Genomic DNA, 72,089 nt, shown 5'->3' with positions numbered 1-72,089 from the left:
ATCTGATAACATTTAGACTTGAACATAAGAAAAGATGCCTTAGTATAAGCTAAGCCACTTGTTTACGCAATTAGGTGTTATATAATACCTAAGTTTAAACGGGAAATTTGAAGCTTAATATTATCTGATAGCACTCCGGATGATATTTAGACTTGAATTTAAGAATTTTGCCTTAAATAAACTTTAAAGGTAAATTACTTATATAAGTACAATGTAATGGATATTGGTATTCCATAAAAATGACGATTAGCAGGCAATAGCACGTAATTGCTTCTTGCTTATTGATATTATTTGGTCGGGAATAAGATATGTTAGGGAAATACAAATTTCCTTGATTCTGGATAAAAGTCCTAATAAAAGAGACACTTTTAAAGATACTATTTATGGGAAATAGAAATTTTTTTTCCGGCAAAACTGGGTATAGAATAGCAGACTCTCCAGTTTGTCCGAATATACTGAGATTACCTCTCCGGCGCGAACCGGGTAAGACGGGGTATATAATATAACAAGTGACAAGATTTCCCTAAAATAGCACTATGACCAGATATTTGATTGGTTTTTGGAAATATGACTTTGTTAATACGTTGAACTGATAAATGGTATGTTTATTTCAGCATGTGAAATATGTGATTATATAGATAGGTATATCTATAAGAAAATCCAAAAACCATAAGGATTGACAAATTGAAATAAAGCACTAGCATCTGTGTCTAGATTTCTTTATCAGGAATACCTTTCCGATATCAAACATTATTCCGTTTGATCAATTGTCCCGTAGCTCGTTTGACAATGGAAACCCATTAAGTTGGGACATCATTAAGAGTAAAAGAAATTCTAAAAGAATTACCATATACGATTTACGCAAATAAAGTTGTGCTAATGCACAAGAAAGCACATGAAACTTATTAAATTATATGTCCACAAACGTCGAAGTTTATCACACACGACTTCCAAGGCAAGACCTTTGGAAATTATAAATTGGGCACTATGACATCAATACTATTTCCGCCAGTAGAAAAACGACTAACTAGAAAGAAACACTCTTGCCACACGATTCTACAAACGACACACATCTCGCTAAGGTACGTTGTAACGAGATTTCACAAACATCGGTGCACAGTTTAACCATCATCACACTGCAAAAAGGAATCACATACCTTTGTAAATTCTCTATTTTATTTTATTTTCGACATTCCATAATAACGTCACACTAGTTATCACACGGAATTCCAAGTAAAGTTTTTATATTATTGAAATTCTGACTTCTGCCTATAGTAAGTTAACTCTCGTGTTTCTACTCCTTCTAATAGGCATCATACCATGAGGATTTCTTTCATAGTAGCTAATTTTTTACACTTCTTGGTAGATTCACACGTTCATTATGGTTCATTCAAATTAGGAAGACCATAGGAGGACATTATACCAATTGTTATTTTATCAAAAGTTCAAATATCATTTCGCTATAATTGATCTTTGCATAGTAAAACCTCGTTTTACAAAGCGATGACTCTTTAATATCAAATCTTGAAAAACTCGATTTTCCATGGTTTCTGTTGTAATGATGTCCGAACTTCTTTATTACAACTCGTTTTGTTCAAACCCAGTTAAATTGTTCGCAATTTGTATTCAATTCCAGGTCCCATATGATATTTTAAGCCATCATATTCAAATCCAAAATAATCCCAATAAGCACTTTGATTCTCTTGAACTATAACATGTTTTTGGCCTTCGACTTCACTAAAATGTTTCTTTGATCACGATCACCCTCTGGTGACATTTCCACAAAATCTGAAGATTTCGCTAATCTTGAATTTAATTATTTATTTATTTAAAATTATTTATATTAAATTTGCCTTATTAATTTATTCTATATAAGCAATCTTAAAACAATCATATACTCAGATAATGATACACAAATTCACCTCCTATTCCGATTTAAGTTTATGATAATATATCAGTATTTTAAATACTCTGATTATTGTCAGGAGCAGGTATTGAGTAGCCTAGCTTTAGTTAGGCATGGACTGATCACCTATGCTTAAACAAGGCAGCACTAATCAATATCTAACCATAATAATAACCATTTAATGTATATAAATTAAGTTATCATACTTATTTATTCCAACAGTCAAAAAGAACATTGTGAGCATTTGCATGCACTCTTAACTTTGTTAAGAAAAGAGAAGTTGTACGCCAAATTCTCGAAGTATGAATTCTGGCTACAGGAAGTGCAATTCTTAGGTCATGTGGAAAATCACGAAAGTATCCATGTAAATCCTTCTAAAATAGAAACAACTACTAAATAGAGGGTTCTGCAAACAGCCATAAAAGTTCGAAGTTTTCTAGGTTTAGCTGGATACTATAGACAATTTATTAAAGATTTTTCTAAGATAACTAAACCCTTAACTCAGCTAACCTGTAAAACAGTTAAGTTTGAGTGGACCTAGACAAGAAGAAGCTCTTAAGATATTAAATCAAAGGTTAACAAGTGCTTCAATTTTAGCATTGCCAGAAGGAACTGAAGATTTTGAAGTATATTGTGATGCTTCAAAATTAGGAGTAGAGTGTGTGTTGATGCAACGCAAAAAGGTAATTGCGTATGCCTCCAGGCACTTGAAAAAGCACGAGGAAAATTATACAACTCATGATTTAAAATTAGGAACTATAATTTTGCCCTCAAGATTTGGAGACATTATCTGTAGATACAGATCACAAAAACTTAAGGTACGCATTTGGGCAAAAAGAACTAAACATGAGGCAAAGAAGATGAATGGAAATCCTAAATAAATACAACTGTGATATCCAGTATCACGAAGAAAAGCAAATGTAGTTACAGATGCTTTAAGTCGTAAGTATCATGAAAAGCAAAACCGAGGCCATGCTCTTAGATTAGATCTACAGTTAGATTTAATGGAGCAACTAAAGAAAGTTCAAGAAACAGCAATCGAAGACGATGCTGAAGGAATAAAAGGACAAGCCAAAGAATTAAAACGAGGAAGTGATAGAATTTGGAGATTCCATAAGAAAACAATTGGGTACCTAAGCAAGGAAAAGTAAGAAGTAAGATTCTAGAGGAATCCCATAGATCTAGGTATACCATGTACCCAGGTAACAATAAGATGTACCAAGATTTAAGAAATAACTTTTGGTGGATAGGAATGAAAAATGGACATTGCCAGTCATGTATCTAAGTATCTTACTTGTTCACAAGTTAAGGCAGAGCACTAGAAACCTTCAGGATTACTCCAACAATTATAAATGCCTATATGGAAATAGGAACTCTTAACAATGGATTTTGTTACTAAGTTACCCAAAACCAGAAAAGGTAATAATGCGATTTGAGTAATCATGGATCGATTTACCCAAATCAGCTCATCTTCTAACTATGAAAAAAAAACCTTTAGCATGGAAAGGTTAACCAAGTTGTACGTAGATGAAATAGTATCCTTACATGGAGTTCCACTCTCCATTGTATCGGACAGAGATAGTCGTTTCACTTCTCATTTCTGGACAAGTTTCCAAATAGTAATGAGAACACGACTAAATTTAAGTACAACTTATCATCCCCAAACAGACGGACAAAGTGAAAGAACCATTCAAACCTTGGAAGACATGCTGCGAGCATGTGTGATAACCATTCAAGAAGGATAACCACTTACCCTTAATTAAATTCTCCTATAAAAGTATCGAAATTGTCCCATTCGAAGCACTGTACGGACGCAAGTGCAAAACTCCAGTTTGTTGAGCAGAAATAGGAAAAAGTTAATTATCAGATCCTAAAATTTGTACAAGAAACCCCTGACAAAATAACTCAAATCAAGGAAAGACTAAAAACGGCTCGAGATCGCCAGAAAAGCTATGCGGACAATCACTGCAAGCCATTAAAGTTTCAAGTCGGAGACAAAATACTTCTGAAAGTTTCTCCTTGGAAAAGAATAGTACGATTCGGTAAGAAAGGAAAAGTGAGTCCAAAAGTACATAGGACCATTTCCAGTAATTCAACGCATAGAACCAGTTGCCTATCGTTTACAACTACCAGAAGAATTAGCCGGAGTACATGACGTATTTCATGTCTCCAATCTCAAGAAATGTTTAATCTCTGGTAGTACCTCTTCAAGATATAGAGGTAAATGAAAAGTTAAACTTTGTTGAGAAACCCCTTCAGATGAAAGATCGAAGGATGAAATTTCTCAAACACAAACGCCTAGTATTGGTCAAAGTCAAGTGGGATTCAAAGAAAGGACCAGAATACACTTAAGAACTGGAATCAGAAATGAAACAAAAAGATCCTCATCTATTCCAGTAAAATCTCGAGGACGAGATTTTTCTTAAGGTGGGGAGGATGTAACAACCCTCACCCCAAACTATAAATTATTATTTTATTTAACCTATAGGAAACCCTAATTAAGACACCCAAGTAATTCTGCACTAACCCTTAATTGTGACTTGTCACCATTGTGACAGAAAGCCAGATAAAGATAAGATAGGAACCATTGTAATCGCTCTTATGCTGTAATTTATAACTAAGGGTCATTTTATAAAACCTAAATGAACTCACTCAGTATTTCCCGCTGACAAAACCTTTTTAAAACGTGTTTCAGGTAATTATAGTAGATTGGAGTAAGGATTGGATCCGGCACTAAAAGACTTCAAGAAGTGGCTTATTTTATTAATCAAATCAAATTAAGAAATATTGTTTTTATTAAAAGCTACCTTTGTAACAATTGAATCTATTCCATCTATTTAAATAATAAAATCCGGTGTTTCTAAACTCTGATATTTTTCCTAACTCACGGTCCTGATGAAATTTCCGCTGCAATATTTTTCAAAATAACTCACCGGTACCACTGGACTGCTCGCGGCTCCCGATTCCGTCCAGGATAGGGTCGGGGGTCGTGACACGGAGCTTCTTCCTCGTTGAGGCCTATCATTTCTATTGTAAGGGTGCGATCGTCCCCTACTTCCGTACGGAGTTTTATCAAACACGGAACCGCCATTTCTCTTCCAAGAGGACATCTTGTGCTCTGACTCTGGTGCCGGATTACATGCGTTTTTCCCTCGGGCGAATGCTCTAGCTCGCTCGATGAGCACCTCCATTATTTTAGGGAGGTTTTCATGTAACTTTTCGACCAACTGGTTGTTCCGGACACCGTGGCAGAATCCGGAAATTCGTAACTGGTCCACTACTCCGCTGATCTGCATGCTTTCTCGGTTGAACCGATCGATGAAACTATCCAGAGATTCCCCATCCTTCCTCCGGATGTTATGTACTTCAGTGATTTCTTTGGAGTAATGCCTCTGTTGGCTAAAGTTCTGGAGAAATAATCTTCGGAATTCTGCAAAGTCGTTAATCTCTCCTTCACTTAAAACATCAAACCATACCCGAGCAGCGCCGGTTAGTGTTTGCGCAAACATGAAACACCATGGCGGCATCGGCCATTGTTCCACTCGTGCTGCCCCATAGAAATCAAACATGTGATCGTCCGGATCAGTGGTACCATCGTATTTCTTGACTGTGGTTGGCATTTTTAGCTTCGGAGGGAGCTTAGCGTGCGTGATACGAGCGCTGAATTTGGACTTAGCAGTCATGGAAACCAGATGATACGTCTTAGTGAGTTTCGGATCAGGGGCTACTTCCATTTGCATTTCGTTTCGTATTACCATCACTGGGGATGGTCCGGAAGATCCCTGCACGTACCCACTATAAGTTTCCGAAGTAACTGCCGTGGAGAAAGTAGGTGAAGTAAAAATTGTGGGACCCGTAGTCCTTACCGGTGTTTCCTCATGGAAAAGCCTGGTTCGTAAACCGAGGATCTCTTCATCTCTAGCCTCTTGGGCTTTTAGTCTTCGTAGAAGACTTGCATTTTTAGACAGAAACTCCGCATCGAACTCTGATGCTTGGGAGGTATGAATTAATATGAATGGCAAGGTTGTTCCTGGTCCTGAGCTCAAAGGAGCTGAAACTGTGGAAGTGATGCTTGCCGGTGCTGTAGTTTGCGTACTAACAGCTATGGATCCCGAATTCATAACTCGAGGCCGCCATAGATCAGTTCGTTGCTCAAGAAATTAACCAAAGTGAAGGACTGTGAGCTGTGAAATCGGATGGCGCCAATTGAAGAACCAAAGAATCGCGTTAAGGCCGGAGCCTGTAATCGAAGGTTTGGATCTTGTCTGAGAGTCGGAGAATCGACCTGCAAAACCGAAAACCGTTAGGCTCGCCGCAGAGATGGGAGGGCCCCTCTGCGACCACCCTCCGGCATGAGGATAAGTATTGGTATAAAGAGAAAGTAGAGAGAGAAAATAAGGACGAAGGTTCAGAAAATCGTACTTGACATTGTACTTTTGGTGAGGTATTTATAGTGGTCAACTGAGATGGCGTCATTCGTCCAGACGCACTTGAACGAAGGTTCGTCCTCAGAGTTACGAAGGGAGCGGACATGTCACACCCCGACCACGTAAAACAACAAAACGTGGCGGAAACGTCGGGGAGTGTTGTAACAGAATCATTGTTTCACAACCAGGATTAAATAGTTTCGTTTTATTGAATAAATGAACTCATTGTTTTAATACAATCAAATAAGTACAACTATTATCTTTCAAGTTTTAAAGTCGCTAAGGCACGAGTCCATCCTATGTGTAGCATATATCATCAATCATCACAAAGCAGCACCTGAAACATGTGTAAAAATAGGTACGTCAGCATAAAAATGCCTGTGAGATACATAGGTTTTATTGTATATAGGATTCATGACTTATGAGTTTAAAGAAAAAGTTTTTAATAAAAGTAGTCATGATCCTTGTAAAAGGTTTTCTTTTATAAATCATTTATAAGAAATCAGATAATATAAAATAATATTACATAGGAAAATAAATAAGTAAATAGAATAAGTTTGTATGAAAATATATTGTTTGAAAAACAATATTTTGATAAAAAGATTCATAGTAAAAATATACTTTGGTTTTAAGAAAGTCGAATAAGTAATATATTAGAATATATTTCAGTTCCAAAACCGTTAACCCAAGTGTACTAAATAACGCCACGGTATGTAATGCGATGAAAACAAGTGCCAGCGGCGTATCTACCATGTTTTCATCACATTACACCCGTCCCGTTATCTAAACACTAACCAAATCTCAATTGTTAAACAAATAGTATATTAAATATACTTTGGTTGTTAAAAATAAAAATTTTCAGTAGTATATTAAAAGTATACTTTGGATTTATAAATAACATATTAAACTATGCTTTGGATTATGAAAATAACATATTAAACTATGCTTTGGTTAGAAAATAACATATTAAAACTATGCTTTTGATTTTGAGAATAACATATCAAACTATGTTTTAATGATTAACAAAATATATGTTGGTTTTTGTACAATATCCCATATGAGAGCATATCAAACTATACTTTTGGGAGTATAACTTAATATACAAAAATAATGTGATTTAAGAATTCATTCAGACCTAGTGCATCAAAATACACCTTTGAGACTATAGAAATACCAGAAAGGCAATCCCTATTTGGATGGAGCAACAAATTGGTTTCAGACATTCCATGACAACAGGAATGGGGTGTCAAATCCTATAGCGCTATATCATACTACCAGCTGGTCTGGTGAACAAAATAAGTACTATTCCAAACATTTATTTTATAATCTTTAAGAAAAATTTAGAGTTTAAACCATAAATAATCATTCAGTTTGTAAAAAGATAAGTACTAGTATGTATAATCAATTATACTTTGAAATCATGAAAATAACAGATAGGTACACATGCTTCACCCCAAAACAGTTTGAAAACAGTAAAAGAGGGGACTATGTACTCACTTGAGAGTGCTTAGAAGTCTTGAACAACTACCAAGCAAGCTAGAGGGAGCACGGAATCAAACGGCACCTAATATTGATAACTACATAAATAAATCGGACCTAAATCGGGAGATCGGATAGTATGAGGTCTCGTGAACCAAATGAGCGTGGGAACTCATATGATATGGTCTAACAAGGCCTACATACTAAAATGAAACATATCCTAAGTGCTTTCGACCCATTATGATCCATTAAGGTAGCTTACGCTACTTTAACGCGTCGCGCGCGTAATGCGCGTTCGAGACGTCTAACTAGCCCTATGACAAGTATTATATGCCAAAACATGTTTAAATATGTTACATAATCAGTTATGTGACAAAAATTTAGGTTATATATGCTTAATTACCAATTATGTATGAAAAGGACATTTTGGTAATTTACCTAAGGCATATAAACTACTTATCATACAACTACTTAAACTAGGTGATCATAAGGTATAACCTCGGAAGGTTATTCCCTATGAAACTATGGTCACTAAACATGTTTGGTCGGATCCTAATGATCGACCAAACGGGTCGTGTTCGAAAGTCTAAGCGGGTGTTTAGTCCGCTTGACTTACGACTCTACACAAGCACTAAACTAAAAGTGACGAGCTAAACATGCTAGAACATGTTTAGTTAAGTTAGAAAACAGGTTTTGATATCAAAACAAACGGTTTTGATATCTTAGAGTAGTTTGGTTACAAAATACGCGAGAAAACGCATTTTGGCCGAAACTACGACTCGTCATTGAGCCTAGATAACGTGGTATTCAGTAGGTATAGTCACTAGGGACTATAACCATTGTGATTACGCTCACGTTATGAAGTTCAAACGAACTTTGCAATGGCCATAAACTGGTCAATGCAGAAAGTCAAACGCAGTTTGACTTTTAAGCGAAAAAAGAAAGAAAAGAACGAAAGAATACTTACAGAAGGTCCCCGCAAGCTTTGATTTCCCAAGTATTCTCAGGTATGAAGTGGTTTAGTACTCCAACTTAGAGAAATCTCAGGAAATCAAGTGGGTTTGCAAGGAAATGGTGGGGGGGTTTATAGGAAATCTAGAACCGTTAGGATCGTTTATCGGGAAACGAGCTTCGATCTAGACCCTCCACTTAGGCTCATTGTTTTCTAATACCATTAGAGCCCCTAGAATGAGCCCATAGCTTCCAAAATACCATTTGCAAGAGAGTAAAACAGGTAAAACAGCTGGAAACAGGCTGTTAACAACTTTCTGCAGAACTGGGCCTCTCACGCGGGCCGCGTAAGAGTTAAGGTAGTCTTACGTGGGCCGCCTGGCCAATTATTACAGAATTGCAGTTTTGGTCCCTGAACTTCAGAAACATGTGTTTTGATGCATTTTTGGCACGTTTAAGCCCCGTTAACCTCATTTCAAGGCTCTAAAATGATGTTAAAGTATAGGGGACATAAAACATGCTCAAAAATATCTCGGATGTTGGTTCGTTTGGTCGTACGATTGCGTTAATCGCTTGATTACGAAACGCAAAAACGATCCAAATTAAGCGACGAATGAAATTTTATCATGCCAAACACTAAAATAAAATATTTTAATGCTTACATAAATTTTTGGATGTCCGGATGTATTCAGAACGTAAGCTATGCGCGAAAATGCAAACTTATGCACTTTTTGACGCTTCTAGTCCCTATTGATCAAGAAAGTTCATTTCTGCGCACCAAACACCTCAAAGCCTATTTCTAAGCTATAATAAGGATATTTAGGACATATTTAACTTATGATCAAGTTCCGGAATGTTCGTTACTATACGAATCGGTATAGTTTCGCAGTTTGACATAATTAGTCCCTGCGATCGAACAAACTTGATTTCAACATACCAAATCCTCCAAAACTTGTTTCTAAGTTATGTAAAGGTTATTTAAGGTATGTTAAGCCTATTTTACTATTCCGGAGTGTTTGTTGCATTAAACTGCTTATATCTACGCATCAGAGCGCGTATAACCCTCCAGAAAGCGATTTAAAGCTTGAAATCGAATAAGAGTTGATATGTGCAAACGATACACATATTTTTACAAATCCCAAGTATGAAATACAATATTTCATTGATTTGGTATTTGTTTGATGATTGAAGTGACACAGGTGTCACAGGACATATCTGAGGTACCCGTTCAAGTAGAGAGCATGGGGACGGACATGTCTGGTTCGTCCTAGAGGCTCATGTCCGGCCTCGGATATGTATCTTCAAACATAATCTACACCTCACCATTGCTTGTTGACATATTTCAAAGAACGAAAGTGCTTGTGTTTCTTCCGAATAATAGTGTTGGTGTCGGGGATGATTGGTTATAACAAGTTACGTCAAAATCTGGATTGAGTTAGCATTCCTCACCTGAACCATACGGGAAATTTACGTTCACATTACCACATGACCTTATATAAGGCGATGCTACTTAAGATGATTTGAGGGAGAGAGACTGCGAGTTTTAGAGAGAGATTAGAGGGGAGATCGGCGGCCGATTTGGGGGGTTTCGGGATGAAGGTTTGGGGCGGCGATTTGGTGGTTTCGGGGTGAAGGATAGGGGAAACCATTTGGGTTTTTTGGGATGGAGGTTTGGGGCAGCGTTTTAGGTTAACGTAGGGCGGTGGAGTGGTGGTTTGTTGTAGGCATCAGGTGACGACGGTGGCGTTAGGGTTTCGGCGAAGTTAGCAGAGAGGAGAGGAAGGTGAGATGAGAGAGAGAGAGAGATTAATAGGTTTTTTAATAAAAAGACAAAAAGATATAAAAAGCCTAGTATATATATATATATATATATATATATATATATATAATATTACAAAAATACCCTCCAAATTAACAGAGACTTTGGATGGAGTTAGACCCTGGAGTAAATTAGAGAAAAACAAGTAACATCAGGGAGTAAAAGGACTATTTTTAAAGAAATGATATTGGGTATTTCAGCAAAGCTATTCTAAGCCCATCCATTTCCTGTTTTTCCACCTCGCTTCTCGGAGCTCTTGACTACGCCCAATCCTATATACGACCCCCATTGTTCATCTTGTAACAGTCCATTAGTAGTGCTATCTTATCGCCCACCAGTTGATACAAGTTTGGGAATCGGGTCTTTAAAGGTTCATTTCCTAACAGTGTCTCTTCCCAAAACATGGTTTTGTCGCCAATCCCAACCTTGCTTTTCAGGTTTATAGTGACATCTACATTTTTTCCTCACAAAACCTGTTCCTATTCCGCCAATATTTTTCAACACTCACATGAATGTTTTTTTCACCGGTATTGACTTTATTCTTCTCTTACTACAATGTATGGCTTTAATTACTCTTACCCAAAGTTGGTTTGGCTCCATCTTTAGACGCCACCACCACTTTAACAATAGTGCCAAGTTTAACTCTCCAATGTTTCCAATCCAGAGGCCACCAAAATTTTTCAACGCCATCACTCTTTCCACGTTTCACCCATCTAATTTTGTTTTTAATGTTGCAATCCCCCCCCCCCCCTAGGAATTTTCTCATAAGCCTTCCATTACTTTTAGCACGGCCTTCCATTAAAGTTTTGTTACATGCTTTAAGCTTAAACACCTCAAACTAGACTAATTGAGTAATAATTGTTTAAAACCATTATGAACAAAAGAGAAGTTTTAAAAGCTCAAACACAATTACCTTGAAAGTAAAACATGATTTAATAAATAGGCGAATTGAGGGGCCTCAAGGACTGACTGTTATTGTATAAGTATGTTGTTTTTTTTTTTTTTGTTTTTTTTTTTTTTTGTATTTGTTAAACCATGTGTTTTAATTTCAACGTAATTGTGTTGAGATTTTAAAACTTTTCTTTTATTTATAATGGTTTTTACACTCTTTATAACTTCCACTATGTGGGTTGATGTTAAAACAAAATTTCAAAATCATTTATAAAAAAGATAAACAAGACAAATAATTTTACAAAAAAAATAATTTAGAAAATATGAGTTTCACTTGATTTCTCTTTGTTATCTCTATGAATCTATGATCACCATTGGAAACTTGAAAGCCAGTGAATTTGACCCTGTTGTCACTGTATAAAGTTGACTTGTTTATTGTAATGGGTCATGCAAATGCAAAGTCATTCGTGATTCATCCACATTTAGCATGTGATTTGTTATTTATTGTTTGTTATATTTGTGGATTAATGTGATTCCTTTTGGATGCATTCCTCAAGAAGAAACCAATCATAATCTTCAAACGTGAAAGAAGCTTCACATGCCTTCTTGCATGTTGAACATAAGCACTTTATCATCATTTTATAAACTAATACACTTTATTTAAAATAAACTAGAATAATTACGTGTATAAATATATTGACATTCCTAAACTGCTTATAAAAAATATATAGATGGGCAGAGGGCACTTCAATGATCTTTAGTAATATTATAGATTTATAGGTCTATTCATGCACAAATATTATAGGTCTATTCATGCACAAATATTAATCAACTCAAATTAAAAGGCTAAATACCAAAAAAAAAAAAAAAAAAAAAAAAAAAAAAAAAAAAAAACTACTTTTAAATACTTATTGTGGTTCTCTTGAAATTCATACACATATATATGTGGTAAAACATAAAAGTTGTGGCATATGTTTGTGTCAAATATATGGATATTGGATAGTAACACATAGAAGTGGTGGTGGTGGCGGTGGCATATCTTTGTTCATGTGGCTAGTTATCAGTCTTGTTATTAATTAATCTCCACAAACTACTAGCTAGAGATGCATCATTTAGCTTTCAAACATGAAACGTGAGCCACAAATGCATCCATCATTTAACTCGTTTTCCACTTTTCTGCCTAAAACATCGTATCATTGTACACATGGCCTCCTATCACCATTCTTGCAAATTAGAGCCACAAAATATTGTTTCCATTTTCTAAATACTTCTTTTTTTACTTGTCTAACATTAATTCATCTTCATCTTCATAAACGTGCCAGCCTAGGTTTGATGGGGATGTTTCGGTTTTTAACAAAGGCCTTCGGGAAGTGATCGAGGATATTGTTGTTTGCAGGGTCCATTTTTAGGGATCTTCAATGGAGGTTGACATCTCTTCCGACCCGTTTTGAGGTCTGGTTTTATGTTCAGCTGAGGAAGTATCCACATATGCTTTCGTGGTCTTGAGTGCGCAATCCGGGAGTTTACAGGATCACATTCTTCGGGACTGCGGTATTGTCGGGTTAGATTTTAATTATGTGTGTGCTTCAGATAACATGCACATGTCTCATTCTGGTTTTGATTTTGCCGGTTTCTCTAATAAGGCACCCCCCCAAAGCCCAGGATACTTTGCCCCAATAGTATAACTGCCTAGAGTTTGGGAGATGAGTTTCGTTTATCCCCTCATCAGAAAGTCTTGTTTGATTGTCTTCGTGCTCCTCATGCTCAGGATGTCCTAACAATCATTCCCATTGAAGGACTAGGCCAACACATGTCAGCTATGGAGTACAAGACAGTTCTTAATTACCGGTTAATGATCCCTCTATTCCCAGTCGATGAGACTTGCCCAATATGCCACAAGGTTTGTTTAGATACTTTGGTGAGCATGCGGTCCATTGCAAGGAGTTACCTGCGTTTAAATACAGACATAAATTGGTTAGGGATATCCTTTGTAATAGGCTAAAGCGGGCAGGGATTTCGGCAAAAAGGAGGCCCCCAAGAACTTTATGACAGATCCCCTCGATGGGAGATCTACTCTTCGGCCAGTTGATATTTTTGTGTCTGGGTGGGCAGGGGAAAAACACGCTTGTGTGGACCTTACAGGAGTGTTCTCTCTCGTTGGGCTAAGGGATAATGGGTTTGTTGCTGGTCAGGCATTGTTGAAGGCGGAATCAGGCAAAGTCGCTAAACACAAGAAAGCTTGTTTAGAGAATCAACATGTGTTTATCCCATTTACCTTTGATACATCTGGTTCCCTAGCCTCGGAGGTCGTAGAATTCCTGTACAGGGTCCAGCAGGTCATGAATAGTAATTTATCGACCCTTAAGACTCGTTCCGTCTTTAATAGGATTGGTTTCGCAATTTCAAAGTGGAGACAGCGCAGCTTGTTGCCAGTTTACCTGCCATTTGTTTATAATTTCTTGTTTCGGCTAGAATCTATTTAAACTTAAGGTGATCACCGAACTCATAAAATGAGCTTAAATGGGAATCAATTAATAACTAGAAACCATGGAAACCATCTTTTGTTGTTGTTGTCGTCGTCTATCAATCATGGAACATACAAAAAAGAAAGGACCAACGCGGCTCAAGAAGTAAAAAAATGTACATATAATAAAAAGGAAATCTTAGCATCAACCGTAATCTAAAAACATGTTATAATTTCATGAGATCAATGAATTGTTATCGGTTACAAAAAAGCTCTTGATAAAGCGCTTTATATCCACGTCATCACTTCTTTACGCTTTTGTACTTGAACCGAAGTATCGACCTTTTTGTCGTACACCTAACCTGATGTGTGTATTTGTATATATATGTTTGCACATATACTTAACGTGCCACATATTAGATATTTAAACACGAGTTCCAAACAAACTTATATGTGCACATTAGATATTTAAACACGAGTTCTAAAGAAACTTACATGTGCACTTTAAACCTAATTGTTCGAATGTTTTTGTTTTTCATTAAAGCCTATTGGACTAATCTTGGGTTGCAAAACTAAATAAGAGGGGGTTCATGAGAGGGGTTGGGGCAAAGAAAGACATAAAATCAACTTTCTTATATCCAATGAGCATTTCACATAATATGGAAGATATTGAAAAGAAATAACGAGGTTAATGCGTCAATGATTCATATATGTAGAATCACAAAACTAGATAATTTTTATAGCGTGTTATATTATGTTAGTAAAATTTTATGCATATAGCCAAAAAAAGTGGGCTTTGAAAGCTCGTGTATGTTTTTATAATCACGAGTCGTGTATCCTTCTTTATTCTTAGTTTTTTTTATTAAATTCATGTATATATGGTAAGTGTATTGCATTATATGTATGATACGTGAATCGAAACTTAAGCATCACCTTTCGTTTTATATATGTTGTAAGGTATAACTATCTCTCTAATGACCAGTTGTTAACGCCAAACATTGTTAACTTAAGCTGAAAATGTCTGGAAATTGTTATGACCTTGGTAATTTTCCGAGTTATTATTATATATTAAATAATATCATGAAAACTATATTACGTATTTTTACTTTTATATTTTTACTACAAGTCTTTATTAGTTTCTTCATTTACCCCTAAAGTGATTTAACAAGTTTGACACTATTTTTACTAAATTCAAATTTGACGATGAACAAAATGTAGAGAAATTGTACGGTTGGTTTTTTTAAATAACTATTATTTTTAGATTGACTGATTTCCACTACAATGGCTACAGTAGAGTAGGAGAATGGGGAATACAAAGACAAAATTATATTATAAACTTATAAATTAGCAACTTCTTTATGCATAGATGTGTTGTAATTTTAGCTTTGAGAGTGTTTCAAAAAAATTTGGACTTTTTCCTTTTTAACTCTAAAGTATTAATTTTTGACAATTTTAGTTTAAGGTTTTTATCTTTGGTAATTTAACCCCCTTGATTAATTTGATTTTTCACTTTTGCTTCAAAAGTTTCCGTTTTATACAATTTATCCCCTTTGACTAACTTGGATTCTCACTTCTAATTCAAAAATTTCCATCTTTTACGATTTAATGACTTTGATTTTTTTTACTTTTAACCCAAAGCTTTTCAACGCTTGCAACTTTGACCCCATATACTTTTCATCTATCGCAAGTTTTGTGTTTAGCGTTTCGTTCTAGATTTTCCAAGTTAACATGCCAAAGGTGCGTGTGGAGTTCAACATTTTTTCATCTACTTTATCCTGTTTGACAGGCCCGTCACAACGGGTCTATTTTTTGCAACTTTGACCCCATATACTTTTCATCTATCGCAAGTTTTGTGTTTAACGTTTCGTTCTAGATTTTCCGAGTTAACATGCCACAACATGCGTGTGCAGTTCGACATTTTTTCATCTACTTTATCCTGTTTGATAGGCTCGTCATAACGCGTCTATTTTTCTACGTTTGATAGGTCTGTTGCAATGTGTGGGTCATAGATCGGCTCAGTTATTATTTTCTAAGTTTTACACACAGGCTCGCGGTTATGTAAGAAACATTTACCTTTCATCTAATATGATATATAACTAACGCATCCCCGCCGCATTGCGGCGGGTGGTAATTCTAGTTCAATAAAAAATTTAAGTCGCCAAAATTGTATATGCTTGCAATGAAAAGTTTCACATAGCATGGCTTTTATCTCTTTACTTTCAGAATTTACATTTATAATTCTTCAACTTTTTAAAAATTTTGTAGCAGAGTTTTACGTGCTTAGTTTTATATATATTTTTCGTGTAAATTGAAGTTAATTTACGTTTCGATATAATTTTTATAAATGAGTCGGGTCATATATAATACGTTTTCAATTGGTCTATGTTTTGAAATAAATTTTGTTCGAAAACGAGTTGATTCAAATATAAAATGTTTTCATTAACGGTATAATTCGAGTTACCTTACGTTCTTATTTTTATGTATGTGTCGGTATAAATTCAAATTGGTTTACTTTTTGGCATAAATTTCTTTAATAAATAAGTTGGATCAAATATAATACGTCTCCGTGCTTATTTTTTTATGTACATTTTCAGTTGGTCTATGTTTTGGCGGAAATTTTGTTTAGAAATGAGTGAGATAAAATAGAGTATGTTTTAGACGGTATAAATTTGAGTTACTTTATGTTTCGATGCCGCTGCAATGCGCTAGAAAATTTACTAGTTCTAACAAAATAATACGGGATCGACATCACAACAAAGTTTGAATGTATTGCATGTTTTGCTGGTGTGCGTGTGTGTGTGTGGGGGGGGGGGTTGTTAGGCTATTCATGTTAAACATAAAACGAGAATGTATGAACATTAACCACGTGTTAAACATAAAATGTTGAAAAACTTATGATTGTTAGTAAATCTTTCACCGGCCGACTAGCGACTAACGATTTCTACAATCATTTATTCATAGTGATAGTGGACATTGTTTGACCACCATGCATTATAGAGGGCCGGTCTAGCTAAACCACTCTAATTCGACACGCACTATGCATCCAACCTTTTTAGTTGGGCCGCCATCATGCTGCTCTTACCTTTGCTAAGTTAATAACGTTGCACCACTTGTGTAACCACAAACAATATAAGTGTTTTTAATGATTTTAAAGACCTGCAACATGATTCGATCACCATCACGGTAAGGCTGGAGGGTGTGGGACGCCACCCAACCCAACTGGCACACTATAGCGCCCCACCCCCCGCCATCCTTCTCACCCCCGACGCTATGCCGGGGCGCTATACAAGGCTCGCCACCATGGTAACGGCCTGAATTCGCGTGGAACGAGGTGGAAATGTCATATTTGACCGTTGTCAAACGGTCCAATGTTTAAAAAAAAATCTTATTTATTATATATAAAACCTATTCTAAACTTAAAAACTCACCAATCACAACCAAAACACACACCAATCACAACTAAAACACACACCAATGACAACTTAAAAAATGTCTTCTTCGAGCTCGTCATCCGACGGTGTTCTTGATGATATGGTTATCGCCATGGCGCAGGAGGCGATTAATTATTTGCAAGAAGAAGCCGAATCCTCTGCATCGCGTACCAGACAACCGCCTATTGAACGGAATCGGTTGGCTGCTCATGAACGTCTAGTGCAAGATTATTTTTGTGAAACTCCCGTGTACGATGATGTTCAGTTTAAGCGTAGGTTTCGTATGAGCCGACGACTATTCGTTAAAATTTCCAATGATCTTGCGGGCGAATCCCCTTTTTTCACGCAAAGGGTAAGTGCAAGTGGCAAAGTTGGTTTCTCTGGACTACAAAAGTGTACTGCAGCAATTAGGCAACTAGGCTACGGCACATCGAGTGATGCGTGAGATGAGTATTTAAGGATGTCGTCAAGAATTTGTGGTGAGTCTCTTGAAAATTTTTGTGAAGGTAACTTTTATTAACACTAGTATTTATTATTTTTTTATGTTATTATTTTTTAATTAGCAATAATTTATTAGGTGTAATCTCTCTGTACGGGAGACGATATTTGAGGATGCCAACCGCAGCCGACGTTCCAATTCTATACGAGGCCCATCAGCGCTTACATGGGTTTCCTAGAATGTTGGGAAGTCTTGATTGCATGCACCGGGAATGGGCGGCATGCCCAACCGCTTGGAAAGGGCAACATCATCGTGGTGACCACGATGGTCCTACCGTAATATTACAAGCGGTCGCTTCTCAAGATTTATGGATTTGGCATGCGTACTTTGGCATGGCTGGTACGAACAATGACATTGCATTTTTAATGACCTCGAATCTATTCGACGATGTCATAGACGATGTTGCACCAGATACTTCATTCTATGCAAACGACGTGCAGTATAAGTATGGCTACTATCTCACAGACGGTATTTATCCCGAGTGGGCGACGTTGGTAAAAAGTCTCTCGTGTCCAGATGACGAAAAAAGATTGTATTTCAAGAAAAAAACAAGAGTCAGCAAGAAGAGATATCGAGCGGGCTTTCGGTGTGTTAAAGAAAAGATGGTCTATCATCACCCAGCCGTCGAGGATACTTGAAAAAAGTAAAATGAGAAACGTTATGTATATGTGTATCATTTTGCATAACATGATATTGGAGGACTCGGGTAGAGCATTTTGTGGAGAAAGCTATGATGAAAGTATCCAACCAACGAACCCAATACTAACATACGCTGAGAAAGAAGATATCCGAGCAAAGATACGGGCTAGGCACACACACCAAAACCTTCGAGCCGATCTGACAGAGCACCTATGGTTTTATCGTGAACAAGGAGGACTCGACACAGACGGCGAGTAGTGTTTTTATTTTTTAAATGATATTATGTAGTGTTTTTTTTAATGAAATTATGTAGTGTTTTTATTTTTTAAATGAAATTATCTAGTGTTTTTTATTTTTTTAATGAAATTATGTTTTCTTTTTAATTTCTAGTTAAAAAATAAATATTTAAATAAAAAAATAATTAGGTAATCATGACACGAGGCTCCATCCACACCCTCCAAATTAAAGGGGGGCATGATAAAGCCCCCATGTTAACATGGCGATGACATGAAGCCTAGGTGGCATGATAAAGCCCCATGAGGCTCCATCCACACCTCGTAGCCTAAACTAAAACAGTAAAACAAATACATAACATTAACTATATGTATGTTTTGAAATGAGTTATTAATTAGTAATAGTTATTATCTAAACTCCATGTCATTGATACCAGATCCTATGCGGTAAAAAAAGAACATATGTGAGTCTTAACTCACGTAGGAATTGGTTAAGTGCTGAACGCCTGAACCAGTAAGAGGTCTGAATTATTAAGTGTTGAATCAGTAAGAGGTCTGAACCATTAAGAGTCATATAATGCTTAACAGTTCAGATGCAAATGTCTGACCAATTCAGAGTAGAGGTCTTAACCATTTAGACTCTGTATAATGCTTAACCATTCAGAGGCAAATGTCTAAACTATTCAGACATCTGCTCCCGAAACAAACAGTCTGAACCGTTAAATGCTGAGTCAGTAAGAGGTATGAACCATTAAGAGATTCATTAAGAGCTACACAAACATCCCCTTAATCATGTGTCATCTGATTATAGCGTAGCTAATATACAATATGACTATAACGATATAACACACTCAAGAAAATGGCTACTTTCAGAATTTTCTCAGTAATGTCTTGCATCGTGTAGGCAATTTGGTTTTCTTTTTTTAAGCTTATTTTGTTGAAGAAGGCGTTAAGTGTACTCTATGACTCCAACATACAACCGTCTATAAATAACAGAATTTCAGTTTATACAAAATTTCTAACCGGTCTGTTTAGTTAATAAGGTTTTTGGTCTTGAAGTGACACGGTTATCAGGCAAAAGTTTTGGGTTTAAGGTTATTAAAATGTGGGCTTTGGGTCATTAAAGTTCTGTGCTTGTGGTAAAAAATAGATAAGTATATATTACATAAACACTAATACATTTAAAATGATAAATATATTACAAACAGAAATGCAAATAGATCAATCATTGCCATGCATGTTTGCAAACTCTCATATTGAGTGAATGGAACAAACCTGTAGAGTTGAAATAATATGAATGAACAAGCAATATAGCATGGTGGGATCATAGGCATATGGCTAAATAACAATAAACTTTTATCTTTTATTTATTTATTTTTGTCATTTACCTTGTATTATATAATGGAAAAGATATTTTAAAGCAGTATCCCTAAGGGCGATGTTTTTAATACTAGTTATATTACTTTGCTTTTTAATCATTTTGTTACATGGAGAAAGTTGATCATAAGTAGCTCTAGTTTCCTCCTTTTATTTTATGGCACTACCACATGTATCTATCTTGAAAGTGCACCATAATAATTGAATATATGAGGTTAGGGTGTTAAACTCTGAAATGACATAATTCTATCACAGTACTCACAGATCTAGATTTAGTCTAAATAGGTTCGTGTAAGTTTCAGGTCAAACCCACAAACAAGTTTAACCAAATAGCCGTTTCGATTAGATATGACCTATCTGCCGTTTCAATTTGATAGTTAAGTTTTATGTTAGATTAAATGGAATGGATATTAAGTTTTATGTTAGATTAAATATATTATACGTAGTTAAGCATGTAACCATTATAAATTTTTTATATTATATTAGATCAAAATAATATAATTATACCCTATTATTATATTGGTTGGTAATTGTTGATGGACCATATTACCTTTACTAACTAATAAAAGTTTCTCTTTTGGTGTATTTAAGGAGATCATTAGAGAGGGTAAAAGGTTAGACTCATAATCACCATATAAACTCATAATCACCATCTCTCATATACACCCTAAACAGGAATCAGATCAAGCTGATTATCATGCCTATCTCGATGTCTGCTCAATTACTGGATTGTATGCTGGCCTAAATGTTGTAACATGTACACAATCTATATGTTTTCAGTTATGTACTTACAGAACTGGTCAACATTTTATAGTTTATACATAATTACTTCAAATTGGTATATATTTATTGTAAATTTATTAATTAAGAATAACAATATGCAAAATAAAAAAATAAATAAAATTTCTTCTTAAACGATTCGCGTTTGTATCAACCCTTGAAAACTTGTGTCGTGTTCAATGTTATGTGTCTAACACGATTCTAAGGTTCATGTCGTGTCAAATTTTCAGGTTTAAGTCAGGTTCAACCAGCCAATCCGTAAAAGAAACCATTTGGCACCCATAATTGAATATTGTTATAGTTAATCAATGAACAAGATTTACTACTTTGCTAGATTTTTTTTAAGAGCTAACTCATGCATTCACTAAACATACTCCTAAATCTATACATATGTATTGTCCACCTTGAGAGTAGGAACCTCAACCAATTAGAGAGGATCACCTTTATTACACTCACTGATAACGCTAGTCTACAAGCCCCTTGGTTACTACTTTGCTAGATCCTTTCTATTTATTAATGTAAGGTGTGTTTTTTTAACATACATCAAAGCCCGGTGACCCGAGGACACCCATTGGCAAAAGGCCACTCACGCCCGCGATCGCAAACGACGCTAGTGACCCGGCCTGTTACCGATTCTGGAGGAAACCCACTACCAAAGGCCCATTGTGATAAAACCCTAGCTAGTGCATGACATTTTATCACGAACGAAACTCCAACCGCCAATCTCCCCTAGAGAAAGTCATCAGGCTACCTCTAGAGCATTGCTCCTTTTGTATTAGTGTTAAGTGTTTTAAATGATGAGAATACTAGGCAGTGTAATTTGTGTTGATCAGTTCTGTATAAACATAATAGAAAACATATTAGAAATACTTGTAACAGCAGACCGGCCAGCAGAGAATCCAGTCAGAGACGCAGCTATTGAGTTCGACATGATTGTCAGCTTGATCTGGTTCCTCCTTAGGGTGTAAGTTATTGATGGTGAAACAGAATTCTAGGGTGGAACTCGGATGGAGAGAGAGGAGTAGAGAGGGCTCTAACATCCGTCAAATTTGATTCCCAAAATCCGACTCGTTTTTAAATTTTAGATCCTAATTTTTGAAACCTCGGAAAATTTTCGTGAATTAGACTACCGTTGAAACATTTTTTTTCTTTTTTTATTTTAATTATTAAAATAGTTATTTATTTATTTAGTTAATTAGTTAATCATTTGCAAAGTTAATTTTCTTTTACATTATTTTAAACTAGTTAATGGATTCTAGTTAGTGGAGTTTAAAACCTAGTTAATTCAGTTAACTAAACTTCAGGGACTGATTCTGCAATTTTTGAAACTGTTTAAAAAAATCAAAACAATAAAAAGCGGATGCCAGGACTCGAACCCGGGTCACCCAGCATAAATACACACGCGCACACCACTCCACCACTGCCTTCACATGGTTTCTATTCTGCACATTTAATTCTTAAGCACTCCCTCACTCAAGCCTGATCAGCGCGAACAGACCCTCCAGCAGGTCTGTTTGAGCGCGATTTTGACATTTTTTGAGTTTTAAACACGATTTTGGCATTAAATACTCACCTAAACTTAACCTAACTTTTTCCCTATAAATACCAATCCTAATCCAAGCTATTTTCACTTTTCTAAACACTCTCAAACCTCCAAATCAGTCCCAAATTCGTGTTAATTCAGAAGGTTCGAGCAGATTGTTGCATCTTCACAAAAGTGAGCATATCTCACTCGTTTCTTGTCCGTTTTTGCTCATTCTTTTTCCTATGTGCTTGGTTTGACCTTAACTTTGATTCCATGGGTTTTTCACAGTAAATAAGTCCCTGGAACTCCGGCAAAAAGGCTCCAAAGTCCACTGATTGTTTTTGTTTTCATGAAATCTTTGTTTAAACTTATCCAACTTGTGTCTAACACATCTCATACCTATGTCCCAATGCTTACAACCTATCTCATGGTTGGTTAAGCTTAAAAACAAGGTTGAGACACTTGAAATCAGAGGATTAAACCTCATAACTTTCTATTTTGATTAGGGTATTTTACCCACAAGTCATGTTCGAGCTTAGATCTTGATGTAGAGTGATTGTGGAACAACTTGGGTTGCTCCAACATAAAATCCTCACATGATTTGACGATTTCTCTTAGTTTAGATTATTTACATATTTGTATTAATCCTAGTTCTTGACCCTCCTTGGTTGTCTTTACATCAAGTGAAGTGGTGAACGTTCAAGGGGTTCCTAAATGGAAGCTTGTCTTCCTACCCATACATGACATCCATGTTAACTCGAGGTGCCTAAACGAAGATCCTAATCTTCTACCTCCTACATGAATTATTGGACTAAATAATACGTAATACTTAACCTAAATATATATACCCCCATTCGAACCTTTAATGTTAAACTTGTGTTTATATGTTAAAGTAGTAGGATATCATCTAAGACATAAAGTCTCGATATGATTCTAATGGGTGTACTACCCATGAAATACAATATAACCCTAGTGGTTACATAGTGTCATATAAGAGTTATAAGTTGAAGATGATTATTTTTAATATCATACTTTATGTTATGTTAAACTCCAAATTTATAATCTTCCGTTGAACGCCAAACTCACACACCTATGTTTCCCCGTGTAGAAGGGCTAGGTGCTCCAACTTAATCCACTCCAAACTTACTCTCGGACCTTCAAGTCAAGACTTGTAAACCGTGAGTATACTCGATCCCTTTTTCCCCTTTACACTTTGGGATGCAACATGTATAATTATGCAAATATCTTTAAACTAAACTAAACATACTCAATCCTTGTACAAACATGAAACTAATGTGCTTTACTTATGATTCTTGTATGCTCTATTTGAACGATTTGGAACGTATATGCTCATTAACTTTGCTAGCCCACCTTAACAATTATAGCGCTATAGGATTTACGCACCGCCCGTTAAACTTGGGGTATTGTTAAGTTAAACATTTACCATCCCGCTATCAATTGGGATTAGGTTATTTAATGCGTTGGATTCTTGGGTTTGATCATAGTGTACGCCAAAATTGCATACTAGTAATTCACATATTGTGAATCATGTTGGATTTGAGCCTTTTATTCTATTATGCTATGTAAACAAACTTGTATACTCGCTCATGCTTTTGCATTGAAACTCTATTTTAATACATGTTGTAGGTTGATTATTGAAGTATGGATGAATGATGAAACAAGTTTAGGGTGGACTAGATACACACCTTTAATCTATTTATCTTTTAATGTTATGTTATTTGTTGAAACAATGTTGTATTTTGTTTTGAATATTGTATGACAATTTAGCACTTGCAATGAAATTTGAATTTAATTAAATATTGTCACATAGTGTTATGAAGTCTCTAGCAATCTATACACACTTCGTCTCATCCCGATGTTTCCGCCATCGGTTGGGGTGTGACAAGGGCGATTTCTTGATGTTATGATTAGTGTCTAACCCTTAGCCTCTCAATCATCTCCTTATATATACACCCAAGAGGAAACCTAATTAGTTAATAAGAGTAATATGGTCCAACAACAATTACCAATTAATTATATAATAGTTAAAGTATATTTTGATCTATATAATATAAATGATTATAATGGCTACACAATTAAATATAACACAATAATTATATTTAATCTTACATTCTTCCAATTAGCCTGATCAGGAGTTAATACTCATTTTAGCTTTAAACCAAGAACTGTAGCAGAGAAATACAGCCATTCAATCATCATTCGACTCAGGACCCCCATTAGTCATACTACAGCCTCAATTTAAAACCTAACACTTATGATCAAAATATGCGCGTAAGCCCTTTAGTGTTTGATTTGTATTTATAATTGTCTATATGTCATTATACCGCCAGAACATATGTTAGAGACATACAAAATCAAATTTCATTAATTAAAATATAAGTAAGTACAATATGCTATTAAATAAGGTCTTTAGTAAATCTCATATTCGAAACATATTCTTTGAAAACTTTTGGTGGGAGACCTTTAGTCACCGGATCTGCAAGCATATTTTTGGTACTAATATACTCAATACAAAGATTATTTTCCTCAACTCGCTCAGCGAATAAATACTTTGTATCGAAATATAAACCAGCTCCAGTCGAACTGTTACTGTTCGAGAAACTAACGGCAGCTGTATCACAGTAAAGCTTCAATGGTCTATAAATGGAATTAACGATTTTGAGTCCAGTGATCAGGTTCCTAAGTAACATTCCATGATAGATTGTGTTATAAACAGCAATGTATTCTGCCATCATTGTGGAAGTTGTGGTCAACTGTTGTTTATGACTCTTCCATGAGATATCTTCGCCTGCTAATATAAAGATATAGCCCGAAGTGGATTTCTTATCATCGTAGCATTTAGAAAAGTCAGAATCAGAATAGCCTACCACTTCTAAATGATCACTTCATCTATAAGTCAGTTTATAGTCTTTCGTCCCTTGCAGATATCGAAGTACTTTCTTAGCTTCTTTCCAGTGATCTAGGCCAGGATTAGTCTGGTAACGGCCTAGCATTCCAACAATTTAAGCGATATCTGGGCGAGTACAGACTTGAGCATACATCAGGCTCCCGACTACTGACGCGTAAGGTATCTGACTCAGTTGCACCTTTTCAACCTATGTTGTCAGACATTGGAATGAACCGAAAACATCTCCCTTAACTACTAAGGGTTTGCACTGTTGCATGTTGTAACGTGTAAGGATACGATCTATGTAAGCCTTTTGAGACAATCCTAAGTTCCCTTTGTGTCTATCTCAGTGAATTTCGATGCCAATAACATAAGAAGCATCTCCGAGATCCTTCATGTTGAAGTTATGCGAGAGTAACCGCTTCAACTCATGCAACATGTCTAAACTATTACTTGCCAATAGAATATCATCTACGTAAAGGACATGTATAGTAATGTTGCTCCCACTCATCTTGAGGTAGGTGCATTGATCAACTTGATTCTTTGCAAAACCTTGTTTCTTCATGACTTTATCAAACTTAAGATACCATTGACGTGGTGCTTGTTTTAACCCGCAAATGGATTTATTCAACTTGCAGACTAGATCCTCTTGACCTTCAGGTTTAAAGCCTTCAGGTTGTTTCATGTAAACATCTTCGTCTAAGTCTCCATTAAGGAAAACGGTTTTAACGTCCATCTGATGCAGCTCTAAATCAAAATGAGCTACTAGGGCTGTTGGAACCTGAAGGTTTATTCATGTAGGTTAACAATATTAGGGATTGATTATGTAATTAGTTATCTATGTTTTGGGTTAAACATTGTGGGTTGGGCTAGAATAGGTGTCGCATGGGCCTAAGTGTGTTTTCGGCCCTAATGTGTTTTGTATATAAACACCCCTAATCACTTGATTAGGGGTTGTTGATTGCGAGTAGAAGGCAGGCGACACAAGGTATTGGAACCGAGTTCCATCCGAGATTTGTATCAGTCATCGTTCATCGTGAATGCAAGTTTCGGTTTGATTCTTATTTATTGTTTGTTATTTGATCATAATATTAGTTCTTGAATCACCTTGTGTTTGATTTCCGCGCTCTCACAAGGCGTAGATTGATATCATTGAGATCCTCACGGGTTTTACAATTGGTATCAGAGCCATTGAAGCCATTCAAGGGCTCGGTTTTGGTATCAATCAGATTCAAGAAATTGCATATATTACTGATCCGGTTTGTTAAGTGTGTTTGCAGATTTTTATCGACTGTTCTTGACAAATTCATTGGAAAAATCACTGATTTTGGTTTGTTGATTTCAGTATTGGTGTTTGCTGAAATTTCGGGATATCGGTTCAACAGATTCAAAGATTACAATATCTTTGAATTTTGGAAATTGCTGAAAAGTCGGGATTGCGAGTAAACAGTTCTTATCACTTATTGTTTTGCAGGTTACGACTCGCAATCACCCAGTTGCGGCTCATCACGTTTCAGTTACGACTCGCAACCTCAGCTGGTTTCGGTTCATACTGCCTCAGTTACGACTCGCAACCAAAGGATTGGTCTTCACTCGCAACCGTGGTTTCGGCTCATTCGGTTTTGTTACGACTCGCAACCATTCGGTTACGACTCGCAACCACAGAAATCTTGACTCGCAACCTACGTTGTTACGACTCGCAATCACTGAAGTTTCGACTCACAACCTTGTCAGTTTCGACTAGCAACCATCAGAAAATTGACTCGCAACCCCGTCTCGACTCGCAACGACTTTGTGTGACGGACATTTGGACTGTTGATTTTGGACTTAACAAAATTAATTAATTAACTGATTAATTAACCATGTCAACCAACAACAGTGAATTGTCTGCCCTAACTCAACAACAAGAACTGGATTCAAAGCTAGGAACCACAACACGTATTCCGAGATTAACTGATGCCAATGACTTTCCCGAGTGGAAGTGGCGCTTTGAACAGCATCTGAAAGTTAAAGATTACAAGCTATGGCGCAGCATTTTGAGAGGACCTAGGGAGATTATGATGGAAAGCCCTACAGAACCTGATGTTAAAATAAAGAAGCCTCGAGATCAATACACTGAAGATGATCTGCTCATTGTTGAAGAAGATGATAGAGCTCTTTCCTATCTGACCATGGGTTTGGGTCCTAATATTGCTATGGGCTTTCGCACCTGCAAATCTGCCAAGGAACTGTGGGATTCTCTGGTAGAAGTGTATGAAGGTAATGAAGATATGAAAGAGAGTCGAAGGAACTTACTGCAACAAAACTTCAACAATTTCAACCATATTTATGGTGAAACAGTAGATAATCAGATCCAAAGGTTTGTCAAGCTGGTGACTCAAATGCAAATGGAAGAAATTCATACCACAAACGCATCCACCAACAGACAACTTCTCAATGCATTGCCCAAGAGTTGGGATCATCATGTTGCTATGATCAAGAAGACCAAAGATCTTGCAAGATGCACCCTGTCTGAGATGATCTCGCATATCAAAGCTTGTGAATTGGATGACAAGCAGAGAGAGACTAACTACAAGAACAGCATGCTGGCTGCCGGTTTCTCAATTGCTCCAACCACATCCAGTGACAGTAACACAGCTCTTCTGTCTCAAGGAGGATTCCAAATGTTTCGCAATGCTACAGCTGCTAAGCCTGCTCCCACTTCAGCAAACGTCTACAACTCAGGGTCCTCTACTCAAGCTTCCCCTACAAGTGCTGGAAAGGCATCTGCTGCACCTTCTGCCTCTGTGGCGAGCAATGAAATGGTTGCCTTCTTCTCGAAACAGTCTAAAGAAAATCTTGAAATTGCAGCCTCAGTCATAAATTGCTTGAATGCCTTTACTTCGGGAAACCTTGGTCCTCCTAAGTTTTCCATGGATGATTTGGATCAAATTCTTCCAGAAGATGTGGAAGAAATGGATATCACGTGGCAGATGGCTATGGCGGCTTTTAGAGCTAAAAACTTTGTGAGGAAAACAGGGAAAAACAAATGGCAGAATCTTACGTTCTCGGGCCCCGCAAAGATGCCATTTGAGTTTCGTTGCTATAATTGTCATGAACAGGGTCATTTAGCTAGAAATTGCACGAAACCCAAGGTGAATGGTGAACAAACTCCAGCTCAGCCTGCTGCTCCTGTTACGCCCAATCGAGAAAGAGCTCTTGTGACTACAACTGGTGTGCCTGCTGATAATGTCAACAGTGGAAGCCCACAACCTATGGGATTGGCCCAAGCTTTGGTGGTTCAGCCTGATTCGCCTTTTGACTGGAGTTCAGAGATCGAAAGACTAAACATCTCAGCTCCTGAAAATCAAGCCAGCTATCGCTTTCATGGCCAGCAACGATTCGGTGAATGATGATGTGAAGGTTGCACAGGAGGAGGAGTCGTCAGCTGAAAACTTCGCCTTCATGACTCAAATTCTGTCAGCACCTGTCAAGGGTCTCACTAAAGAAGAGGTAATTTCTGTTTTCTGCACTTCTGAATGTAGGGAACGAGTTGAGGCCTATAGAATCCATAACGCTGAGCTAATCGAAGACTATAATGAAATTAAACGCAAAAATTTCACTTTAACGAAAAATGAAAAACTTTTCAAAGAGAAAATCGAAGCTCAGCGTAAGGATATCGTCCAACTCAAAGACGATGTTAGTGTAGCCACGGCCCAACTCATCATGGTTAAAGAAAAACTGTGTGAGGTGACTAAGGAACTGGAGAATGTTAGGGATAAATACCAAATTAATCAGTTAAACATTAAAAAATTCGATTCCTCCAGTAAATTAGTCAAAAATCTCTGTGATCAACAATTGGCTTATTCTAAAAGGAAAGGGTCGGGATTGGGTTACAATCAGACTCCTCCTCCGTACAATAACAATTACACTTACTTGCCTATGACCGAGGAGGAGATGCTGAATGAAAGTAAAATGACATACGGACCCAAAAATAATAAGCCCTCGGTAAATGTTGAAAGTTCCAAAAATAGTAAGTCCTCAATCAATGGCAAATTTGCTGAAGAGCAGGTAAAACCAGAGACGTGTTTTGTATCAAAGGGTACTTTTGATCCTAACAGTTCTTCGTCATGTGCAGATAAAGTACCTGAAGTGATATGGGGAGATGTGTTTGGAAGTGAACAAGTTTTAGAATCTGATTCTTCTAAAACTTCTTTTGATAATACTAATTCTGGTTGTGTGTTTGGACAAGCGTTTTTGAACTCTTTTCATAGTTATGTTTCCTCTTCTTTTGGGCCTGATGTTTTGGGCAAAACAGTGAATGCTTGTGATGAACCTTTTAAAAATGCGTGTGATGATGAATGTTTTGCAACTGCTGAAAATTGTGATTCTAATGTTTCTGATTCTCAAGGTGAAAATAGTGTGACCAACGATGTTCCTCAGGACACTTTCAGTGAAACCACTGAAAATGCTTCACAAGAAAACCAATCACACACTGATTTTTCGTGTGAATCAAATTCAGTGGACATTTCTACTGATGAATCTGATGGAACTTCTTTGGATGGCAACGATAGAAAGGAGTCATTATTTGTTGATGACGTCTCAGCCTCGATCGAGACTGAAACTCAAGATGATTTGCAAAACGAGAAAGAAGTTTTCTTAAATGAGAGTTTGAAAGAAAATACTTGTGAAGAAAATCATAAGTCAACATCTGAAACACCTAATCAAAATGATTTTCATGAAACAGTAAAAAATGAAAACTCTACTTTTTCAGATTCTCATGCTTGTGCCAGTGCTAGTTCTGACCCTCAGGTATCTACAAGCTCAGGGAAGGCACAAGCAAGTCAATCAAAACAGAACAAGCAAGCTCCATCTTCAAGACCCAAAAGACCCGCAGCCACTGTGAATCATCAAAAATCTTCCACAGTGAAACGACAGATTTGTTTCAATTGTGGGATAGCCGGGCACATTGCCAGAAACTGTGTTTCTTTGTCTTCCTCTGTGCAGTCTAAAACTCAACACGCACAACATCAGAAAGTCAAACCAAATCGATTTGATCCTTCTAAGTCAATGAAGACTGATAGGTCTAAGACAATGAAGAACGACCATCGTAGGGTCAGGCCTTCTGATCAAGATTGGAATGCAGCCAAACGTAGACATAAAAACCGGCAAAATCATTTTTCAGAAAACAGATTTAAGGCGTTTGGTAATTATGCTAACAACTAGTCTAAACAATATTGGAAACCTAAACCTAAAGCCGTGCATTCCAACTTGCCTCATACACTTCATAAAAATTCTGCCAATGCGAATTCATCAAAATTTTTAAATAAAGACAATTTAGTTTGGCAGAGGGTAACGTATTTCGATGCTCAAGGAAAACCCAGATCCACTATGGGCTGGGTTCCTAAATCTAACTAATCCCGCTACTCGTGCAGGAACAGCTGTGGAGGACTACCGTGCGCCTCTGGTACATGGATAGTGGCTGTTCCAGGCACATGACAGGAGACTTATCCCAACTTGTGAATGTCAAAGAATTTAATGGTGGATATGTCTCATTTGCGGGAGGTGAATCTGGCAGAATCACTTTGAAAGGAACTGTTCAAAACGGTGTTCTCAGCTTTGAAAATGTCAATTATGTTCCAGAACTGAAGCACAATCTGTTAAGTATTTCGCAGATTTGTGATAGAGGGAATTCAGTTCATTTTACGAAGAAAGGGTGTCATGTTCTTAAGCCTGGGATTGTTATTCCAGAAGACTGGTTCTTGATGACAGCTGAAAGAAAAGGAAATGCTTACGTCATTGATATGAACAAGAAACCGTGTGAAGAGATCACTTGTTTATTTTCGAAGATTTCAGAGCATGATGGTCTTTTGTGGCACCGTCGACTTGGGCACGTGAATATGAAAAATCTGAATCGTCTAGCTAAAGGTCAATTGGTACGAGATCTTCCGATTAAGGATTTCATGTTGGTGGAAAAGTGTGTTGCTTGTGCGAAAGGAAAGGCTCATCGAAAACCTCACAAGACTAAACCAGTACCTTCAACAAAAGCTATACTCGAGCTACTTCACATGGATCTTTTTGGTCCAGTGAATGTGATGAGTATCGGGAAGAAAGCTTACTGTCTAGTAATCGTCGATGATTACTCTCGCTACACTTGGGTGTATTTTCTCAGTCACAAAAATGAAACTGCTGGACTGGTGAAACAATTCATTACATTGGCTGAAAATCAAGCGAGTACTAAGGTGAAGGTTATTCGATCAGACAATGGGACAGAATTCAAGAATGTTACTTTGGATACGTTCTGCATTGAAAAGGGAATTGATCGACAGTTCAGTGCGCCACGCACTCCACAACAGAATGGAGTGGCTGAAAGAAGGAATCGTACTCTAATTGAGGCAGCACGTACCATGCTGGCTGATTCAAAGCTTCCTAGCTTCTTTTGGGCCGAAGCTGTTAGCACGGCTTGTTATATCCAGAATCATGCTTTAGTAAATAAACGTCACATGAAAACCCCTTATGAGATTCTGGAAGGACGTAAACCTTCGGTTTCACACTTTCGTATTTTTGGTTGTCCATGTGTATTATTACTAATGGACTCAAATGGAAAGTTTGAAGTCAAAGGTGACGAATGTTACTTTGTTGGATATGCTAAAGGCTCTGCTTATAGGGTATACAACAAAGTAACTAGAAAAGTTGTTGAGTCGTGCAACATCGAATGGCTTGAAGAGAATGCTACGGACGCTAGAGTCGGTCCAGATTGGTTATATGATTATTCTGCTCTGTTTAAATCATTTAACATTTTGTCAAGTGATGTTTCAGTTGCAGGTGAGTCAGTTCCCAAACAACCATTGTCATTTGAAGATACTGAGGACGAAGCACAGATGCAAGAAAATGTGAAGCATCATACTGTTGATCCACCGGGAATGGTGTTCACGCAACATCCTACACCGACACCGATGGTCAATCAATCTCCTGAAGGTGCATCAACCAGTGACTCTGCAATGTTTCCTGATCCAATTCCTGAGGATTGTACCGTCACTTCTCCTGTAGTTCACACTACAAGTGCACCTGATGAGGGGGAGTGTAGCAACACCACCACTGCAGAGGAGACTGTACCTGATTTGGCCATACCGACGAGCGTTCAACGCAATCACCCAATCGAAAATGTGATTGGTCCTGTAAATGCAGGAATTTTGACCAGGAGTCAATCAGGAACCATTAACACTTGCTTATATTCTTGTTATCTTTCTCAAATCGAACCTAAAACCATTGATATAGCTTTGCAGGAACCTGGCTGGGTAGATGCTATGCACGAAGAGCTGAACCAGTTTGAAAAACTTGGAGTATGGAAGCTTGTCAAGTTGCCAGCAGGAAAGCGTAAGCTTGGAACTAGATGGGTTTTTCGAAACAAGCAGGATTCTGCGGGTGTCATTGTTCGAAACAAAGCAAGGCTGGTGGTTCAGGGATTTAGACAAATCGAAGGTCTGGATTATGATGAAGTATATGCTCCGGTTGCGCGACTTGAAGCCATCCGGATCTTTTTGGCTTACGCGTCGTACATGGGATTCACTGTTTATCAGATGGATGTCAAGACCGCGTTTCTCTATGGAGATGTGAAGGAGGAAATTTTTGTCGAGCAACCGCCAGGGTTTGTGCATCCAGATCATCCTGAGTACGCCTACAAGTTAGACAAGGCGTTGTACGGGTTACATCAGGCTCCTCGAGCTTGGTATGCCACCCTAACAGAGCATTTGTTGGCTCATGGATATACGCGTGGCACCATAGACCAGACTCTGTTTATCAAGAGGGTAGGACGTGATCAAATTTTGGTTCAAATCTACGTTGATGACATCATTTTCGGATCTACAAGCGAGGATCTGTGCAAGGAGTTTGAGAGGGTTATGAAGAAAAAGTTTGAAATGAGTGCTCTGGGGGAGATGACACTGTTTTTGGGTCTACAAGTCAAGCAGAGTTCACAAGGAATTCTGATTCATCAAGGGAAGTATGTGGATGATGTCCTGGCAAAGTTCAAATTCACGGACGCAAAGCCTGCTGAAACACCTATGGCTGAGAGACCATTATTGACTGAAGATGAAGAAGGAGAGTCTGTAAATCAACGTCAATATAGGTCAATGATCGGGTCATTGATGTATCTCACAGCTAGCCGTCCGGACATCATGTTCGCTGTTTGCAACTGTGCACGCTATCAGGCTAATCCTAAAACTTCTCATCTTATTGCTGTTAAACGGATCTTTCGGTATCTTAAAGGCCGACCTCGGTTTGGCCTGTGGTATCCGAGAGATTCCAATTTTGACTTGTTTGCTTTCTCTGACAGCAATTTTGGAGGTACTGACAGTGACAGGAAATCCACTTCTGCGGGATGTCAATTTTTGGGTGATCGGCTCATTTCTTGGCAGTGCAAGAAACAACAAACGGTGGCGATATCCACAGCTGAAGCTGAGTATGTTGCTGCTTCTGCTTCTTGCTCTCAAGTGGTGTGGATGCAACATCAATTGCAGGATTATGGTTTGACTTATCTTAACACTACTATTTACTGCGACAATGATGCTGCAATACAAATTGTTCGAAACCCTGTTTTTCACTCCAAAACCAAGCACATTGATATTAAAGTTCATTTCATTCGGGACTGTTTTGACAGAGGTCTGATTACGCTTGAACAAATCGACACAGATGCAAATGCTGCCGATTTGTTCACTAAACCTGTCAGCAGCTCGAAATTCAGAGTGCTTGTGGATTTTCTAAAAATGATCCGTTTTACTGATTGAGCATATTTTTGTTTTGTTTTGTTTTTCGTAGGTAAATTTGTTCATAAAGTTTTCTATTCTTAGGTAGTTTTTATTTATGCACAAATTTAGGGGGAGAAAAATCGAAAAATACAAAAACATTGAAAAATTAAAAAAATACAAAAAGAGTTTCAAAAGGAAGTGTGGCTGGACTGGGAAATGAAATGAATTTTCACTTTATGGTCAAGGGCTGACTCATGTAAGACCAGTATCGAAATTGTTTGACTCTAGTATGATGTGTTGGTAGGCTCTATCCTTAAGATTGGAAACAATAGCTGTTTCTGTTCAGAACTAAACCAGTACATGACCTCAGAAAAGAAAATCACTTGGAATTAGCTCATGTCTATTTGAATGTTTGTATGCTTTTCCCGATACACACAATTTTGATCTGATTCTGAAATCTTATCTGAAAAAGTCGTGTATCTCCTCTGCTGCATCCAGATACATGCTGACCTGGAGGTGCTAGGCAACGTCAGCTTCTGCTGCATCCAGATACATGCTGACCTAGCTGTACGTTGTCGATCTGTAGATCAATTAACACCCGAAAGAGGCCCTCTAGTGCCCAAAAGAAACCCCAATAAACCTATATCAAATTGAGAAAACTCATTTGATATGTATATTATATCATCTCAATCTAAGATCTATTCTGTTCTTTTCTCAACCTATTCCCAGTTAAGATTTCAGAGATTTGGGTTGGACTTGTGAAATATGTGGTAGGGAAACTGCTTGCATGATAGAGTGAGCTGTGCATAATTCCAGGATTTGATTAGTATTTGTTTGGGTGCTCATTATTAAAAATATCAAAACATGATAAAAGGAGATACAGGCAGTTATATGGAAAAGATCTAGGGAGATGAGTTTAAGAGGACATTCATAGTTACAATTTCTCTAGAGAGAGAGAGAGGCAATTGGTGGTGAACTTGTACCAGACGATTTTGCTTGTTCAAGTAATAGAATCGTGTGCAAGTTTAAAGGTGATTCGGTTTGTTCTTCGTTTCCATATTTTTTGGTTCGTATTTTCATTGTTTTCGATTTGTTCTTGAATCACATCAAGTTTGGATTCCGCACAAACTTGGTGTTGTTTGATATCATTGAAAGATCCGGTTAAACGGGACTTACAAGTTTCAATTGCGGCATTGCTGGTCACATTGCTCGGAACTGCACAAATCGTCCCTACGTACCCTACTATATGCAAAATCAGAGGGTTACACCAAAGGGCAACTACCATTCTAAGCCAATGAAGGTATCTTCACCAAAGGCAATGAAGAATGTGAATCCCACGGTTAAACCTTCTGATGGGGATTGGAATGCTGCTAAAGCAAAAAAGAAAACAAGCTTTGAAACCTACAAAAATTTCGAAAAATAACAAGGTTGATATGCCAAATGTTTTGCCAAAGGCATCTAAGAAACTAGAAAAGCCTAAACAAATTTGGAGAGCAAAACAAAAAGCAGCTACATCTCCAATCCTTGAAACGAAAGAGGACAAATATACTGGCAATCGTCTAGATCATCCTCTAGTAGATCAGTGTTGATAAGTGAAGTCATGCCTGAAACCTTGTGATTTGATCCCTGAATATCTATGCAAATTTCCTGATTTTATTTTTGTAAATAATTTTTATTATTTAATTTTGTTTTAGGTTTTATTTTGCAAATAAATGCTCAAAAAGGTTTAATGGGTAATTTTTGGTAAATCAGATTTTTAATTGGGTTTTGTTTAAAAAATATCTTTTGAAAATCATGTTTGAGCCCATGTTCATCTGGCCCAAGCCCAAAAGATTTGGGCCCATGAGATACAGTGAGTATAAAATGGTCATTACGAGTCAACTTCATTTATTCACTCGTAATCAGCTTTTAAAACTCTCTCAACATTCCGGCCGCAATCACGATTCCGACTCAATTCCGGTTGCGACTCGCAATCCGATTAGATCATCATCAGGTAATATGATGTCATTGTTCAAGTTTTTGCAGGATTTTTGAATTTTGGTTGAAGATTCCGGCGAATATATGAAGATTCCGATGAAGATTTGATGATTCCGATGAAGTTTCCGATGAGTTTTTGAAGTTTCCGATGAAGTTTCCAGTCGCAATCAAGAACAACAGGACTCGAAACCAGTGATTACGACTCGCAACCTCTAGATTGCGACTCGTGATTGCGACTCATTTTGGCTTGTTGCGACTCATGATTGCGACTCGCAATCTGCTGGTTGCGACTCATTTTGGCTGGTTGCGACTCAGTTTTCCTGGTTGCGACTCATGGTTTCGAGTGAACAGTGCCAGTGTTTGTTTTATTTTAATTTTTATCACTGTTGTTATTGGAAACTTATATGTTTTGTGTGGTGTGCAGAAAAATGGACTTAAAGTTTATCGCGTCTCACAATCAAGTAGCATATTTGGCACCTCCACCTGCAAAGCATAAGCAGCTGTTCACGTCTTTGATCAAAGGCCTAAGTACATGCCGTATTGCTCACGCTCTTCGTGAAAATCCGGTTGTGTATGAAAGCCTCATTCGAGATTTTTGGAAGACTGCAAAAGTGGAAATCATTGAAGGAAAAGGAGCTATAGCTGCTGAAATCGACGGGACGAAGATTATTGTGTCGGAGCAGGTTATCAGGGATGTGTTGAAGTTCAATGATCAGGAAACGGATCCAATCGAGCTTGCTGCTGGAGCGATTGAAGCAATTTTGCCACGACTGAGCTATGAAGGAAAATTTCCTCCCCTGGTTAAGAAGTTTGTTCATCCGTACTGGCGTTTATTATTGCACATGTTCCTGTTGTGCATGACAGAGAACCGAGGGGGAATTGATCAATTAAACACAACACAGACGGCTGCATTGATTTGTGTGATTACAAATGAGCCGTTCAACTATTCACGATATGTTCTAGAAGCGATGAAGAGAAATGCTATTGGGCTTCGAAAGGATAAGTTTCTTATGTATCCTAGATTTGTGCAAATGATTCTCAATGAGCGTTATCCTGAATTGAAGAGATCTGGTGATACTCTGGAGTTAAAGCCTATGGGCCCTTCGTGTTTTGGTGCTCTCACTACGAAGAAGGGAACAGAGAAAAAGTTTGAAGGTTTGATCGAGTTGGAAAAGTTTGGTCAGTTTGCAGAGACCGAAGACATTGTTGAGAATCCAGTCATGGCACAAGCCGTATCTACACGTGCCATTGTTGCTGAAGAACATGACATCCAAAGGAGAGCTGAAAATGAGCCTGAGCCAGAGCGTATCACTATTAACTCTGACGATGAAGGTGTTGAGATTACGTGTGATTCAGATGATGATAACATAGAACTTCCTCCTGAAGTTAATGCTGATGCTGTTTCTACAGTTAATCCAGTGATTTCTGCTGAGAGTTTGGCAATGCTGATAAAGAAAGTGACTGACACGATGGGAAATCCTCCTCCCAATCTGTCAGTATCTACTGAAGAGCCAGAAGAAAGCCCAAGGGATTCTGATTCTATTCCGCTAAAAAGGAAAAGAAGGGATCCTAGACCCGGAATGTTTATCGAACAAAGCAAAGATCAATCTGTAACTGTTGCTGATGATGCTGAAGGTTTATATGACTTCGATTTTGAAAAGTATGTTGACGATGCTACCACCACCACTACAGAGAATATCTTTGAGTCTGGTGTTCATACTCAAGGTGATGATACAGTTATGACGAATGTTGAAGTTCAAAATGAAGCTGTGCCTAATGTTGAAGCTCACGTAGAAGCAGGGCCCTCTGAAACTGTTAGTGCTGGACCTTCTGGTACTATTCATGAAGAACCGAGCAGTTCAAGTGGTAAACGGCCTGTAGAACCACTTAGAATGCCTTTCGACAGTGATTCTAGTGATGATGATGAGTTTATAAGCATGAGGGAAATGAAGAAACGTTTGGTTGTGCTCGAACAAGATTCAATTCATAAAGATGCAAAGATCATACAGCTTGAAGACACCATTGTGAAGAAAGATCAACAAATTGAGCAACTGCAGGGAGATGTTGGCCTATTGTTCAATATTGTTTATGATCTGCGAGGTAAGCTTGAAAAGAAATTCGGACAAGAGTTTTCTGATCCCACAGATGTCGAAAACAGAAAGAAAGCTTTTGAGAAAGATAATGCTGAAAGGAGTGCTGCTATGGAAAAATACTTTGAAAGAGTTACTGATCCAGAAGCAGAGAAAGCTAAAGCAGAGAGGTTGAAGAAGAAAAGAGAGTTTGTGATTCTGAAGAACAAGAATGCTAATCCAGATGATGAAGATGCACGTGCTACTCATCATTTAATGGATGTTGGTGAAACTCTCTACGATAAGAAAGGAAATCGATCTGGTGTAGTCAGCTGGGGTTATGATCATGATCGTAACAGATGGTGGATCAAGAGGAAAGTTGGACCGGTTGAATGGTACAAACATTCAGGACAATTTCAGTCGTTCACTAAGGTAGATTTGACAGACTTGACTAATAAACCTTATGTGGATGATAAGCCTAATGGTCCTGGTTATGCATTCTTCGAGAGATTGAAAAGGGAAGTTGCAAAAGGTTTTCCCTCGATGCGTACAGCGGATTCTATTGTTAAACCTGCAAAAGGGATTAGGGATCCGTATACGAATAAGCGAATGAAGATTGTCCACTGGCCAGCTACTGATAAAGAGAAGACGATTCCGTTGGTGAGAAAGATTCCAAAAGGGGCGCTGAAGACAATGCACTTTTGGGTGTATGATGAACGTCTTGGTCAAGCAGTAATTGTTTGTGATGGTGATGCAAGTTACTGTTTGGTAGATCAGATCGACTTATTGAATCTTGCAGTTGAAGATCTTGAAGTCTTGGCAAGCAACCAAATCCGAGCTACTGAAAAATATGAAGAAATTGCTAAGGGTTGGACATCTGCAGTAGCCTCTGTCATGCATATTCATAAGAAGGGTTTTGGTGGATACAAAGACAATATGAGTGGTGGTCATCAAAGCAGCTGAAGTCAGAAGAACCTGCATGCATAAACCTAGGGGGAGATTGTTGGAACCTGAAGGTTTATTCATGTAGGTTAACAATATTAGGGATTGATTATGTAATTAGTTATCTATGTTTTGGGTTAAACATTGTGGGTTGGGCTAGAATAGGTGTCGCATGGGCCTAAGTGTGTTTTCGGCCCTAATGTGTTTTGTATATAAACACCCCTAATCACTTGATTAGGGGTTGTTGATTGCGAGTAGAAGGCAGGCGACACAAGGTATTGGAACCGAGTTCCATCCGAGATTTGTATCAGTCATCGTTCATCGTGAATGCAAGTTTCGGTTTGATTCTTATTTATTGTTTGTTATTTGATCATAATATTAGTTCTTGAATCACCTTGTGTTTGATTTCCGCGCTCTCACAAGGCTTAGATTGATATCATTGAGATCCTCACGGGTTTTACAAGGGCCATGACGGTCCTTAATGAATCTTTACGAGAGACAGGGGAAAACATCTCTTGATAATCAATTCCCTCTTTCTGAGTGAAGCTCTTTGCAACCAATCTCGCTTTGTAGCGTTCAACATTCCCATTCGAATCCAGTTTTGTTTTGAATCCCCATTTACATCCTACGGGTTTGACACCGTTGGGTAATTCTACTAAATCCCAAACGTCATTTTTCTTCATGGATTCAACCTCATCAATCATTGCTTTATTCCATTCAGAAGACTGGTCACTGGTAATGGCTTCATTGTAAGATATAGGATCATTGAGGTTTCTTGCATCTATTTCAGTCAGGTAGGTAACATAATCATCCCAATTAGTAGGCCTTCTAGGCCTAGAGGACCTCCTGAATTGATTATCGGGTTCAGCATTGTCTTGGTTTTGAGCGTTTGATGTGCCTTTGCTATGAGGTATAATGGGTTATGATAGTGGAGGTAAATTTGGAGTTGGTGCAGTAGTGTCAGGTGCAGTTGTTGCATTGGGTACAAGAGGAGTAAACGGAGTAATGGTAAGCGACGAGTCTCTCCCCCCACGTCTTGTACTTCTTGCAATTCTTGGTTGGTACTGCTCCCACTGACCTTGAAATCCTCCAGGAATGCAACACGCTTAGTTTCAAAAATACGTGTGATGTAGGAAGGACAACAGAAACGATAACCCTTTGAGTGATCAGGATACCCGATAAAGAAGCAGGTAACTGTTTTAGGGTCAAGTTTCCTTAGGAAAGGATTGTAAAGTTTTGCTTCAGCAATGCAGCCCCATACTTTCATATATTTAAGACTCATTTTCCTTCCTGTCCAAAGTTCATAAGGAGTTTTATGGACAGACCTAGAAGGAACTCTATTGAGAACATGAACAACTGCTTTTAACGCTTCAGTCTAGAGGAATAATGGTAAATTAGTGTTGGCTAACATATTGCGCACCATGTTCATAAGGGTACGATTTCATTGTTCAGCGACACTTTTCTGCTGAGGTGTACTAGGCATGGTGTACTAGTTTACAATCCTCTAGCCCTTACAAAACTCATAAAACGGACCAGGAGCTTGACCCACATCACTATGTCTTCCATAATATTCACTGCCTCTATCTGATCTCACAACTTTAATTCGACGATCTAGTTGTTTTTCAACTTCAGCTTTACAATCTTTAAAAGTTGTAAGAGATTTAGATTTTTCTTTAATGAGATACAAGTACATGTAATGAGAATAATCATCAATGGAAGTGATAAATGAAGCATGTCCAGTGATGCCAGCGATTTGGTAAGGACCACTAATGTCAGTATGAATGAGTTCTAATAAATTAGAGCTCCTACTGGCACATTTCTTATTCGCTAATGTCATTTTACCTTTAAGTCATTTGATACATGTTTCCAAAGTCAGTGAAATCGAGAGGAGGTAAGACTTCATCCTTTACGAGTCGATTTAATCGTTCTCTTAAACATTGATGCCACAACATGGATGAAGTCTCTAAGTCTCGTTTTTGTTTCATCTTTGTGAGTGATTCATTAATATTATATGACAACAAAGATTTGGAAAAATCATCATCTAGTTCTAATCTATAGAGACCACCATCCAGAATGTCGGTACCATAAATAACGGAATCATAGAGAATAGAGAGTTTGTGATGACCATGGGAAACAACAAAACCGTGTATGTCTAACTTTAGTCCAGATACAAGGTTCTGAGTTACCTCAGGAACATATAAGGTATCATAAAGTTTAATGCATAAACCAGTTTTCGTAAATAATTGTAATGTTCCTATGGCCTTCACTTCTAATTCTCGATCATCCCCAACTTTAAGTGTTCTTTGGTTTCTTCCCAGCCTCCGGATTGAAAGGAATCCCTGAGTAGAATTAGTTACATGAACCATAGAACCAGAATCAAACCACCAAGAATTAGCCGGAACATTTAAATTATAGGACTCAAGTATCATGAAAAAAATCGTTACCTTTCTTAGCCAACCACTCCTTAAAGTCAGGGCATTCCTTCTCCTCATGTCCTGTCTTTTTACAGAACTTGCAATAAGGTTTGCCTAAGGAGTTCTTAGAGCTGGAAGGTGCACTTGTATTAGGATTTGGCTATTGGACCTTAGAAGCATCCTTTCTTGGTTAATTGTTCTTCCTCTTCTAAGAGCTGGAGATGATACTAAGATAGAAGTCTTAATGTGATCTAAGGGCAAGTTACACGAAGGCAGGCATAAGTAATGACCATTTTAATTATGAAGTTGTGATGTTGTCTATTACTAACATCAAAATAATAGACTAAGTTAAAAAGTTCTACTTAAATGAAGACAAATCACCATTGGGCAGAAGTGTAATCATCTAATCATGTGTGCAAAGTAATTGTGACAAATCAGCTTTGGCCATAAATGAGACAAACACCTTAGTTATGCACTTGTTATGTATGCCAGACATGAATGAATTAAATCAGCTTTGGCCAGATTTAAGACATTCACGTTTGTAATGCATAATTAACATAGCTTTTATAATACTTGAACAATAAATAGATGTATCAAATCACCTTTGGGCAGAAGTGATACATCAGAAGCTCATCCAAGTTAAGCTATTTGGTTTTGTGAAAAGTTATCTAATTCTGTTTAAGTGTTTTACAAAACCAATTATTTAATAGCAAACCACCTGTTAGCGCGGATCGAACATTTCGAAAAATTAAGTTCACAATAACATCCCAATAAGGTAATGAGATTTCGAAAAATCTTGACATTTCGAGAACATATTAGATTTCGGATAAAATTAGATTTCGAATCGTTCTGAAATTGGGATTTCTAATAAGATTTCGGATGAAATGTCGAATAATTCCGAAACGGTGATTTCGAATAAGATTTCGGATGAAATTTCAAATTATTCCGAAAATGTGATTTCAATGAGATTTCGGATTTATCCGAAAATTCTAATTTTGAATGATTTCGGATTTATCCGAAAATTGTAATTTCGATTTATTTCGGATTTATCCAAAAATTGTTCTCCAAGATTCGAAATTTGCTAATTTTGCCAGTTAATGGAAAATGTTTATAATAAAGAAAATGTGTTGATTAATTTGAATAGTTGGTGTGCCACAAGGGTTTATGTCCCATTTGCCTACTTATATGACCCATATCATAATTTTTTTAGACATATAGACTTTGCATCTTGATAAGAAAAGGGAGAAACATCCATAACTCATCAAAGAAATCACAAAACGGCAACCCAACATTGGTGCTTTTGGAGTAACACACACATACTTCACCACTATATATCTCCCCTTCACTTACACTCGCAAAACCATCTTCAAATCTAAGTTTTATTTTGGAAACTAACACGACGAGACTTGGTATCAAACCGGTTCAACCCTTAACACCCATGGTTAACCCGCCATTGGAGCCATTGTGCCCATCGCGTTGTGCCATTCCCATAAAGACGGCACCACGGACTAGTGGTTATACCCTAGCTCCTACTAAATTGGAAAGAGTGGTTAATGATTCTAAAGAAGGTTGTCATACAAGGTCATCGAGTTCGCTCAGTAAGAGATGGAAAGAGTATCACGGGTCGAAAGATTAGGAAGGATTATTGGATCCACTTGACGACGGTTTACGCAATGAGATTGTGCGGTATGGGAGATTTATTGAGTCGGCATACCAATGTTTCGACTCTGATCCCCTTCACTTACACTCACAAAACCATCTTCAAATCTAATTTTTATTTTGGAAACTAACACGACAAGACTTGGTATCAAACCGGTTCAACCCTTCACACCCATGGTTAACCCGCCATTGGAGCCATTGTGCCCATTGCGTTGTGCCATTCCCATGAAGACGACACCACGAACTAGTGGTTATACCCTAGCTCCCACTAAATTGGAAAGAGTGGTTAATGATTCTAAAGAAGGTTGTCATACAAGGTCATCGAGTCCGCTCAGTAAGAGATGGAAGGAGTATCACGGGTCGAAAGATTAGGAAGGCTTATTGGATCCACTTGACGACGGTTTACGCAATGAGATTGTGCGGTATGGGAGATTTATTGAGTCGGCATACCAATGTTTCGACTCTGATCCCCTTCACTTACACTCACAAAACCATCTTTAAATCTAAGTTTTATTTTGGAAACTAACACGACCAGACTTGGTATCAAACCGGTTCAGCCCTTCACACCCATGGTTAACCCGCCATTGGAGCCATTGTGCCCATTGCGTTGTGCCATTCCCATGAAGACGACACCATGAACTAGTGGTTATACCCTAGCTCCCACTAAATTGGAAAGAGTGGTTAATGATTCTAAAGAAGGTTGTCATACAAGGTCATAGAGTCCGCTCAGTAAGAGATGGAAGGAGTATCACGGGTCGAACAATTGGGAAGGCTTATTGGATACACTTGATGACGGTTTACGCAATGAGATTGTGCGGTATGGGAGATTTATTGAGGCGGCATACCAATGTTTCGACTCTGATCTATCATCACCAAGTTAAGCCACATGTCGGTACGCAAGAAACTCAATGATGGAATGAGCTGGTGTTTATGGAAGCGGGTATCGTGTGACGAAGAATCTACATGCCACGTCATCCATCCTGATGCCAGGTTGGACAGGTCATATTGGAGTGTGGTCAAGTTGGATCGGTTATGTGGCGGTTTGCGAGAATGAAATAGAGACATCAAGGCTCGGTAGAAGAGACATAGTCATTTCATTACGTGGGACTGGAACTTGTACAGAGTGGCTCAAGAATCTAGGAGCCACCACTCTTACAACTTGCCCATTCGGCAATGCCAACGACGTGAAAGGACAAACTGACAACTCGATGGTGGAAACCGGCGTTTTAAACCTATACACATCGAGCACGTCAGAATGTCCAAGCTTACAACAATCATTACGACAAGAAATTCTAAGATTAGTTCAAAAGTATAACAACGAGCCATTAAGTGTCACCATCACTGGCCATTCGTTAGGAGCTTCTTTGGCCATTTTAGCTGCCTGCGACCTCAATAAGTTAATGAAATTTCGAAAAATATTGACATTTCGAGAACACATTAGATTTCGGATAAAATTAGATTTCGAATGAGATTTCGAATCTTTCCGACATTTTGTGATTTCGAATAAGATTTCGGATGTTTCCGAAATTGTGATTTCGAATAAGATTTCGGATGAAATTTCGAATAATACCGAAACCGTGATTTCGAATAAGATTTCGAAAAAAATTTCGAGTTATTCCAAAATTGTGATTTCGAATGAGATTTTGGATTTATCCGAAAATTGTAATTTCGAATGATTTCAGATTTATCCGAAAACTGTTCTTCAAGATTCGAAATTTGCTAATTTTGGCAGTTAATTGTGATAAGGGTGAAAATCCGAATTTTAAGGCTTATGGAGATTATGTTTCCTGTTTAAGTGGTGTTTTATATTTATCTAAATGATTTCGAAAATATAATATCCATTAAAATTAATAGATTTCAAAATCCTAATTAGATAAAACTTAATCAAAAACAGAAAACACCCTTTGATCCTCAATTCGTTCCAAAATATATGAATTTTTTGAATTCTTATGAGCATTATGGTGAACCCTAAAAAATAAAATAGCATCTGGAATCCGAAAATTGAAAATTTTTCATATTTTTATACAGATTTCGGAACAGTGATTGTTTAGGATGTGATCAAAGTTTATCCAAATTCGAACTTCAGGGTTTATCCGAATTCGATTTTATAAAACTGTTTTCCAGATTTCATTTCAGATTCTTGGAAACAAACAGAACTGATTTATCAACATATGCTCTGATACCACATGTTAATCAGTTCTGTGTAAACATAACAGAAAAGATATTAGAAATACCTATAACAGCAGACAGGCCAGCAGAGAATCCAGTCAGAGACGCATCCATTGAGTTCGACATGATTGTCAGCTTGATCTGGTTCCTCCTTAGAGTGTAAGTTATTGATGGTGAAACCGAATTCTAGAGTGGAATTCGGATGGAGAGAGAGGAGTAGAGAGGGCGATTTCTTGATGTTTTGATTAGTGTCTGAACCTTAACCTCTCTAATCATCTCCTTATATATACACTCAAGAGGAAACTTAATTAGTTAATAAGGGTTAATTAGTTAATAAGGGTAATATGATCCATCAGTAATTACCAACTAATTATATAATATGTATAATATATTTTAATCTATATAATATAAATGATTATAATGGCTACACAATTAAATATAACACAATAATTATATTTAATCTTAGAGTTTGATCGTGAATATAGGATGATCATATTGATGAGAATACAAGGCAATGTAGTTTGATCGTGAATATAGAATGATCATATAGATCAAGTGAACCACAATATCTTATGCTTTAGCTTATTTAGTTTTTAGTTTAGTCGTCTCATAATTGCTTGTGACGTTTACTCAGGTTTAATTTAATAAAATATGGTGTATAGAATGCAATAGATATTTATATAGTTTGATGCACGTAAAGATAAGTTAGATGAAGATGCAAAAGTTGGAGGATTAGAGCACTAATTAGCTATAACCAAAAATATCTGAAGTTCCACATGTTTAATTAAGTACTTTAAATGTGATGATAGATATTTAAATCACGTGTTTGGATGCTAAGTATTTCCCAAGTTATTTGGAGTACTTATAACTGATCACGGTGGAAATGTTAGTTACTTTTAAACCCAAAATTGTTTTAGTGAAAATTGATACGAAGAATATCCACAAGTTTCTAATGAAAATTAACTTTTAATTAAACACGTCTGCGATTCAAACGAGCAAGAGACCAACAATACAAACACCTCCGACCCAAACTTTTGGGTCACAACTTCATATCCATAAGTTTCTATGGGTCACAACTTTTGGGTTTTTTTTTTTCGTCGGAATGAATTAAAATATTTGTAAATAATGAGAATCTGATGAAACTGAAATTAATTCTGAATATATCGTGGTATGTTTGGTTCGTAAATTTTTAAAAGAAATCATATGAATTTCATTTCCAATTATTTTCTTGATCAACCAAACACATTCTTTGATGAATTCAATTTGATTCGAATTTCAACGAATTTGTGAACCAATCGGGACGAATACAAAATTACGTAAATGTTTATAATTAAGAAAATGTGTTGATTAATTTGAATAGTTGGTGTGCCACAAGGGTTTATGTCCCATTTGCCTACTTATATGACCCATGTCATAATTTATTTTGGACATATGGACTTTGCATCTTGTTAAGAAAAGGGAGAAACATCCATAACTCATCAAAGAAAACACAGATGGGCAACCCAAAATTGGTGCTTTTGGAGTAACACACACTTCACCACTATATATCTCCCCTACACTTACACTTACACTCACAAAACCCTCTTGAAATCTAAGTTTTATTTTGGAGACTAGCACAATGAGACTTGGTATCAAACCGGTTCAACCCTTCACACCCATGGTTAACCCACAATTAGAGCCATTGTGTCCATCGCGTTGTGCCATTCCCATGAAGACGGCGCCACGAACTAGTGGTTATACCCTAGCTCCCACTAAATTGGAAAGAGTATTTAATGATTCTAAAGAAGGTTGTCATACAAGGTCATCGAGTCCGCTCAGTAAGAGATGGAAGGAGTATCACGGGTCGAACGATTGGGAAGGCTTATTGGATCCACTTGATGACGGTTTACGCAATGAGATTGTGCGGTATGGGAGATTTATTGAGGCGGCATACCAATGTTTCGACTCTGATCTTTCGTCACCAAGTTACGCCACATGTCGGTACGCAAGAAACTCAATGTTGGAACGAGCCGGTGTTTATGGAAGCGGGTATCGTGTAACGAAGAATCTACATGCCACGTCATCCATCCCGATGCCAGGTTGGACAGGTCATATTGGAATGCGGTCAAGTTGGATCGGTTATGTGGCGGTTTGCGAGGATGAAAATGAGATATCAAGGCTAGGTAGAAGAGACATAGTCATTTCATTACGTGGGACCGCAACTTGTACAGAGTGGCTCGAGAATCTGAGAGCCACTCTTACAAGTTGCCCATTCGGCAATGCCAACGACGTGAAAGGACAAACAGACAACTCGATGGTGGAAACCGGCGTTTTAAGCCTATACACCTCGAGCACGTCAGAAAGTGCAAGCTTACAACAATCATTACGGCAAGAAATTCTAAGATTAGTTCAAAAGTATAACAACGAGCCATTAAGTGTCACCATCACCGGCCATTCGTTAGGAGCTTCGTTAGCCATATTAGCCGCCTACGACCTCAAAACCGCCATCAAACACGATTTACATCTCTCCGTCATCTCATTCGGGGGCCCTCGAGTCGGTAACCGGAGTTTCAGACAAAACCTAGAACGTCAAGGAACCAAGATTCTACGTATAGTGAATTCAGATGATCTGATTACAAAAGTACCAGGTTTTTTCGTGGAAGATCATAATGATGTGGCACAAGAAAAGAAAGGCCATTGGTTGCAGAAACACGTTAGAGACAACCAATGGGTGTATGCTAACATAGGCCACGAGCTCCGACTCAGCAGCCGAGCCTCGTTGAAGTTGAACAGTATGAATGTGGCCACGTGTCATGATCTTAAAACATACCTACATCTGGTAAATGGTTTTGTGAGCTCAACTTGCCCAGCAAGTGCAAGAATGATGCTTGAAAAAGCTACTACTGTTGCCTCCACACAATAACTTTCGAAATTAAACTAATTTTTTTTTTAATTTTAAAGAAGTTGGTTAGATTATACATATTGTTCATTCTCATAGTTAGGTTCCAGTTTCATGTGTAACAGTCAATTACATGTTGCCCAAAGACACATTTTGATCAGTTTGGCCATTTTACATTCATCTTGTTTTCACATGCTTAGCCCAGTGGGCTCCGACCCACACCAGTCAAGCCCATTAGACTACCCACTATGGTGACCAATTTGCACAAACGGTTACCACTTGGCAAATAAGACAAAATTATAGGAAATTATTTTAATTAAATATTTGAAATTTATGGACAAACAGGTTGGTATGGCAACCAATGGTTGCAACTAACAACCAACATAATATTAATTTTTTATTCTTTTTTATATTATTTAACTTCTATTTCTTTATAATATTTAATTCTTTTTCCTTTTTTATTATTTAACTTCTATTTCTTTATATAATAAAATACTAGTTTAGGTTAGGTTGTGATAGTGGGTGAAAAATTGGATTGGGTTGTGTAGGTGGAAAAGAGAGAAATTAGTATTTTAATAAAAGATTGGGTTGGGTTGTGATAGTGGATAGTCTTATAGCTTATGATTACCAAGTGTAAACTATTATTCAAAATCTCACAAGAAACTGACAACTTTCTTTGTCAATTGATATAAAGGAAAAATATCGAGTAAATTACAAAAATCGTCCTTTATGTATGTTACTTTTTGCAAACTGTGTCCTTTGTCTTAAATAATTACAAAAAACGTACTCGATGTTTGCATATCCTTGCAAGTTATGTCCTTTAGCCCTAACTCAGTTAATTTTTGTGGTTAATCTGACCAAATGGACCCCACATGAGGGTATTTTTGTAGTTAAATCTGACCAAACGGACCCCACATGAGAATAAAATGACCAAAATACCCTCATGTGGGGTCCATTTGGTTAGATTTAACAACAAAAACTTAACTGAGTTAGCGCTAAAGGACATAACTTGCAAGGGTTTGCAAACATCGAGTATGTTTTCTGTAATTATTGAAGACAAAGGACACAGTTTGCAATAAGTGACATACATAAAGAACGATTTTTGTAATTTACTCAAAAATATCATTATTTTAGTTTAAAGTTACTTGAGTAGTTCTTTATTCGAAGTTTAATTTTTACACCGTCGAGTTTGGCACGAACTGTAACCATTTGAAGTTTTGAACTAGGCTTGGACTTGAGATTGTTAATGCACATGCCTTACATCAACCGGAAGCCAAGAAAGATGGCAATTGAAGTGTAAGCAAAAACAAAAAAGAAAACGTTTACTTAAACCCGACAAATTGAAACTTTATTAACTCATAATGATATGAATGTAGGTAAGGCAAAACAAATTTGAAGAACAACTAATGTCTACCTTGAACAATAGTGCTCTTGTTTATTTTTGAAGACATGAGGGTTGAATTCTCCCCTTTTAATAATCACTACTGATTTTTACCAGTCATACCTGCAACCACCTGCATTTTTTTTTGTTAGATATTAGTTAAAATAAAGAGTTAACTTCCATTTTGCTTCCTGTGATTTGGTCATTTTAACGGTTTTGCCCCAATAGTTTAAAAATAGCCATTTTCCTCCCTGATTTTTCTAACTTATCGTTATTTTGCTCCCCGTCTCTAACTCCATCCAAAAAATCCGTTAACTAGGAGGGTATTTTGGTAATTTTATAAATAAAAGCAAGGGCATGTAAGTCTTTTCACCTAAATAAACCTATAACTTGTTTATTTACATGTATATAAGTAATTCTTTTCTAATCCTCCATCTTTCCAACCACTCTTTCTACCGGCCACCACTATCCACAACCATCCACCACCACCTGCCGACCACGACTACCGTGACTTTTAACTAAACATTTTAATTGAGTTAGAGCCAGGGAGTAAACTACCGAAATACCCCTACTTTTAATTGAACGTTTTAACTGAGTTAGAGCCAGGGAGCAAAATGACGACAAACTCGAAAGATTAGGAAGGCAAATGGCCATTTTTAAACTATTAGAGCAAAACCGTTAAAATGACAAACCACAGGGAGCAAAACGAAAGTTAACTCTAAAATAAAAATCAAATTATACGATTCACTTGTCAATTTCATTTGACATACACAAACACAGATTTTTATGGGCACGTTCAATACAGAACCGATTTTAGGTAGAGAACTGTGAGAAACACATAAGCACTTGTACGTAGTGCTAACCAGATTCAGTACGGTTACTGCAGTTTTCTACTTATATTGGTTATGTGTTGAACGGCCCTATAGATATGTGTGCGTGTCTGAAACCAATAGGAGGTACTCACATCGTTTAAAGCAGGTTGACGAACTTTCTTGGATGGTTCAAATGAGTCCAGCATAGGTTTCACCACAGCAGGAAGGAACAGGCCTAAAAGTAACAGTAACAATTAGTTATATTAAAAATACATTTGTAAAATCAGTAGTTATTTGCACACAAATAGATTGGACTACAATTCCAGAAGAAACTGAAACATTTATATTCCATGTAATTTTGTAATACCACATAATCACATATTTAGTAAATTTCTTTTTTCCGTGTAATGCAATTTTGTATATTTTCTGATAAAAATGTTTTAAAGGTACTTTTAAAGAAAATGTGTGATAATAGGAGCAGGTCTTGTGCACATGCCCATAAGCATGCAGAAAATAACTAGAATCATAACAAGGAAATGAGATATCAAGTAAACAGAATTACATCTTTATAACTTATGTTTATGTGAGCAACAAGATTTGATGCAACTTTGAACTCATAAATCCAACTGAACTTATGGACTATGCTGAAAATCCTTCTAGAAAGTGGGACACATTGGGCCCATAACCTGACCGATTAGCATAACTCAATGCAACTTCTATATCTATATCTATATCTATATCTATATCTATATCTATATCTATATCTATAAATGAAAATCTTTGAAGACACATGTCATTAACTAAGTAGTTAATGCGGTAAAATATCGGATATCGGTCAAAGACCGTTATTTGAGATATCGGTTATCGCGGTAGGATATCGGTGGGATATCGGTAATTTTAATATCATGCTAAATTTATATATATAGCAATTTAACACTAAAAATTGTAACAAGTAAGAACTGACTAAGACTTAAAACACTAACATTTAACGGTAACAACTAACAGTTAAGACTTAAAGCACTAATAGCAGCAAGAAGAAGAAAAATGAACGGTAGAAATAAGAAGAACGGTACTGATATCGGGAAAATCGGTGATTTATCGATCAAATATCGGTCAAATATCGGACAATATCGCTGATATTATCGGTACCGATATTCTGACCAATATTTTGTACCGCTATCTCGGCAGGGGACCGATAACCGATATATCACTGATATATCGGGATATTAACTACATAGGTCATTAACTGGTGTCTTCTCACCCTTATTTTCCCGTCTCGCTCTCCTATTAAATAATAACATTAAATTATAATTTCGTCATTTCTCTCTTATTTATTTAATATTCTTTCTCAACTATTTCTTTTGTTTTTTCTGCTTACTAAAAACTATTTAATACTTCATTGATCCAACCCTGTGCAATACACAGGTTTCCAACTTAGTTTAACTAATAAAATCAAATTGACATGGGTCTAATTCAGATATTCAATCCACCAGGTCAACACGACCCAAATTTCGTTGCGGCGCCATCCTTAATGAGCTTGTCTAATATGAACCGACAAATAGAGTCTAGCTATCGATACCAATTATGGATTCACATCATCATTAGTTGTTACTTACTTAATGATACTTCACTACACAGAAAGGCTGGTAATTTGGTAAACCACGTTATTTTCGCAATATGTCTAAAAATAAAGCCACAAACTTTTTGGTTGTATATGATCAACCCAAAACATAATTCTGAAAAAAAATTGTGAGATTTATTTTTTGGGGCACAAGGAAACTAATCAACAAACGCTTTCAATTTTGCACACCAGATCGATATCAGATAATGGCGACATAATTATGGAACAGAACAGTCATAAACCTAATACATATCTTGTGAGAATTGCATCCAGCAGATTAAAAATGATGAAGAAAATAACAGAAACTAGGGTTTATAAAAATAAATGTACCAACGCCAGCGATGAGACATGAAGCAGCAACAATAGGCTCATTAACAACGAACATTTTAAGCTTCTCCATCACCGCCATTTTCAATCTTTTTTCTCTCTTAATTTCTCTCTCTCCCTTTTTTTGTGTCTGTTCTGTTGCATGGTATTGGTAGGTATTGTTCTTGTACGGGTCGGGTCGGGTCGGGATTTAGGATTGGGCCTGGAAAAAAGGTGGACGTGTAAGTTTTTGGTGACCAGTTAAAGCAAATAAAAGAGTTAAATGTCATTTTAGTCTCTGTGGTTTGTGTTATTTTGTCAGTTTAGTACAAAGGTTTCATTTTTAACTTGTGGGTCCAAAAATGTTTCACCGTTGCGATTTTAGTCCACTGGGTTAACTATGCTCATTTTTTCTGTTAACGAGAAGACCAATTCGGTCATTTTATATGGCTGAATTGCCCTTTTAGTTAACAGAATTACATACAAAATTACCGAATTGGCCTTCTTGTTAACAGAAAAAATAGATGAAGTTAACCTAGTGGACTAAAATGGCAACTATGAAACCTTTTTGGACCCACCGGTTAAAAATGAAACATTTGGACTAAATTGGCAAAATGTTCCAAACCACAGGGACTAAAATGGCATTTAACTCCAAATAAAAAGTGAGGGGCTTTTATATGACAGAGTTAAATGTCATTTTAGTCCCTGTGGTTTGAACTATTTTGCCAGTTTAGTCTTAAGGTTTTATTTTTTGTCTGTGTGTCCAAAAGGTTTCACCATTGCCATTTTAGTCCATTGGGTGAACTTCATCCATCATCTGTTAACGAGAAGAGCAATTCGGTCATTTTAAATGTAATTCTGTTAACTAGAAGGGCAATTCGGTCATATAAAATAACTGAATTGCCCTTCTCGTTCACAGAAAAAATGGATGAAGTTAACCCAGTGGACTAAAATGGCAACAATGAAACCATTTTGGACCCACAGACGAAAAATGAAACATTTGGACTAAACTGGAAAAATGGCCCAAACCTCTATATGAAAAGAGTGAAAGAGTAGAGCTGACATATCATGACAAAGTGACCTATTAAGACATGAACTCAAAACAGATAAATATGAACATGACACGAAATTTTATCATGTTAGATTTTTCAGATACGAACCTGATAATAAATAGGTTACACGAAATGACATGTTAAAAAACGAAAAAAATTACCGGCATATCATACGACCTGTTAAGATATGAACATGACATGTTAAGACAAGAACATGACATGTTAAGACACGAAAATTACCGGCATATCATACGACCTGTTAAGCAGTGGCGGAACTAGCACATTAAATCAGGGGTATCCTAAAAAAAATTATCGTGCAATCATACAATATTAAAAAAAAAAGACAACAAATAAATAAAGCAAACAAATAACTAATAGATTTGGCTTATTCTTTTTTTCATAGATTGAAATCGTTCCATCACATCGTCGTCTTTTACTTTATGAAAATAATCCTTTTCAACCGCACAAACATGCCATTGTTCAAAAATTACGGGACCATTCGATTGTGTAAATCCGTCTTGATTAATCTTCAATTTTCAAAAACATCTTTCAACGGTTGCGGTTACAACAGGTAAAACCAAAGCTAGTTTCGCTACCCAATAAACCAAAGGACATGAACTAGATGTTCCCATTTCAACCATAAGATGCACAAGATCACTTATATTCAATTATATGAGCTTTATTAGTTATTACAATTTGGGCTTAATTATCATAAAACTAATTATTTAGGCTTTGTTATCAAACATGTTTTGGGCATAATGAATAATATCAAGTTTCATAATTTTCTCTTAGGGGTATCCTCGTATATGCTTTTGGGTAGGCTATATATAAAATCAAAAAAGAAAAAAAATACACTGCGAATACGAATACGGGGTTGAGCCGTAGCCCGTGCTACGGCTCATTCTTAATTAGTTCCGCCCCTGCTGTTAAAAGTGAATTACAAGTTTTGTCCTTTATCTATATACCAAATTTCAGGCGGTGTCATTTGTCTTTAAAATTGATAAATTTTGTACTTAATGTTTCCAAATGTTACACTCTTTGTCCTTTGGTTCAAACTCAGTTAATTTGGGGCCTTTACTAGACAAAATGTTCCTAAAGATCCGTAATAAGGTTACGAAGAGGTTTGGGATGAAAATGTTGACTTTTCTGGCCAAAAATGCTTTTCCTGTGACCGGAGACTAACAGCGTTAGGGTTTTGTTAGTCAGGGTCCATCAGAGGCCAATATGTTAATAGTTGGGACTGCCAGCGGTTATTTTTGAAGTTGGAACTGTTAACGGCCAACGGCGAATAGTTGAGATTATTAAAATCCAATATTCCTAATAATGACGACGACGAGGACGACGACGAGGACGACGACGAGGACGAGGACCACGACGACTACAATAACAATAACAATGGTGGTGGTGCTTTGAAGGAAGGCACTTTACAATGGACAAGGATAGTTGGTTTAACTATCCTGGTTGGTGCCTTTAATAAAGTTTCGTACAAGTGATCTCCCAACCTAAACGTGCCAATTGTTCAATGTTTTCCCGCCAAAACACATCCCTTCTCTAGAAACATTATCCATTATTTGAAACTAAGAGCATTCTAACATCCTATTTTTTTACCCTATATTACATAAAAATTACTATTGTTTCTCTTCTACCGTTCAAATAAAACTATTTATTTTCTTTTTAATTAAATAATACTTTTATTATTATATTTTCTCTCTCTTTCACTCACAATTACTTTTAAAATATATAAAAAAATTATAAGAGGTGAACAGTGTTCACTCAAATTTACAAATAAATAGTAACATTTTCTCTTTTCTCTACTCACAACAACCTACAACCAGTTTTCATAAGATAAAAAGAGAAAATTGAATTTTTTGTCTCTGAGAATTGATCAAAATTGTCACTTTAGTCCAAATAGTTTTTTCTTGTCATTTTAGTCTAAATAGTTTTGTTTTCTGCTATTTTAGGCCCCTGACTTTTGTAATTTTTTGCCATGTGAATGCTCTAAGTGGTTGAATTTTCAAATAGTCAGTGGCGGATCCAGAGGTTTCTGTGTTTTTAGAACCCTTTCGGTTTGGAAAAAAAAAAAGAAAAAACATTAGTGTAAGCCTTGTATGATTTGAAAAAAGTTAGTGAGAATTAGTAAAAATCTATTAAAATGAACCCTTTGGACAAAATTCTTTGATTCGTCAATGAAAATAGTTGTTCTTTTTGATAAAGATATGACAAAACTTGTTAAGAATATAAAGTTTTCACACCACAAAAAACCAAAATATATAGAGGTTTCACCATGTTTCCATAATGTTCAGTTTTAATTACTCACAAACTGAACAAGATTATTCAAACGCGAAAATCAATGAAATGAACATGTAAATTTAACCGTTCCAGAATGAAAAGCCAATTAAAAGATGTTAAATAGGATTCACATGCTAAAACAACTAGAATATTATCAATAAAAAAATTGAAAACTACAATGGAATCTATAAATAAATCAATAAAATAGCTAAATTCAACCGACATATAAAAAGGCATGAGCTAAATTTAGCTGGCGGCTAAAAACTGGAAACTAAATACTAGTCGTTTGCCAAATTTAGTCCATGCTTAACACATGCTTAAAGTTGTCCGGTTCTTACGTCAACTTTTTTACTTCTTTTTTTAATTGCAAAAGGGAGCATCGTATATACCACAAACAAAGGCAAAAATACAACAGGGGCAACCTTAGATCACACGGTGTGGCCGTGGATCAGCGGTGTTTATGCATTTCCACGTCACACACACCACCGCACCTAACGTTGTCCACGGCAATGAGTTGTGGGCTTGTAGAATTCCACCGACGTTGAGTTAATAAGTGTACATATGTGTCATCTTTTCATTGGCAGTGGAAGTATACCCAACGGCTAGTAAAAAACAAATATTCAAAAAAAATCAATCTTTTTATACATAAATACACCATTACACTCTCGCAAAAAAATCTCAAATTTTTATATAACTCATAACACTCTATCACAAAAATCTCAACTTTCATCTTATTACAATGTCGGTTATTCCATGGATCCTAGAAGAGGACATCACGTTATGTGAATCGTGAGTCGCGGTGGTGAACAATCAAGGGCCCCCCGTTACACACATCTTCGTTTTGGGAACGAGTTTATCAAGAATTTTGTACGCATAGGGGTGAGGCCATCCGATCCAAGAATACACTTAATTCACGTTTTCGGGTGATTCATATTGGTTGTACGAGATTTGAAGGGATTCTCAACGGCGTAGACAATGACAATGGTCAACTAAACGAAGTCGACCTCATCGAGTTCCATAAAATGTACGAACGTGACTTTAATTTTTTAATGTTATATGTAATGCTTTTAATTTTAAGTTATGTAACGTCTTTAATTTTTAAGTTATATGATTAATTAGTATTAATTGGTTTTTATTAAAATTTAATAAATTTTATATAATTTTTAAATATAAATTAATAATAAAAATGTGTGTCACGTGTCGAATAGCGTCACATTTTCATGCCCCTTTCCACATCTCCTTTTTTCCACCATGATACTTTTCGGGCGAGCACTGACGTGGCCTCCACATATCAAATAACACTAAAGTTTTCAAGCCCCTCCACACCTTGTGGTCTTAGAGCATTCACATCCATTCCATCATTTTTTCACTCTAAATTACACTAAAAAACACTACATCTTCTCTCTTATTTTCAATTAAATAATATTCTTTTATACCTTTACCATTACCTTTTCTCTCTCCTCCACTCACAACCACTTTCAAAATATATTAAAAAATTATAGGGGGTGAACAGTGTCCCTCAAATATACAGATGAACAGTAACATCACAGATTTTAATGGGTTGGATGTGAATGCTATTAGCAAGGAGCCACTAAAAAAACATGATACAATGTTCATGTACTAAGTCTAAGCCCTATGTGTCTTAGCCGATAATTATAAATGAACGAATTTATAAGTAGTTCGTTATTTTTGCAATAAAAAGCCAAACTGTTTAAAATAAAATTTTCACCAATTGGAGGTTAATATTTTACATAGTTACCTCTGACGATATACAAAACACAAGAAATAAATCATACAAACGAGTAATGTAGTTGTTGACACATCCGATAAATATGAGCAATGAATTGATCATTAAAGGATTGTGACTTTACCATAACAGGAGGAGCTTGAGACACATTTGTGAAAATCAAAATGCAGGTAATTAGGGTTTTGTGTTTTGTAAGCTTACAAATATCAAGAAGGTCCAAACAATCAAAATTACATTCCTGATCTTGATTTTTTTTTGCCTCTCATACACGGGCGCAGGATAGAAGGGGAGGGGGGTCCAACCCTCGAACTTTTCACTCAGTAGTGTCTGGTATGTAGTTTTCGTATATAATTTTTCAGGTATATACGTTTTCGACCCCCCGGTTTTATAATTTTTTGTAGGTATATACGTTTTCGACCCCCGATCAGAAATCTCAAATTTCGCCACTGCTCTCGTATGCTTCTGCATCCCTCTTCAGCATTATACAAGACTCCATTTTGTTGGATCTCGCTTACATCTCATCGAGAATTTTAGAATAATATAATACAACCTATTCTATTACAAATTACAAAATTTTGAAAATACACCCCAAAACAGCAACAAAAAAATTTAAATAATACAATCAAATTTCAACCAACAAAGACACCCACAACAATGTTTTGGCTTATAGTGCACTAAACACACAATCACATATAAAACAATCACTCATTACTTCTCAAGGCTTAGCTGAAAACGATAAAACACAACACAACACACAATCTTCATCACATAAAGTCTAAACAACACAAATTTTAAAGAAGGTACGTAGCAGGCACATCAAAGATGATCAATGTCTTACAAAAGCCTAGTCATGTTAAACTAAAACATACCAATAAAGCTAGGGTTTCTACGAATCAAATAACCCAAATCCCAACTCGTCATCACTCTCTTCCTCAATCTCCTCCTGTGTATACAAAAAAAAAAAAAAAAAAACATGTAACAAAAACACAAAAAAATTTAAAAATAATAATGAAAAATTATTTACCTTCTTTTCTTCTGGAGGAGGAGCAGCTGCAGCTGCTGCACCACCACCACCACCAGGAGCAGCAACTGCCGGTGCACCACCACCTCCTCCGGCACCAACATTCATGATAAGATCGTTGATGTTTTTCTTCTCTGCAAGTTTTGCAAACAAGCCTGGCCAGTAGGACTCACATTCCACGTTCGCTGCTTTCAAAAGGGTGGCAATCTTCTCAGCCTATAACAACACAAAATAAAAATAAATAAATAAATAAATAAATAAATAATGTTAAACATTATGGCAGTTTGTGTTTCCAGTGGTCCATGACTATGATTCTATGAACAAAATATGGATAAATTACTGACAGTGATAGGGATGCCCTCGTCAGTAAGAATCAAACAAGCGTAAGTGCAAGCAAGCTCTCCGATCGACATTTTTCTTTGTCAAATAAAAAACGTAAAATTATTAAAATAAAGTGACAAAAGACAAGTTAGATTATTATCAAGATTAAATAAAAAATATAAGTGAGGAAGAAATGTGGTTGAAGATCACCTAGAGAGAGAAAGTATATAATGTTGAGTTGGTGAGAAAAAGAAGCCCTAGGGTTTAAGGTTTTAAAGGGGTTTCCACAGTTCTAGTCCACACAAATCTTATCCTTTCACATATGTAATTTTTTTTTGGTAAATTACTATTTAAGTCGTTGTACTTTATTGGTTTTGACCACTTTAATTCATTGGTTTTAACTACTTTAATTCAAAATCAAAATATTTAACGTTCTAATAAGTCTCTAATTGCTTATTTGTTAATGTTTTGAGTTCAATTTTTAACACTTGTATTTTTTATTTTTGACTCAACTAGTTAAAACTACTATAACACAGGGACTCAAAACGTTATAAAATGAGCGGTTATGGACTCGAAGCATTAAACTTTTTTTTATTTTTGGCTTAAGTGGTTAAAACCACTAAAACACATGTACTAAAAAAGTAGAGTAAACTGCCAAAATGGTCACTGAGATTTGTTAACTTTTGCCACTTTAGTACAAAACTCAAACCTTTTTAATTTGGGTCCTTATGGTTTCAATTTTATTGTCATTTTCATCCAAAATAAAAATCTTGTCAGATTTTTCTGTTAACATCCAGCTTTTGTGTCTTTTTCTTCCATTTTAATGAAGAACCAAATACTCTTTTAACGCTTTATTATAACAAATTAAAAAAATCTGACAATTTTATCATTCATTAAAAAGGAAGGAAAAAGACAAAAAAGTTGGATGTTCACTGAAAAATCTGACCAGATTTTGCTTTTGAATGAAAATGGCAACAAAATTGAAAACACAAGGACTCAGATTTAAAAGGTTTGAGTTTTGGAATAAAGTGATAAAAATGACCAAACCTTAGGGACCATTTTGGCAGTTTACTCAAAAAAGTAATTTACTCTTTTTTTAGTTAAATACCATTTTAGTTCTTGTGGTTTGGAAAATTTTGCCAATTTATCTTAAAGGTTTCATTTTTCTCCCGTGGTCCAAAAAGGTTTCACCGTTGCCATTTTAGTCCACTGGGTTAACTTCATTTATTTTTTTGTTAACGAGAAGGGCAATTCAGTCATTCTATATGGCCGAATTGTCTTCTAGTTAACAGTATTACATATAAAATGACCGAATTGTCATTTTCGTTTAGAAAAAAATGGATGAAGTTAACTAAGTGGACTAAAATGGTAACACTGAAATCTTTTTGAATCCACATACGAAAAAATAAAATTTTTAAACTAAACTGATAAAATAACCACTAAAATAACATTTAACTTTTTTTTTAACATGCTCACCTTTAAATGCATACAAATGCAAGTTCCATGACCATGTACGTACCGTACCTAACCAAACCTAACCATATAGAATAAGAAAAACCGATCGATAATATTAAGTTATCGTTATGTTTATTTTATTAATCACTAAAAAGGTCGAAGGTTACAAAATATATATTTATATATTTTGCGTAAGTTTCGGTTCAAATATTCAATAGTTGCGAAGTTCCAATTATTCCATATATAAATAAGCAAACTTTTTGTGCATAACCATTTATAACTTGTGCTTTAAGAGTTTTAAAAAAAAATTTTGATTTTTTAATTTACAAAAAAAAAGGTTTTTACCTTTTGCAATATAACCCTACATAATTTGTTTTTTAACTTTTTTAACCCAAAGGTTTTTACCTTTTACAATTTTAACCCTACATAATTTGTTTTTTTTAACTTTAACCCAAAACTTTTCATTATTTGCAATTTAATTTCACAACTTTTGTCACTTATACTTTTCATCTTTGACAAATTTTCGGTTTACGTATAGTTCTTAATTTTTCGAATTAATACGACGCAACGTACAAGTGTGGTTCAACTTTTTTATGTTTTGTTTCAAATTTTGCAAGTTACTACGACGCAAAGTACATGTGTGGTTCAACGTTTTTACCTCTATTTTTTCATGTTTGACAGGTTCGTCACAACAGGCAGATCCTAGGTCGAGCCAGTATTGGTGGTCGATAACGGTTGTGTGACATTAGTACTATTTGACACCGTTTTACGCCCCGCCGCAACGCGACGTGTGCTTTGGGGGTTTTCCAAAGAAAAAATGGTTATGCATATGGTTGTCGTAACCTTGGCTTTAGGGGTTTCCAAAAAAAATTGATTTTTTTTTACTTTTCACCCAAAAGTATTTCATAAATTACTTTTAACCCAAAACTATTTGTTTTTTTTTTTTACTTTTAACCCAAAACTTTTTATCTTTTGCAATCTATCATCACAACTTTTTTTACTTTCAACTTTGGTCCTTTATAGTTTTCATTTTCCGCAAATTTTTCGCTTTATGCTTGGTTCTAAATTTTGTGACTTAACACATCGCAACGTGCTTCTTTGGTTTGACTTTTTACGTTTCGTTCTAAATTTTGCGAGTTAACATGACGCAACGTGCGTGTATGGGTGAACGTTTTTACATCGTCTATTTTTTTCCCGTTTGACAGGTTTAACATAACATGCGGGTCCTAGATCGACTTAGTCATAACTAAAAAATCTCCGCCGCATTACGACGGGTCTCAATTCTAGTTGGTATTGATTTGAAAACGAAGTCTTATCTTAAATCTTTATCTAAAAATACACATTCATTTCCGTAACAGATTTACCTCATTTTATAATTTCATCAACATTATTTAATAATTCTTCGCCTTAAAGTTTGGAGGCTAATAATTCCGCATTATCGCCAATGATCTCAGATCAATTGGTTTGGGGGAGGTGGGAAGGTTTACCCACATAAGGTGTCTGTTCAGGAGGTTTTAGGGTCGAATCTTGCAGGGGCGAACCGTGGCACAGGTTCAAACTAGCAATAATATGTCTACCGCGGGATTCCTATTCGTGACCTGGGTTATCAAAGGCCAAAGACCTAACCGGGTGACTAGCCGTCCAAAAAAAATACCGCATTATTATCTCATATATTACACTTAATTTCTTATAACTATCATCTCAATCAATCCTTGTTAGTGGAAAAAACTTGCACAGCTGATCTTTCTATACTAATAAACAAAAATCCTTTTTAGATATGTGTTATTCTCTGGTATTAATAAATAAAAATCCTTTTTAGACACGTGTTATTCTCTGGTAATTTCTCACCCTTATTTTTTTATTTATCTCTTTTATTAAATAATAATAATAATAATAATAATAATAATAATAAACATTAATTTAACTAAATTTATTTATCTCTTTTGTTTTCATAATATGAAATTGATTTCTTTTTTAACTCTAAAGTTTCAATCTTTGGCAATTTATATCTAAAGTTTCAATCTTTGGTATTTTAACCCCTTTGATTAATTTGATTTTTCTCTTCTAATTTAAAAGTTTTCATCTTTTGCAATTTAACCCCTTTAATTTTTTTTTACTTTCAAACCAAAGCTTTTCATCTTTCGCAATTTAATCTCAACACTTTTTTTTATTTTCAACTTTAGTCTCTTATATACTTTTCATCTTTCATAAGTTCTCCGTTTAACGTATCGTTCTAAATTTCCGAGTTAACATGTCGCAACGTAGTACGTGTGGGGTTCAACGTTTTTTCATCTATTTTTTTCCTGTTTGACATGTCCGTCGCAACGCGTCTATTTTTCCCGTTCGCATTGTGTGAGTCAGAGATCGACTTAGTTATTTTTTTCTCGGTTTTACACATAGGCTGGTGGTCATTTGCAAAACATTTGTCTTTCATCTAACATGATATATAACTAATGAATCCACCGCCGCATTGCGACGGTGGTAATTCTAGTTATATTTATAAAGTAACTATAATGTCCATAGAGTATATTTTGTTAAAAATCTTTACAAAAAGATTTAAACAATCTACATATACTCAAAGATATTAACATAGCGGGCTTTAACTTGATTAAGGGGTGTGGATTTTATAGAAATCGAGTGGGTCTGGATATCAATTGGGAATCGTACGTGTACATATGATTTTTCAGATTGAAATATTCTGATGGTACACATCAAAATATGATAATTCAAAAACAGTGTCATATAACAAATACGCAGAGCTTATATGAAAATAATGCACCAGAATTAGACTAAAGTGATTTATTTTTGAGACGAACCATCACAACATTTCAAATTATGGTTATTATATGGCACCAAAAGTGGTACTAAAAATGAAATTGTTATTGTTACACTGAAACGATTAATAAACTTTACACTAAATATATATCGAGTCCCTGAATTCCGGTGAAAAGTCAACGAGGCTCGTCAACGTTGCAATGGACTAATCTTGTCTTCCTACAAAAGAGAACACCGTTAGCCTTGTAACGGAGGGCCCGGGAGGGAGATCCGTGACCAAGCTCAGATGTGAGAGTAAGTAAACTTGCCGGAGAACAAGGAGCTTATTCCGGAATTTTTTGCATAAATAGGTGTTTTGAGCAAGAAAAGAGTGTCATTAGGTGGTCAAACTTTTATTTTTCATATTTAGGTAAGTTGTGGTTTCATACCGCGACCTTGTAATGAGGATTCTGTCAAAAAATAGGCCACCTGCAAAAGCTGCAAAACATTTTGAAGGTTGTTGTTTGACACAGCGACCTTCTAAAAGTCGCGGAATGATATCACAACCTTGTTTAAGGTCGCTGAATGATAATACAAGCTTGAAGAAAGTTGCTGTTTCGTCATACAAAGTTGCTGAAAGGTATCACAACCTTGTTTAAGGTCGCAGAATGGTAATACAAAGTTGCTGAAAGTTGTTGTTTCGTCATACAAAGTTGCTGAAAGTTGCTGAATGGTATCACAACCTTGTTTAAGGTCGCTGTTTCGGATTGCTTTGTTGCTGAAAATCGCTGACAAATTCAACTTTAATGTTATGACAGGGATCACATGTGAGTGTTATAATATTAAATTGGGGCTACGGGATTACATGCAACTTTTGTTTGCTTTTGACCTTGTCTTTTTGCAGCAGGAAATATGAGTGGTGAAATAGAATTTATGGCCATACAGTAACCTTGCATGTCTATGCTATGACTAAACCATAGGGTCTCTCACATGATATGGAATCAAGCCTGCAAAGTGTAACAGTTTTGTGTAATTGTTTGAACCATATACGGCAACAACAAGGCATGATACATTTTGCATGTAATGCCGTAGCCCAAATTTGATATTAACTCACATGTGATCCCTGCCATGCACTATTTAACATTAAAGTTATATGAATTTGTAAAGGGAAAATTACCGCAGTGGCCTTTGACCAAGGCAATTTACAAAACTAGCCATTTGACCAGGCATAAAAAAGCCCGGTCACGCTCCCCCATCCCAATGAACCATCATTTTTATGCACCTTCAATCCAGCCACAACCAAGCGGACATGTGTCCTCCTAGCTGAACCGGCTTTATGCCGCTACCTCTGACCGCCGAGCCGTTTCATGCCCAAGCCGAGCCGCTTCGCCCAATCTCTGATTTATGCCACTTTGTGGTACTGCCAAGCCATGCCGTTTCATGGCCAAGCCGAGCCGCTTCGCCCCATCCCGAGCCGCTACACCCTGGATCTAAGCCGCTTCAGCATTGCCACCTACCCCAAGCCGTTTCATTTGAATTTTATGACCTTTCAACACATGCCCAAGCCTTTACATGTGTTTTTTATGTATAATTTCGTAACTATATATATAACATCTGGATTTTGCACACATGTGTTTTTTATGTATAATTTCGTAACTATATAAACGAAGCGGCTCGGCTTGGGCATGAAACGGCTCTGCGGTCAGAGGTAGCGGCATAAAGCCGGTTCAGCTAGGAGGACACGTGTCAGCTTGGTTGTGGCTGGATTGAAGGTGCATAAAAATGACGGTTCACTGGGATGGGGGAGCGTGACCGGGCTTTTCTATGCCTGGTCAAATGGCTAGTTTTGTAAATTGCCTTGGTCAAAGGCCACTGCGGTAATTTTCCCAATTGTAAAACCATTCTGCGACTTTCTTCAACATTGTAACACCATTCAGCAACTTTCAGCAACTTTGTAACATGAAACAGCAACTTTCTTCAAGCTTGTATTACCATTCTGCAACCTTAAACAAGGTTGTAACACCATTCAGCAACTTTCAGCAACTTTGTATGATGAAACAACAACTTTCTTCAAGGTTGTGATATCAATCAGCGACCTTAAACAAGGTTGTGATATCAATCAGCGACTTTCACAATGTCGATGTATCAAACAACAACCTTCTTAATGTTTTGCACCTTTTGCAGCTTTTGCAGTTTGGCAGGTACTTTATGCAGAAAACTAATTCAAAGTCGCTGTATGAAACAACAACTTACCTAAATCTGAAAACAATAAGTTTGACCACCTAAAGGCACTTTTTTCTTGCTCAATCCACCTACTTTTGCAAAAAATTCCTTATTCCGACGAGTGTATGATCACCGGAATATCCTTGTCAGTGTGAATCCTAGGCTCAAAGCCTTAAATGTGATCCCAGGAATGTCTGGAATAAATGATCTGTGTGTGTATTCAATGAAGTGGTATTCAGTGCTTACCTTAAACGATGTTGAACCTTCCTTATATAAAGAGGTTGGCTTGTCTCCTTGGAAAGATCTCTCAGTTTCATCTAATGGTTTCTTCGGACCATTGGGAGACTCAGACACACGTGTCTGATCCCCAACGGTTTGATGCTCCGATCATTAAATGAGGCCAGCTGCCTTGTTGTACTGTTTCCGGCGGGGATTTCACATTGCCTTCAGGCAATTAATGCTTGTCTGAGAGAGATAAGACATCCCCTTTTCCCGCTTATTCTCGCAGCCCACTTAAAAGAGACATAAACTGCCTTTGGGCCGGTTGATGAGCCCAAGTAAAAGCGGAGCCCAAAACGAGGCAATTGGATGTCAAATGGGCCTCGTCGTCAATATATATGATACTGTTCGTTTACACAGTATGAGAAAGACAATTATATATTGGATATAATATTGTTTCAAAACATTGTTAGTTCGATGTATGTTTACGTATGTGTTATATTTTTTACCGCCCATGTGTTTTAACTTAGGTGTACATTCCTTGTGTGTTAGGTTAACTAAAAAATATGTATGTATTTTGATAAATGTAATTCGGTTTATTTTGTAGTTTTCTTGGTATAAACCGTTGAAACATTTTTATAGATTGACTTCTGCTTCTGTTTTTCATATAAGATGATGGGGTGTGGGCACGCCATGTTGATCAGGGAGCTGAGGTGGAGCGAGTCCCCGATCGGGAACACTCCCCCCCCCCCCCCGCTCAAATCGGTGCCATCGGTAAGTAATCCCCGACCGCCCTAATGAAGAAATAATTTGACCGTCTGAATATAATACCGTTGCAACGGCTACAATTATAAAAAAAAATCAATTAATTTATTTTTAAACCCTATATAAACCTCTTATTTTTATCCAAACCCTCAATACACTCTACACCTTCTATAAAAAAATCCCCCCCTCTCATTATTCTTTAAAACAAAATTTCACACTCTTATTTTTTAAAAATAGTCGCCATGAATTCTTCATCGGAAAAGGAAAATGCGGGAAATTTTTTATTTAGCGCCATGCTTGAGACGACGAAAACTATTGCCGAGATGGAATAAGATTACGAAGACGAAGGAACTTCACAACCTAGAACACGGTCCGCGGCGTTAAATAGAGATTGCGAATGTATATTTTTTGGAAATTTGTATTCGTATTTTTTTCCAATCTTGTAATCTGAGATTTTAACCATAATAGAATTCATTTTTATATTTATACACGTTACATACTTGTGTTATACGCTACAATCTCGAATACATGTTTATACACAAAAACCGACACTTGAAATACTTGAAATTATCAATTATACGTGCATTATACTAATACATTACTTTGATACACTTGGAAAACCTAAAAACATGCTTAATTATGAGTTTCCAGCATAAAATAACGGAATTATCAAACTTTAGGGGTCAAACTGCAAGTTCTAGAAAGTCTTGGCTGAAAGTTCCAAGCGTTATAAGGGAGTTTTCACTCACTTTTCTTCTTATTTATTAATGTTTTCTTCTTCTAAACTACTTGGATAACCTCTAGGAAGGTTTCCACAAGCTTGTTATGGAAAACTAAGGTGGAACCTCACCATATTTGAGGTCGAAAGTACAGTTAAAATTATGCTTTCATTGATGTTCTTGTATCTTGTATTTCTTGACTAAACCTTGGTGAAATCTTGTACCCACCAAGCTCCCAACTAAGCTCATAGTTGTGGGTTTGTGTTGTGGTTGATTTCCACCAAGAAACAAGTTCAAAAACTCTTTTAAGTTTTGCTCATACATGTCCCAAGTGTTAAAACCATCTAAGATATTATCTTCAATATGGATGAACTTGTGTTTGGTAGAAGTGTGAACCGTAGGAGCCTTGTCTTTCCAAACTAGTTCCACTACCTTACTTGTGTATGAACGTCCAAGTTCCAAGACTCAAAGTAACACAACCCCGCCACACCTTCAAAATTTACCATGATTGGTATGAAACACCCGGGTTGATCTTACTTGGCTACTTAATAAAATTAGTTAGTTTATGTTATTCTTATTTATGACCAACCGGGTTTATCACAAGAAGATATACATACTTCCATGCTTGACTTACATGAATTCTATGATATTATGGACTATATTATAAATATATATATTATATATTTAGCCAAATTCTTAGTCTGCCCGTAACGGGGCGTTTTTTTTAAAAAAAAATTGAAAAAAAACGCCGGAAAACGCCGGAATCCCCACTACATGGGGCGTTTCCGGGCGTTTTTTTTTGAAAAAAATTGAGGCCGGCGTGGTTTTAAAAACGCTGAAAATTGGAAAGGGGGGCGAAATTCGACCGTTGGCAACGGTCAAAAGTGATTTATTTTTTTTTTAATTCTAAATTTTACCCACTATATATATATCAATCCATTTTCTCCAATTTTTTATAAAATTTCTACTACTTTCTCACCCACTCTCTTCTATTACTTTATAAAAAAACATCCACCTTCTCCTATTTTTTTACAAGCATGCATCCATACCGACCCCCGTTTGGTGGCCCCGCAAGACCCACGAACCCGAACACAACCCAACCGCAAACCCCGTACAACCTACAAGACATGGACCCGAGCTTTTTAAGTTACGCGGCTTACTTGAGTGGCGCCCCTCCGTTTGTTCCTCCCACCTACGGCTTTGGTCAAGCCGGCGGGTCGCAACCGTCACAACCCGAACCCGAACCCGATGTCGAGGTCGTGCCGGAGTCGCAACCCGAACCGGTGCAAGACAAATCGAAACGCGGCAGAAGGTCGCATAAGAAGAAGGAAAAGGATGAACCTCGACGTGCAAAAACAACCATTAAATGGACGAAGGACGAGGAATACACGTTGACTCGGGCGTGGCTCGATATTTCGGAGGACGAAGATACCGGTAAGTTATTTTTTTTTATTTTTTTTTCAGATTTTTATTCTTTTTTTTCTGTTTTTTTATATTCTGTTTTTTTTTTCTGTTTTTTATATTTATAATTTCAACTTATATTTTTATTTTTTGTTTTTAAATTTGTAGCAAACTTTCAAACGGGCCCCGTTTTTTGGGATAGGGTGCGTGCACTCTTTTTTAGCTCGTGGGGTCAAGGCGAACATCGGGACAAGGATTCAATTTCTAGCAAATGGACCGACATCAACAACAAATGTCACGCATTTCAAGAAGTTTACCAACGTAACTACGATAATCGCCCGAGCGGTGAATGTGACGTCGGGGTTTTAACAAAGACTTTGGAGGAGTTCGATAGGACGAAAAGCCCTTTCACGTACTATAAGTGTTGGGAGCTACTACGAAAAAGTCCAAAGTGGGCGCTTGTTAATCCAATGACGTCAAGTAGTAGACGCCGGGCTAAAAGGTCAAAAACATCATCCTCCGCCGACCCGTCAACTCCGACATCCGATGCCCGTAATGTTGATTTAAATGAAACGTTGGACGTTGACGAGCAAATTCAAGAAGAGTTGGTCCGACCCACCGGTAGAAGAAAGGGAACCGGGAAAAAAACGGTCGAGTCGTCTTCCGATCTCGACCTAAAGGATGATTTCGAGGAGATGAACCGTCGTCTCCAAGATATTCGCGACCTCGGCCACAAACGTTGGGAGATTATGAAAGACCGAGTAGTTGAAACCAAAAAGTTCAACGAGTTGCAAGAGGCGCGACAAATGGAAAAGGACATTGAGTTTTTGTCCAAACCGATCGACCACCTCCAAGGCGACGCGTTGATCTTGGCTCAAATGCGTCGCCAAAAAATACGAGAAAAATATGGACTTTAGATCATCTAGTTTTTTTATTTTTTTTTTTCTGTTTTTTTTTTCGGTTTTTATAATTTTCTGTTTTTTTTTTTCGGTTTTTTTAATTTTCTGTTTTTTTTTTGTATTTTTTTTCAAGTATTGTAATTTTTATTTTAAATTAATGAAGTCTTTATCTTTTATATTTTAAAAAAAAATAATTGTCAAATGATTGAGTGGGCATTATTTGGATAATGCCCCACTACACCTATTTTTCTATAATGCCCCATGTGTGACTAGGCTGACACGTGGCGTATAATGCCCCATGTTGGGGGCATTATTCTTGTTTACCACTACGGGTGGTCTTAATATTAACCGATTGATTGTTAAATGTTATGAATATAGGTTACTTTATCTTCGTTTTAAATTCCTCATTATTAATTTTAATTGGCAAGTTAGGACACATGAAATCACATAAAAAATCTTAGTATCAAAACGAGTGTTTAACAAGATATATTTTCGTGTACATACTTTTTATATATACTTAAAAATAAAATATCTTCAATACAAATAAGTGGATAATCTACATCATGTGCCATCAAGTATGTGCCTAATAGCTGAAATATGGAAGGATAAATTGAGAAAGACAAGTTGTAGCTTTAGATGCCAACATGCCATATATTCTTTTTTCAGCATCCTTAGCATCATATGATGTTGAAGTGATTGACAATTCACCATCGATGATTGTTGACTCACAGGTCTCAAAACCAAGCCCTAGAACTCTATTTTTTGAAGGATTCAGAGCATCTTTATCACGATACAAACTAAGGTGGCCAACGCCAAAGTATATTACTCAAAATGCAAACAACCATGTAGTAAGAGGTTGTATGCTTTAAAAAGAGACTTTTGGTCAGTTTCAACCTGAATGGCCCGGTACCTACCCTTTTAGATAATTTTATTATTTGAACTCATTTAGATATTGAAAAGGCCAAATAGACTGGTTCATAAGATCAAACGTAGTGGGACGTTATATGCCCCAAAAAACTAAAGATAGCACCGCATGGCGCCGGCTACACCGGGACGGGGGGCGGTATTGGGCCAAAATCAGATGGCAGCGCCATCCATATCGCGGCATGATGGTTTGAAACATTTTTTGGTTTATACAAACTTGGCCCCTACAGGCGATTTGATTTTGAAATTTTTTTGGGTTTAACACATTTGGTCCCTGCATTTTTCAAATATCTAAAATTTGTTTTTAAAACTTGGTTTTTAAAATTGGTTTTTAACATAATTGGTCCCTGCATTTATGAAAACTTATTTTATTTAATGTTTTTTATTTAATGTAATGGTTTTTAATTTTAAAAAGTTAGAAATTAATTAAAAAAATTGAAAATTAATTAATTGAGTAATGATGAGGTACTGGCTTTATGACTACGGGCTCTAGTGACATAACGCCCTATAAAGCCCCTGTGTGACGTGTCACGACATGTGTCGCATAACGCCCCCAAAGGGGCTTTATGACTACGGATGACCTAAAAGATATATGTATACTAATCATATATGGAGTTTATTTATGTGATTACGTCTAAACTTTGGATAAGATAATGCTAGAGACATATGAGAAATATACGAAAAAATAGATATAAATAAATTGTGTGTCGTGTATGAAAAGTAGTGTGATGTGACAGCTTCCACGCCCTCCCATCAGACACCCTCTCTAGTGCCCCACCATGACGGCGTGCGTGTTATGAGCCTCACTGATGTGACAGCTTCCACGCTCCAAATGAAGCAACAACACTTGTCGAATATCAATAGCATTCACATAGTTGGTAAACATTCTTTGAAGGAATACACAGGTCACTATTTCAAAACTTAGTAATTAAAACTGTTGATGCAACAAATAATAGATCAGTGTTAGTAGCAAGGCTGGTTAGGCAAAAGGGTTGAAGGGTTTGGTTTTGCCTAACGCAAGTCGTGGGGTCCCTCCACGTTTGCAAGACGTGGAGAGAGGTTCACTAGTTTGATTTTGTTGTTTGCTTGGGATCCTCCACTGAAATGTGTTCAGTCTCGGATGTGGGAGCAATAAGAATGTGTGTGTTGAATGTGATAGAGAGTGACTTGCATAGAACAAGTACTCAAGAACAATGACCAGAGATTCGCCTGGAATCAGAGCTGATCTCAGAATGTCCTGGCACTAAATGAAGTGTCACATTTATAGAGAAAGCCTTAGCTCAAAGAGGAAGTTGTTGACTAGTGAACATGCTTGCAGTGGGGGACTTACCCTTTTTGGGGTTGAAGCCTTTTGACCTGCGGGTAAAAGACTGTACTCTATGCATTCGCCTTACTTTTGCGGCTGGGGGAGTTGGTGAAACAGTCAGAGATGTGACCATTTACTGTTCACGTGTTGCTTTATCATGGCTCCCGGATTTTCAACCTTTGAACCTTTTAACCTTTTGAGCATTCATGTATTTAAGTCACTTTATTTGGTCTTAGGCTACCCCCGTCATCAGCCCCCCAAGTCAGAGGTTTTTGGGAAATGAGCTCAAAGACTTCTGACTTTTACACATGTATCTGTATTGCTTAAAGGCTTCAAGGTTTCGAGGCTTGAAGGGTTGAAAACGGTTGAGCTTTTTTATTTTTGAATTTGACAAGACAGTTGATATGACTTGTGGCAGTTTTCTTTTGTGTCAGGCGGCGGTTTTAATTCCTCCGTTTAATTATATTATTTTCTATTCATTAATTTACATTCACTTTCACAGAAGAACATCATTTGCTCTCTTTCTCTCAAGTTTTCCCCTTTTTCGAATCAGGTTAGTTCCAATTGCTTACTTTCTTCTTATTTTCTATTATCATGGGTGCTCGTAAGGATTTAGCGAAATCGTTTTCTCGAATGACTCAAGAGGAGGTTGATTTGTTTTGTATGGAATGGGGAATAGGGACGAAGTTTAAACCGGTTGCACCGGCTTGT

At 36.7% G+C, this 72,089-nt stretch overlaps 5 protein-coding genes and 1 pseudogene across 5 annotated transcripts; 4 read left to right on the top strand and 2 right to left on the bottom strand.

Moving 5' to 3' along the window:
- The first annotated feature begins 17,426 nt into the window (after window positions 1-17,426).
- Window positions 17,427-18,505, top strand: LOC110919940. The gene is made up of 2 exons (XM_022164186.1): window positions 17,427-17,809; window positions 17,932-18,505. The coding sequence occupies exons 1-2, from the start codon at window positions 17,427-17,429 to the stop codon at window positions 18,503-18,505; spliced, it is 957 nt and encodes a 318-aa protein (XP_022019878.1).
- A 21,453-nt stretch (window positions 18,506-39,958) lies between these two features.
- On the top strand, window positions 39,959-44,585 carry LOC110919939 (annotated as a pseudogene).
- A 2,002-nt stretch (window positions 44,586-46,587) lies between these two features.
- LOC110918029 (phospholipase A(1) DAD1, chloroplastic) lies at window positions 46,588-48,341 on the top strand. Its single transcript, XM_022162424.2, has one exon. It carries the CDS (start codon window positions 46,904-46,906, stop codon window positions 48,185-48,187), a length of 1,284 nt encoding a protein of 427 aa, XP_022018116.1. The 5' UTR covers window positions 46,588-46,903; the 3' UTR covers window positions 48,188-48,341.
- A 1,041-nt stretch (window positions 48,342-49,382) lies between these two features.
- Window positions 49,383-52,446, bottom strand: LOC110917824. Its single transcript, XM_022162269.2, has 3 exons — window positions 52,308-52,446; window positions 50,509-50,591; window positions 49,383-49,677 (listed from the first exon to the last, which is right to left on the bottom strand). The coding sequence occupies exons 1-3, from the start codon at window positions 52,384-52,386 to the stop codon at window positions 49,645-49,647; spliced, it is 195 nt and encodes a 64-aa protein (XP_022017961.1). The 5' UTR covers window positions 52,387-52,446; the 3' UTR covers window positions 49,383-49,644.
- A 5,663-nt stretch (window positions 52,447-58,109) lies between these two features.
- On the bottom strand, window positions 58,110-59,001 carry LOC110917341 (60S acidic ribosomal protein P1). The gene is made up of 4 exons (XM_022161915.2): window positions 58,924-59,001; window positions 58,737-58,809; window positions 58,396-58,608; window positions 58,110-58,314 (listed from the first exon to the last, which is right to left on the bottom strand). The coding sequence occupies exons 2-4, from the start codon at window positions 58,803-58,805 to the stop codon at window positions 58,258-58,260; spliced, it is 339 nt and encodes a 112-aa protein (XP_022017607.1). The 5' UTR covers window positions 58,806-58,809; window positions 58,924-59,001; the 3' UTR covers window positions 58,110-58,257.
- Window positions 59,002-67,697: 8,696 nt separating this feature from the next.
- Window positions 67,698-69,338, top strand: LOC110915873 (glutathione S-transferase T3-like). The gene is made up of 2 exons (XM_022160614.2): window positions 67,698-68,282; window positions 68,418-69,338. The coding sequence occupies exons 1-2, from the start codon at window positions 67,886-67,888 to the stop codon at window positions 69,164-69,166; spliced, it is 1,146 nt and encodes a 381-aa protein (XP_022016306.1). The 5' UTR covers window positions 67,698-67,885; the 3' UTR covers window positions 69,167-69,338.
- The last annotated feature ends 2,751 nt before the right edge of the window (window positions 69,339-72,089 follow it).

This window comes from Helianthus annuus, chromosome 16, assembly GCF_002127325.2.
Source record: "Helianthus annuus cultivar XRQ/B chromosome 16, HanXRQr2.0-SUNRISE, whole genome shotgun sequence".
In the NCBI taxonomy this organism is placed as follows: Eukaryota; Viridiplantae; Streptophyta; class Magnoliopsida; order Asterales; family Asteraceae; genus Helianthus; species Helianthus annuus.
The sequence above is the reverse complement of the archived record's forward strand: the minus strand, read 5'-3'. Positions and strand labels throughout refer to the sequence as shown.

Coding starts and splice junctions, on each gene's coding strand:
- LOC110915873 (XM_022160614.2), top strand. CDS start 67,886: ATGCATCCATACCGACCCCCGTTTGGTGGCCCCGCAAGACCCACGAAC. Junction 68,283..68,417: donor TTCGGAGGACGAAGATACCG/GTAAGTTATTTT, acceptor TTAAATTTGTAG/CAAACTTTCAAACGGGCCCC.
- LOC110917824 (XM_022162269.2), bottom strand. CDS start 52,386: ATGGCGGTGATGGAGAAGCTTAAAATGTTCGTTGTTAATGAGCCTATT. Junction 50,592..52,307: donor ATGTCTCATCGCTGGCGTTG/GTACATTTATTT, acceptor TGTTACTTTTAG/GCCTGTTCCTTCCTGCTGTG. Junction 49,678..50,508: donor GTCAACCTGCTTTAAACGAT/GTGAGTACCTCC, acceptor AAAAAAATGCAG/GTGGTTGCAGGTATGACTGG.
- LOC110919940 (XM_022164186.1), top strand. CDS start 17,427: ATGTCTTCTTCGAGCTCGTCATCCGACGGTGTTCTTGATGATATGGTT. Junction 17,810..17,931: donor TACGGCACATCGAGTGATGC/GTGAGATGAGTA, acceptor TTTTTTAATTAG/CAATAATTTATTAGGTGTAA.
- LOC110918029 (XM_022162424.2), top strand. CDS start 46,904: ATGAGACTTGGTATCAAACCGGTTCAACCCTTCACACCCATGGTTAAC.
- LOC110917341 (XM_022161915.2), bottom strand. CDS start 58,805: ATGTCGATCGGAGAGCTTGCTTGCACTTACGCTTGTTTGATTCTTACT. Junction 58,609..58,736: donor ACGAGGGCATCCCTATCACT/GTCAGTAATTTA, acceptor GTGTTGTTATAG/GCTGAGAAGATTGCCACCCT. Junction 58,315..58,395: donor CTCCTCCAGAAGAAAAGAAG/GTAAATAATTTT, acceptor TTGTATACACAG/GAGGAGATTGAGGAAGAGAG.